The following is a 72,089-nucleotide window of genomic DNA, read 5'->3' on the forward strand; positions in this document are numbered from 1 at the left end:
AAAGCAGCTCACTGCCTAGACTAGTGGTTCACCCCTCCGGGAAACATGTTGGGACAAACAACACCAACAGACCAGACATGTAACTACGAACAAGAAATACACCACACCCTGAACGTAAACCCACACCAAACATAGGAACAAGACAAGCTGGACAGATGGAAAGGTCCAGGATGGCAGCATAACTCCAGCTCCCAAAGAAGCTGAAGTCCCAAAGAGATCAGGCTCCAAGCACACTTACTATAAGAGCCCTGAGGCCACACCCAGCTCCACCTTGCTCACACCTTAACCATTAACACACCAAAATGGGAAGGGAAACTGCCTTAAATGGGAAGTGCACATGCATGCTTTACAAATGATACATTGCCATCGGCAACAAGCATGCACGGCAAAAGTGTCACGATCCACTACCACCAGACCATGACACAGCTGTGACACCCGGCTCCCAAGTGTGATTGGCTTCAGCATCATCGAGTAGTGTCTGCACATCACTGATGTCCTCCTCAACGGTCTCTGCGTCAGGAGCCAGACCGCTCGCAACACAAGCTCCTGCACCACTCTCTTCATGACTATTTGCCCGCCTAGCGGAGGAAGCGGCGGATGTCTCCTCCAGATCTTGGCTGGGCAGTAGCTGCTGACTGTCCTTTAGTAGCTCTTACAAGGTGAAAAGTGGAGCTGAGCCCACAGCATGTAGTACTTCTTGCGGTGAGGGAACAGAAAAGGCCAGAGGCAGGTTGAGGACAGGTGAGGGCACAGGGCCTGCTCCCGGGCCATGTTAACTAAGGGTTGTGTCTGACAAACCTACCGACTGTTTGCTGGGGTTGTCTGATGTCACTTGGGATGACGTGGATGACCAAGTTAACCAATCAAGAACCGCTGGGTTGCTGTTAGATGACACCGGGAGCTTAGGCCTCTCGCTGCGACTCCTACTGCCATGCCCCCTTACTCTGCTGCTACCTCTGCTTGCGCCTGAAACATTCAGGCCTATGCCACTCCTCGTCTGGCACTTCTCTGCCTGACCTACTTGTAGCTGAACTAAACAAATTAAACGGAAATTAAAACACCCCTAAAAGCGACCAATATATTTAAATTTTTGTACTGAAATAGTCCACTAAATGCTTTCACCACAATTAACTGCAGAAATGCACTGAGAATATATTTTTCTATATATTTTCTATTTTTACTGAAATACGACCCTATATTTTCTTTGATCAGAAAAAACTCAAAGAGTGAAGTGTGTATATAGTTTTCTTGAAGTACTGAAATACGCCCCTATATGCTTTTACCAAAAATAACTGCAGCAATGAACTGAGAATATATATTTCTTGTTGGACAGAAATTGCCCACTATACGCTTTGACCAGAAAAAAATTAACTAATCTGATTGAAGTGTGTATATATATATATATTTCTTGAAGTACTGAAACACGCAACTATACGCTTTCAACAGAAATCACTGCAGCAGTGCACTGAGAATATATATTTCTTGTTGCACTGAAATTGGCCACTATACACTTTAACCAGAAAAAAATTAAACAGTGAATTGTATATATAGTTTTCTTGAAGTACTAAAATACGCCTCTATACGCTTTCACCAGAAATAACTGCAGCAGTGAACTGAGAAAATATATTTTTCTTGTTGGATCGAAATAGGCCACTATACGCTTCAACCAGAAAAAAATTTAATAATCTAATTGAAGTACGTATATATATTTCTTGAAGTACTGAAATACACAACTATGTGCTTTCAACAGAAATAACTGCAACAGTGAAATGCACATATATTTTCCTTTTTTTACTGAAATATGACCTTAAACTCTTTCAACAGAAATAGCTGCAGAAGTGAAATGCGTATATATTTTTCTTTTTTTACTGTAATACCCTTTCACCAGAAATAACCGCAGAAGTGAAATGAGTGTGTGTGTGTGTATATATATATATATATATATATATATATATACATATATATAATATATATATTTTTTTTTTGTAGTACTGAGTAAGATACTAAGATATAAGCCTCTAAAGGCTTTTCAAGATAACACTTGCAGCCCAATAACAAATAGATGAAATGACAGAGCGGTTTAATGACTATTTGGATTCCCAAATAATCGTTCCCTGCACTTGTAAATCACTTTCCTATGAATGTCCCTAGCACTGTGACGTCTCCCTACACTCAGATGCTGTGAAATTATTCCTCCTTATCCTTTTCCCGTACTTACAAATAATTTTTTCTGTCTTTTGTTTTTCATCAATTGTTTTTCAACATGCTGTCCCTAGCGCCTTCACACGTCTGTCCCTGCACTCTGAAGACTGGAAAATAGCAGAATCTAAAATGGCTGCCGTATTTATAGGGCTGAGACATGGGGCTGGCTGGCTGCTGATTGGCTGCATGCAGGCATGTCAATCTGGGTGATCCTGCCTTCCCAGAGTTCCTTGCCCGATGTCCTCAGTCCTCAGCAGCCATTTTAGGAAAATTGTGATTTGTTACCACGAAGCACAAGGAAATTAGCATTCGTTGAGAATAAATTTGTTCCTAAAATTCTAAATGAATTCTACTTCATCAGCTTTGATTCGCTCATCTCTAGTTTTGGCCTTAATCTAATAGAAATATTGTACAAGAACCTGAAGCAAGCAGTTCATTGGAGGAAACCCACTAATGTAACAGATGATGCAAACAGGGGCGTAGCTATAGGGGAAGCGGCTGCTTTGGGGACAGAACTCAGAAGGGGCCCACCCAGTAGGAGAGCTAAATGATTTTATTGTCAGGGCCCCCTCTACAATATTATAAAATGAAATTATATACATAGACACTGTAGGAAACGGACGGAGCGTCTGCTGGGCCTTGTCTGAGAGAGCGATCTTTACTAGATAGAGGAGTTACACAGGAGTCGGGGGTTACGAAGAAGTTGCTGGGGTGGGGGCATTCAAAAATCTGCTGTGGGGCCCAGTCATATCTAGTTACGCCACTGGATAAAAACATACAAACGTGATATATTGAATCATTTTCCTCAATAAATAGCGGACAAAGTGCAATTTTTTTTACTCATTTGTTTGATTTTGTTGTCTTTATCGATTATTTGTGTTAAAATCTTATGTAGTTTTAGGTCAAATGTAAGCAGAAATATAGAAAGTACTGAATGGTTCACAAACTTCCAAGCTGAATACTTAAATGAAGAAATTATAAGAACAGTTACTAAACCCGGGTAAATCTTCTCCCTGTGTTTCTGTCCAGCTCACTCACAGAACAGTTTCTATCTCCAGTTTATTTTCTACACAGTCAGGTGGTTTATTGTAGATACAGAACCTGATTCCTAATAGTTTTTACTTGGAAGGGTTGTGCTCCCCGGCCCCACACCCTCTCATATCCTCTTTTACTGTAAATGACTCATGTAACTCGATGCTTTGGAATGAAGCCAGACACACCTGTTTAACAGGTAGAAGAATGTTTATGAAACTTAGATAATCTTTATGATTACATGAAGTGAACAACACCAGTAATAAGCGACACCCAAAAATTGTATTGGGGCAAAATGTCATGACTCGGAACGAAGCCCCTCAATTATTACACCAATCAAAGCAAGTCCGAGTAGAAAATAATGAAAATATATCTTTATTATTTAATGATAATTAAAATCACAATATTAAAATGGTTGGTGATTAGGGTCGAGCAAACCTGAACTGAAAAGTTCGGGTTCGTACCGAACTTTTGGATTTTTGGACCCCGGACCCGAACCCGAACATCCCAACTTAGAAGCCATCACAGCCATGCCTACTAATGGCATGGCTGTGATTGGCCAGTGCAGCATGTGACCCAGCCTCTATATAAGCTGGAGTCACGTAGCGCTGCAAGTCACTCTGCTGTTACTAGTGTTAGGAGAAGATGCTGCTGCTGTGAGGGAGAGAATAGGAAAGAAACTTTAATCAGAACTGAAATTGAACTCAGCAATCTACATAGATTTAGTTGTGTGGGTGCAGTGCACAATATTTTTACCCTGCCCTGAGCCCAGTGACAGAGAAAAATAACTTTTATCTGTCTGGAAGTTAGGTAGGCGGCGGTATCTATTTTATGCAAGCTCAGTGCACCAGCACTGCATCTGAGCTTTTGTGACATTGAAATCCAAGCTTGAAATACTGCAGTAATAATCTGGGTTTAAAAAAACACCAATTTTTGGCAATATCCTACATCTGGTGCATTTGCAGCATTAGTCAGTGTGCAATTTAAGCTAGAAATACAGCTATAATTTTCTGGCTTTGAAAAAACACCCATTTTTGGCAATAACCTCCATCTTGGTCCTGTGCCGCATTATTCAGTGTGCAATTTAAGCTAGAAATACAGCTATATTTTTCTGGGTTTTAAAAAACACCCTTTTTGGGCAAAATACTCAATTTTACAGCCCTGGCTGCATCTGTGCGTGTGAAATTCAAGCGTTATATACATAGTAACATAGTAACATAGTACATAAGGCCGAAAAAAGACATTTGTCCTTCCAGTTCGGCCTGTCATCCTGCAAGTTGATCCAGAGGAAGGCAAAAAAAAACCTGTGAGGTAGAAGCCAATTTTCCTCACTTTAGGGGAATAAAAATTCCTTCCCAACTCCAATCAGGCAATCAGAATAAATCCCTGGATCAACGATCTGTCACTACCAGAGCTTTGAGACGTTCTCACAGCTCTGTGTCTCCACCCCTGTGATGATGTCACTTAGAGTTTGGAGGTGTTCTCACTGTTCTGTTTCTCCACCCCTGTGATGAGGTCTTTACTCCCAGCTGTCTCTCCTGCGTTTGATTTCCCTGCCTTTAAATCACCCCTCCTCCTATTGCAGGGCGTGGATTATATTTCTCTTTTCAGTTGTAGCTCTGCCTTGAGTATCTTCACTTCTTAAGCTACTAGTTCTCTGGACCTGTGTTCTGCTGCTGCAAGCACTCCGGATATTGCCAGCGGCCCTTGGATCCGTCTTCTCTGCGGCTGCAGCTCCATCAGCTAAGTGTGCAGACTTTGTTGTGTACCTGGTGATTTCCTGAGTGGATCTGAGGTGGCCACGGTTCCCTCCATATTCTGAGTAGGGCATTGGTGGCCGTGCCCCTTCCACTATTGTAGGGGTTACAGGGCTCATCAGTCTAAGGTACGCGGGCATGCCTCGTTCCACCATTTGGATCCGGGCATGTGCTTTAGCAGCATAGGGAGAGTGTTGAGGGTCTGACAGGGGTCACCCTTTCTCTTCCCTAGTTTGGGTCCGGTCAGTAGCTCTTCTTACTGTGTATGCTCTGGTTACCCTTAAACAGCCGTGACATTATAATCCACCAAAACCGTCCTTGTTGACATGGATCCGCTTTCTGACCTGGTTGACCGCATGCAGGGTCTTTCTTTGGAAGTAGCGGATCTCCGTCAATCTGTGACTCAGCTACAAGCATTGGGCTCTGCTCCGGCTCATGGAGTCTGTTGCGAGCCAAAGGTCTCACTTCCGGAAACGTTCTCCAGGGGCAGTGAGAATTTTGTTCGCTTCAGAGAGGCATGTAAACTCCATTTTTGTTTGTGTCCCCACTCCTCTGGTAATGAGGAACAGAGGGTGAGGATTGTCATCTCCCTGCTCAGAGGTAATGCTCAGACTTGGGCTTTTTCGCTGCGATCAGCGGATCCTTCCCTTCGATCCGTGGAAAGATTTTTTGTGGCCCTGGGGCAGATATATGATGACCCGGATCGTGTTGCTCTGGCAGAATCGAACTTACGTGTTCTATGCCAGAACAAACTGTCTGCGGAGCTTTATTGTTCTGAATTTCGGAGATGGGCAGCTGATTCTGGCTGGAATGATGCTGCACTCCGAAGTCAGTTCTGCCATGGTCTCTCAGAGGGTTTGAAAGATGCCTTTGCCTTCCATGAGAGACCAACGTCCTTAGAGTCTGCCATGTCATTAGCGGTACGCCTTGACAGGCGTCTAAGGGAAAGAAACAAGACCTCTCCGTCCAGCCGTTGTCAGTCTAGGGGCAATGGTGCGGACTCATTCAGTATGCAGGGGTCTCATCCTGTCTCGCTCCCCTCTGAGGAGGAGCCCATGCAGCTAGGCCGACTTGCCCCTGATAAAAGAGGATTTAGTCCTCAGAATATGGTGTGTTTTTGTTGTGGGGGCATAGGTCATTTGGCAAATGTTTGTCCGTCTAGGAGATTCCTGAACTGTACTAAGAGCGATAATAAGAGAAAAACCTCAAGAGGTGGAGCATCAAGTTCTGCTTCACCTGTTACTTTGGGCAAAGTTGATGTGGGAATTGATGCTTTTCCTTTGACCTGCAGTTCCCGTTTTCTCCTGTCTGACAGGGTGGCGCTAGAGAGCAAAGTCATTCCTTGTGAGATTTTTGTCGATAGTGGAGCGGCCGTCAATCTTATTGACACTCAATTTGTAGCCTTGCATGGTTTTCAGGTTTGTACATTAGAAAAGGATATACCTGTTTTTGCTATTGACTCTGCCCCACTCTCGCAGAGATCTCTGAAAGGCATTGTTCACAATATCCGGCTAGCTGTAGGTGACACTCATGTAGAGGAGATATCTTGTTTTGTCCTTAACGGATTGCCTTCTCCTCTAGTTTTGGGGCTACCCTGGCTCACTAGACATAACCCCACTATTGATTGGCAAGGAAGGCAAATAAATGAGTGGAGTGACTTTTGTAGAGAGAATTGTCTCACAGCCACTCTTGCAGAGGTGTCTACTAAAACTCTGCCATCATTTCTCTCTGATTTCTCGGATGTGTTTTCCGAGAGCGGTGTTCGGGAGCTACCTCCTCACCGGGAGTTTGACTGTCCCATTAACCTCATTCCCGGCGCCAAGCTGCCAAAGGCACGCCTCTACAATCTCTCACAACCGGAAAGACTCGCAATGCGAACCTATATCTCCGAGAATTTCGAGAAGGGGCATATTCGTCCCTCAAAGTCGCCTGTTGCCGCGGGGTTTTTTTTTGTTAAAAAAAAAGATGGCTCTCTGAGACCTTGCTTAGATTTTAGGGAGCTGAACCGTATCACGATTCGCGATCCCTATCCCCTTCCTCTGATCCCGGACCTCTTCAACCAAATTGTTGGGGCCAAGGTGTTTTCCAAATTGGATCTGAGTACAACCTGGTCAGGGTCAGAGAGGGGGATGAATGGAAAACGGCCTTTAATACCCCTAACGGGCATTTCGAGAATCTCGTTATGCCTTTCGGCCTGATGAATGCTCCGGCCGTCTTTCAGCATTTAGTTAATAGTATTTTCTATCATTTAATGGGGAAATTTGTATTGGTGTATCTTGATGATATTTTGATTTTTCCCCCTGATGTTCAGACCCATCAGGATCATCTTTTTCAGGTCCTGCAGATACTGCGGGAAAATAAACTGTATGCCAAGCTGGAGAAATGTCTTTTTATGGTATCGGAGATTCAATTTCTGGGTTTTCTCCTCTCTGCTTCTGGTTTTCGCATGGATCCGGAGAAGGTCCGTGCTGTGCTGGAGTGGGAGCTTCCTGAAAATCAGAAGGCATTAATGCGCTTTCTGGGTTTTGCTAACTACTACAGAAAGTTCATTTTGAATTATTCCTCTATTGTCAAACCCCTTACTGACATGACAAAAAAGGGGACGGATTTTTCCTCTTGGTCGGAGGAGGCGCTTGCAGCCTTTTCTAAGATTAAAGAGAGTTTTGCGTCTGCTCCCATCTTGGTGCATCCCGATGTTTCCTTACCTTTTATTGTTTAGGTGGATGCTTCCGAGGTGGGTGTGGGTGCAGTTTTGTCCCAGGGCCCCTCTCCTGCCAAATGGCGACCTTGTGCCTTTTTCTCTAGAAAACTCTCCCCGGCAGAGAGAAACTATTTTTGGGAGATAGGGAGTTGTTGGCCATCAAGTTGGCTTTCGAGGAATGGCGCCATTGGTTGGAGGGGGCCAGGCACCCTATCACAGTTTTTACCGACCATAAGAATCTGGCGTACTTGGAGTCGGCCAGGCGTATGAATCCGAGACAGGCCAGATGGTCTCTGTTCTTCTCCAGATTCAATTTTGTTGTTACTTTCCGCCCTGGGATCAAGAATGTGAAGGCTGATGCTCTCTCTCGCTGCTTTCCGGGAGGAGGAAACTCTGAGGACCCGGGTCCCATTTTGGCGGAGGGGGTAGTTGTTTCTGCTCTATATTCCGATTTGGAGGCCGAGGTCCAGGCTGCCCAGTCTGAGGCACCTGCCCGTTGTCCCTCCGGGAAGTTGTTCGTGCCTCCTGAGCTACGTCACAAACACTTTAAGGAACATCATGATACGGTTCTTGCTGGTCACCCCGGGAGTAGAGCCACGGTAGATCTCATTGCTCAGAGATTTTGGTGGCCGGCTCTTCGTAAGTCTGTGGAGGGTTTTGTGGCGGCTTGTGAGACGTGCGCTCGCGCTAAGGTCCCTCGTTCACGACCTTCAGGTTTCCTTCTCCCGTTACCCATACCTTCCCGTCCTTGGACACACCTGTCCATGGACTTTATCACGGATCTTCCTCGTTCCTCGGGGAAGTCGGTGATCCTGGTGGTTGTGGACTGTTTTAGCAAGATGGCTCATTTCGTTCCTTTCCCTGGTTTACCCAATGCTAAAACGTTGGCGCAAGCTTTTGTCGATCATATTGTTAAATTGCACGGCATTCCCTCTGAGATTGTTTCCGATAGAGGCACGCAGTTTGTGTCCAGGTTCTGGAAGGCTTTCTGTTCTCGCCTGGGGGTTCGGCTGTCCTTCTCTTCTGCTTTTCACCCGCAGTCGAATGGTCAGACTGAGCGCCTCAATCAGAATCTGGAGACATATTTGCGCTGTTTTGTGGCAGAGAACCAGGAGGATTGGTGTTCATTTCTCCCTCTTGCTGAGTTTGCTTTGAACAACCGTCGTCAGGAATCTTCTGATAAGTCACCATTTTTTGGTGCATATGGGTTCCATCCGCAGTTTGGGACATTCTCGGGAGGGGCTCTTTCTGGTTTACCTGAGGAGGAGAGATTTTCCTCGTCTTTGTCTACCATTTGGCAAAAGATTCAGAGTAATCTCAGAAAGATGAGTGAGAAGTATAAGCGTGTGGCTGATAAGAGACGTGTGCCTGGTCCGGACCTGAATGTGGGTGATCTGGTGTGGTTGTCTACAAGAAATATTAAACTGAAGGTTCCCTCCTGGAAATTGGGTCCCAAGTTTATTGGGCCTTATAAAATTTTGTCAGTCATCAATCCTGTTGCCTTCCGCCTTGATCTTCCACGGGTTTGGAAGATACATAATGTATTTCACAGATCTCTCTTAAAACCATATGTCCAGCCCACGGTACCCTCCTCTTTGCCTCCTCCTCCGATTTTGGTTGATGGCAATCTGGAGTTTGAGGTTTCCAGAATTGTGGACTCTTGCATTGTCCGCGGTTCTCTTCAGTACCTCGTTCATTGGAAGGGTTATGGTCCTGAGGAGAGGATGTGGGTTTCCGATGTCGGACATTAAAGCCACTCGCCTTATCAGGGCATTTCATAGGGCTCATCCTGGGAAGGTGGGTCCTGGGTGTCCAGAGTCCACCCGTAGAGGGGGGGGGGGTACTGTCACTACCAGAGCTTTGAGACATTCTCACAGCTCTGTGTCTCCACCCCTGTGATGATGTCACTTAGAGTTTGGAGGTGTTCTCACTGTTCTGTTTCTCCGCCCCTGTGATAAGGTCTTTACTCCCAGCTGTCTCTCCTGCGTTTGATTTCCCTGCCTTTAAATCACCCCTCCTCCTATTGCAGGGCGTGGATTATATTTCTCTTTTCAGTTGTAGCTCTGCCTTGAGTATCTTCACTTCTTAAGCTACTAGTTCTCTGGACCTGTGTTCTGCTGCTGCAAGCACTCCGGATATTGCCAGCGGCCCTTGGATCCGTCTTCTCTGCAGCTGCAGCTCCATCAGCTAAGTGTGCAGACTTTGTTGTGTACCTGGTGATTTCCTGACTGGATCTGAGGTGGCCACGGTTCCCTCCATATTCTGAGTAGGGCATCGGTGGCCGTGCCCCTTCCACTATTGTAGGGGTTACAGGGCTCATCAGTCTAAGGTACGCGGGCATGCCTCGTTCCACCATTTGGATCCGGGCATGTGCTTTAGCAGCATAGGGAGAGTGTTGAGGGTCTGACAGGGGTCACCCTTTCTCTTCCCTAGTTTGGGTCCGGTCAGTAGCTCTTCTTACTGTGTATGCTCTGGTTACCCTTAAACAGCCGTGACACGATCTCTCTCCAGTAGCTATAGCCTGTAATAATATTACGCTCCAGAAATACATCCAGGCCCCTCTTGAATTCCTTTATTGTACTCACCATCACCACCTCCTCAGGCAGAGAGTTCCATAGTCTCACTGCTCTTACCGTAAAGAATCCTCTTCTATGTTTATATACGAACCTTCTTTCCTCCAGACGCAGAGGATGTCCCCTCATCACAGTCACCGTCCTGGGAATGAATAGATGATGGGATAGATCTCTGTACTGACCCCTGATATATTTATACATATTAATTAGATCTCCTCTCAGTCGTCTTTTTTCTAAAGTGAATAACCCTAATTTTGATAATCTTTCAGGGTACTGTAGTTGCCCCATTCCAGTTATTACCTTAGTTACCCTCCTCTGGACCCTCTCCAGCTCTGCTATGTCTGCTTTGTTCACTGGAGCCCAGAGTACTGCTGTCATATTCTGATAGTAAAAAAAACACCAATTTTGGGCAAAGTACTAAATATTGCAATCTTTGCTGCATCTGTTATTGTTAAAACAAGCTTGAAATACTTCAAAATTTTTCTGGCTTTGAAAAAACAAAAAAAAATTTGCAATAACCTCCATCTTGGGCCTCTGACCCTTTTTGGGCAAAATAATCAATTTTACAGCCCTTGTGTCACGGATGGTGTTGCAGAAAGCTGGAACTTATAAATAAGCATCCGACTGGCTTTATCCCAAACTAAGGAGCCGTAAAAAACCCTAGAGCTCTCCCTGACTACTATGCCCATGCAAATGTCTTTATGGTAGACAATTGCATGCCCTCGTACATAAGTCTGTGTGACACCTGAAAACCCTATAATAGTGAGGGGACACGACCACCGGCTCCCTGCACTTAATACGGACGGAGTCAGGGTCACCTAGAATCAAGCCAGCAAGGAGACACAATTAAAGGAACAATACTTATCTGAGGAATCAGCAGTTGCAGGGTCCAGCAGTGAACAACTCATCCAGGAAGAAGTATAAACCGCAAAGTGAGGCAGTATGGGAGGGAATATAAAGGGAGACAATTAGTGTACATAGGTGACAGCTGGGAGAAGGAAAGGAGATGACAAAGTGAAACCAAAACAAAGAACGTCATGCAAGAGGTAAAGAAGAACGTCTAACAGACCTTCTCACAGAAGTGGCGGTGACACCTTGTTGCATCTGCACATGTGAAATTCAAGCATTATATACTGCTGTCATATTCTGTTAGCAAACAAACACCCATTTTGGGCAAAATACTTAACTCCTTAAGGACCGGCTCATTTTCACCTTACGGACCGGCTCATTTTCACCTTAAGGACCAGGCCATTTTTTGCAAATCTGACCAGTGTCACTTTATGTGGTGATAACTTTAAAACGCTTTGACTTATCCAGGCCATTCTGAGATAGATTTTTCGTCACATATTGTGCTTCATGACACTGGTAAAATGGAATTTAAAAAAATCATTTTATCTATTAAAGAATTCATAACTTCTATAATACATAGTAATACCTACAAAAATAGTTTTTACTTTACATTCCCCATATGTCTACATCATGTTTGGAACATTTTGGAAATTACATTTTATTTTTTGGGGGCGTTAGAAGGCTTAAAAGTTTAGAAGCAAATCTTGAGGACTTTTTAAGGACCAGTTTAGGTTTGAAGTCACTTTGTAAGGCTTACATAATAGAAACCACCCAAAAGTGACATTCTAGAAACAACACCCCTCAAGGTATTCAAAACTGATGTTACTAACTTTTTTAACCCTTTAGGTGTTCCACAAGAGTTATTGGCAAATTGAGATGAAATTTTTATAGAGCAGATTCTTACAGACGTGGCAATACCTAATATGTTTTTTTACATTTATTTTGGTTTTACACTATATTATCCTTTTATAAACAAAAACAAAACAAAAACATTTTAGTATCTCCATAGTCTAAGAGTCCGTTTTTTAAAAGTTTTTTGCTGATTATATTAGGTAGGGGCTCCTTTTTTGCAGGATAAGAGGACGGTTTTATTGGCACTATTTTTAAAAAAAAAAACCTTTTTTGCACCGTTTTTTTTTTTTTTACTGTGTTCATCTGAGGGGTTAGGGTGTTTTTATAGAGCAGATTCTTACGGACGTGGCAATACCTAATATGTATTTTTTAAAGGGAGTCTTTCACGCAGATTCACACTATTAACCTAATAACAGTGTTATGTCCAAACAGTGTTATGTCCACGGCATCCCCCCTATTAAAACGGTGCTCCACTGCTTGTATCTTGCTAGCATCATTGTGGAGAAAAACACTTTTAATCCGCATGCAAATGAGTCTGTGAAGGTGCCCAGGGGCGGCGTTACAACGGCCGGTGCCCAGGCCCCTGGGTCAGTTTCATACGAAGGCACTCCCCCTCCGCTGCATCTGCCCGCCCTTAGTCTCTGTTCTAACCTCCCTTTTCCCGTCTCCCATCTGTAATCCTGCGCATGCGCCGATGAACGTGATATCGGCGCATGCGCATTGAATAAGCACTGTTGGGCCGGGGCATCACAGTTTAGCGTGCGCATGCGCGGGATTACGGATGGGAGGAGGGAGGTTAGAACCGATACTAAGGGCGGGCAGACGCGGCAGAGGGGGAGTGCCTTCGTATGAAAATGACCCAGGGACCTGGGCACCGGCCGTTGTAACGCCGCCCCTGGGCACCTTCACAGACTCATTTGCATGTGTTTTTCTCCACAACGATGCTAGCAAGGTACAAACCGTAAGCACCGTTTTAATAGGGGGGATGCCGTGGACATAACACTGTTATTAGGTTAATAGGGTGAATCTGCATGAAAGACTCCCTTTAAATTTATTTAGGTTACCATGGTAGGGCCAATCCATTTTCTGCCCCTCTCCTCCCCTACCTTTTGTTTGTGTCATGGTTGCTCTGTCGAGTCTCGCCATGTTCGTTCTTGTGCCATGTGTTTGTTTGTCTAGAAATTGGGGAATGTATGCCATACTTACTCTTACTCTCAATTCTGGTGGTTCTCATCGGTTTATTATTTGCCAGCCATGTTTTATATGGATATATCTAGATTGTACTACCTCTGAATTGCCTGTGAGGCCAGTTGTTGGCCGCTACATTTCCTTTATATGTGTATTTGATATGTTTACTATATCATTCATTTATATGCTTCAATAAAATAATGATTGAACCGTAAATGTATTTAGGTTTAATACTATATTATCCTTTTATCAAAAAAAATATCATTTTAGTATCCCTATAGTCTGAGAGTCAGTTTTTTTTTAGTTTTTAGCCGATTATCTTAGGTAGGGGCTAATTTTTTTCAGGATGAGAGGACGGTTTTATTGGCACTATTTTGGGGGGCATATGACTTTTTGATCACTAATTGTGATGTAAGGTGACAAAAAATACCCTTTTTTGCACCATTTATATTTAATTTTTTTGACCGTGTTCTTCTGTGGGGTTAGATCATGGGGTATTTTTATAGAGCAGATTCTTACGGACGCAGCAATACCTAATATATCTATTTTTTTTATTTATTTTAGTTTTACAAAATTATATTTTTGAAAAAAATGTTTTTTTGATTTAAAGTCTGAGAACCATAGTTTTTTTTTTTCGATTGTCAGTGGCTAAATGGAATTAAAATTGGGGAAGGGGATTATAAATTTTGTACTCCATGAAAGTGTTGTACTCCCTGAAGCAACCAATAATGCAGAGGCCCGGATGATCGGGCACGTGTCACACTGAGTGGTGGTGTCCTTTCGTATCCCCCTCCTTTTTTGGGTCAGTCTCTTATTTCCAGTATGGGAGACCACACCTGGAAAGTGTTGGCCAGGGACGATCCAGGCGACTCCAGTTCCCGAGGTACTCCAGCCTACTCTTTCCCGGTCAGAAAAGATCAGGGTCTTGAGGACTGCCTCATAGAACTGGAGGAATTTCCCTGTGTTGCCAGCGCTCCGGAACAGCACAAAAGAGTTGTACAAAGCAAGCTGTACCAAGTAGACCGCAACTTTTTTGTACCATGCCCGGGCATGGCATTATATGGCTTGAGGACTTGATCAGAGATATCAACTCCTCCCATATACCGATTGTAGTCGACGATACAATCGGGCTTGAGGATTGTTGCCGTGGTTCCTCGCACAGGCACAGGGGTGATGCCGTTACCGTGAATTGTGGACAGAACATCAGGTTTCCATTGGTAAGGGCACGGGTCTTACCCCTGGGGATAGGTACCCGGAGGGAGTGGGTAAGGAGGCCGCGTTGATTTTTCCGCACAGTCCCACAAGCGGACGTGGATCTGGCGGCAAGGGACTGGATCAAGAGGATACTAGTATAAAAGTTATTCACATACAGGTGGCAACCCTTATCTAGCAGTGGGTGCATAAGGTCCGACACAAGTTTGCCACTAACATCCAGAGTGGGGGGAGATTCTGGGGGTTGAATACGGGAATCTCGCCCCTCATACACACAAAACTTGTAAGTGTACCCTGAGGTACTCTTACAAAGTTTGTACAGCTTCACGCCATACCTCGCCCACTTAGAGGAAACATACTGGCAGAAAATGAGTCTCCCCTTGAAAGCAATGAGAGACTCATCAACCTCGACCTCCCTTCCAGGTACATAGGCCTGTACAAATTTGGCCCCAAAGTGATCGATGACCGGCCTGATTTTGTACAGGCGGTCATAGGCAGGATCACCTTGGGGGGGGCATGCTGCATTATATGCATAATGCAGGCATTTCCAGGTGGCCTCAAACCGGGTAGGTGTCATGGCCGTACTGTAAAGTGGGGTCTGGTAGAGGACGTCCCCACTCCAGTAATGCCTGACACTGGGTTTTTTGACTAGGCCCATGTGCAGCACGAGGCCCCAAAACGTCCTTATCTCGGCTGCACTGACCGGAGTCCAGCCACCGGCCCTCGACAAAAAGGAGCCCGGGAGTTGAGCAATGAACTGTTGGGCGAACACATTCGTTTGCTCCACCATCAGATTCACAAAGTGGTCACTGAAAAAAAGACTGAAATTGTCATATTCAGTGAAGCCCACTGTGGGAATCTGGATTCCTGGTTGGCCATCAAAATCAGAAATCACAGTACTGGGGTACACCATGCAAGTTCACTGGTAGGGGGCTCCGGTGGACTTAACTGGTAGGCTGGAAAACTAGTAGGAGCCCCAGAGCTGACATGGCGGTCCCCTTGCTTCGCCTGGCGGCGTCTCCGCTGCCTTGGGGGCTCATCATTATCACTAGATGATGAGGAGTACGCAGGTGACAAAAGGAAAGTGGGGTCATCCTCGTCCTCACTGGGGCTCTCAGAGTCGGAGGCAAGCTGGGTGTATGCCTCGTTGGCCGAGAACATCCGGCGGGCCATAAGGGAGTGTGTGTGTGTGTGTAAATCTTCATTTAGTGTGCGTATGTGTGGGGGCACGGGTGTTTGCGTACTTATCCTTAAAACTAACAGAAAGAAAAAAAACAAAATTTAAAAAGGCCCAAAAATTTGAAAAATTAAATAAAGAAAATTAAAACTCGCTGATCAGCCATCAGAAGCTGCAGTGCTGTGGACCCCAGACACCCGATTAGGGTGATGCAACAATCAAAAGGATTTTTTTGTTTTTTTTTTCACTAAACTTTCCCTGAATATCCCTGCCTAACCTAACCTTTCCCTAAGTACCTTTTAGTGCCAGATGGCACTGTGGAGGGTCATAAGGGGGGTGCTAGGCACAGATGGGGGTTGCTGGGCACAGATCCGATGCAGGCTCCTCTCTCTACGGGCTCCGGACACAGAAAGGGAGAGGAGGCAGAGCCGTAGGAAGTTTAAACCTCCCGCCCGCCTGCAGCCAATCAGAAGCAATCATGAGAGTTGATATCACCATCACCTCTCAGGATCGCAGGATGGTGATTGGTGGTGTATTATCACACCCCTAATCACCATCCTGTTCCGGGTTATCGGGTCACCATAGACCCGAATAACCTGGAAACGCAGCAAACCGTAGGTCTGAATTGACCTGCGGTTTGCCGCGATCACCGATACAGGGGGGTTACAGGACCCCCCTGCGCATTTTCCCAGGGTGCCCGATTTCCGCAGGCACCCAGTTCCGATCACCACCCGCTGCCCAACGGTGATAAATACACATGACGTATTAGTAGGTCATGTGTCCTTAAGTACCGGGACATCATGACATACCGGTACGTCATGTGTCCCCAACAGGTTAAAGAGGCTTTGATTTGTCATATTTTACCTCTCAGCTATCACCTGTCATTCACAGTAAAAGAAAAAATATGAAACAGGGAATATATTGATTTATGTTCCCTACTCCCATCTTACGGTAATAAAACCGAATTAAAGGACAATAAGGATCCAGAAGCAAAAAACAAATCTATTTTTAATTGATTAAAGGCTTTCACTATTTATGCAGCAGTGATGTGTAAACGTAAACCAGAGTTCTGCAGGGCACAGGGAGATGAGCGCTTCCATTGTGCTCATCTCCATAGTCATCTGTATTGCCGTCCTCAGGACAGAGATACAGATGCCTGTGCTAGTGCGGCGGGGCAGGGGAGGGAGAGGCGTGTCCCTTCCCCTTCCTCTGATAGGCTGCCGGCCTAGTCCCTGCAGCCTATCAGAGGCCTGCTCAGGCGGCTCGATGATGTCACCGTGTTGCTTGAGCCGTTCAGTGCGGGACACAGGCCGGAAGAGGTCTGCATCGCATCGCTGACATGGAGGTAAGTATAAGTGTTTTTATTTTTTTATATATGTACAATAGTTCTACAGGCACATGGGGGGGGGGGGGGGGCTCTTGTTACTGGCACATTTGAGGGGCTCTTGTTACTGGGCTGGCACATGATGGGGGGCTCTTATTACTGGCACATTATTGAGTGGTACTATGGGGGCACTTCTTACTGGTACATTATTGGTGGGCACTATAGGGGCATCTACTGAGGCCACAAAGAAGGGGTATTTTATATCGGGGGCTCTGTACAGTAGCATTTTATACTGGGATACATTATGGTGGGTACTATGGGGAAGGGGGGAGAGGAGTACTATGGGGTCATCTACGGGGGGGCACTAAGAAGGGGTATTTTATACTTGCAAATTATGGGGGACACTGAGGGCATCTACTGGGGCACTGTATATGGGGCATTTTATACTGGTACATCATGGGGGGCACTGGGAGGAAGGGGGGAGAGGAGCACCATGGGGGCATTTACTTTGGGCTTACTACTATATAGGGGTATTTTATACTGGTGCACTATGGGGATATTAGCTCAACTGGGGGCATTACAAGGGGGTATTTTTTGCACTGTCACATTATAAGGAGAATTATTTCTACTGGGGGGGGCATTATGGTGGGCTTTATTACTCCCCCATGATATGAGCCCCTAGTAGCAGCACCAGCCTCTCCCTGCTCTGCTATTCCTCTGCCCCTTCTCCAAATCCTTATTATGAAATCTTTCTTATTAGGATAAAACACAGGATCAGCTCCACCGAGCCTCCCAGCCAAAGTGTTGAAGTGGTGTCTGAGATCCCCAAGGGCCAAGCCAATTAATTGTAAGTTTTCATGTAAAATATATTGTTTATACACATATAGCATACACTGTGCCACACAATATACTGTATACCTCTACACTGTGAAGTCTGTTCTATAAGCACCATTGTTTTTTGGCGGTGGACAGAAAATAATCTAGAAGTGCCCCTCCCGAGACCAGGCTCTGGATCCGCCACTGGTCTGGACCACTCACAGGAGTGTACATTTCTTCTAAACTGTAATCCGTATCCTCTGACCTGCAGAAATCAGCGCTCGCTCACTAACAACTAACAGGCAATGCATGTAGGCTGTAGCCTGCCCTGTTACCGAAGCTAGCGGAGTGTTGTAATGTTAAGGTACTAGTAGAGATGAGCAGCCACTGAATCCTGATTTAAAGTTAAAGTTACTGCAGAATATGGATTACAGTTTAGAAATTTCAAATGTACACTCCTGTGAGCGGCGGAGAGGGAGATCTGTGGATGACACTGTTATAGGGAGCGGGATCTGTGGATGATACTGTTATAGGGAGGGGGATCTGTGGATGACACTGTCATGGGGTGGATCTGTGGATGACACATATAGCATAAGATGCTATATACGGTATGTGTCATCCAAAGATCCCCCCATAGCAGTGTCATCCACAGATCCCCCTCACTATAACAGTGTCATCCACAGGCAACTAGGACATGTTGAAATCTGAGTGATATTATTATTATTATTTTTTTTTAAACCACAGACAGCAGGACTTTTCTTCCCTGTTGCGGTTTTAGGTATTGGGTAAAGTATCGCAGCATTTCTAAGCATACTTGTGTAAATGTATCGTTGTTATAGCTGCCCCCCTACTTTTGTCCTGGCCCCCAGTGTGCCCCCTGAAAATTTGAGAGCTAGAGATGCCACTGGTCTTCAAGTGTTTCAAGAAGCTTGGTTCAGCTGGGGCCTTAACTTCAAAAGATACTCAAGGAAAAGCAACAACTCCAGTGAAACTAACAAAGTTAACCCCATGGTTAAATTGCTATCCAAACAAAGCGATGGATAGGTTATTCTTATCTGGTTTTTCTTCCGGCTTCTATGTCCCTGAATTTTCAGGGACTAGCTGTTCCTGGGTGTAGAACCTCAAATCTGTTTAATTATATCAATCCACAGTTAAAGATTTTTTTTTTTTTAAGAAATTGAAATTGAATTAGGCCGTGTTGCTGGCCTCTTCTCTTCCTCTCCTTTTTAACATTTTTGTTTGTCCCCTTTAGGACTAGTCCGTAAAAATTAAACTAACTCTTTCCATTTAATTCACAACCTTTCCTTCCCCAAGGACCAGTCAGTAAAAGAGGAAATAGATAAAAGTCTCGCTTCTGTTTCTTATTTATCGTTTGATATGGCCATTGTCAAATTAAGGGAATTGGGCAAGAATGCACTCCTATACAAAACAGATATTAAATCTGCACTCAGACTTCTTCCTATTCACCCAAAAGGATTTAATTCACTTGGATTTCTATTCGAGGGCCAATATTTCTTTGACAAGACTCTACCAATGGGTTTTACCCCCTCATGTTTTTACTTTGAAGCCTTATCATCTTTTCTACAATGGATTATTGAACAATTTCACATAGACGGACTTATATTACATTACTAGATGACTTCCTATTCATGGGAAGAAGAGATTCCAACAACTGTCAATTAACTAACGTTTTCAATATCCCATTAGCAGAAGAGAAAACAGTATTTCCAACTAACAAATTAATGTTTGTAGGTATAACTATTCTATTGATTCTTTCAAAATGGAATTCAGTATTCCTGAAGAAAAATAGACTTCAAAATTTCTATCAATTTGTTATTGGCTAGAAGAAAATGCACTTTAAAATAACTATAATCATTATTGGGTTCTTTAAACTTCATTTCTCGGGTCAAACCCATGGGTAGAGTTTTCTCTAAAAGATTATATAATCTTACAAAAAGGCATTCCTTCACCTTTCTCACATATTAGATTAACAAAAGAGTTAAGAGAAGATTTACATATATGGCTCTAATTTCAATGGCAAGACAATCTGGCAGCAGGAATTCATAGATTCTGATGCATTAAAATTGTACACAGACGCAGCAGGATCCATAGGTTATGGTGCGTTTTTTTAATTTTTTTGTCCTGTGGAAATATGGCCTAAAAAATCGAAGGATACAGGTATAGTAAATAATATACAGGTGAAACTCGAAAAATTTGAATATCCTGCAAAGTTCATTTAACTTAAAAGGTGAAACTAATATACTAATAGACTCATTACATGCCAAGCAAGATATTTCAAGCCTTTACTTGTTATAATTTGGATGATTATGGCTTATAGCTTATGAAACTGTCATGGAACCATGAACCAGACGTACAACAAGAGATGAGTGGAAATGTAAGTGTAAGGCAAAAGTCCAAACGGATGGCTAAACCGAAGCAGGGTCTTGCGAAACCAGAGATCAGGAACCAGAAGGGTAGTCAGACGAAGCCAGGATCAGGAATCAGCAGGGTAGTCAGACGAAGCCAGGATCAGGAACCAGAAGCAGCAGCAGTCTTAGAAGCATGTGAGCACAGGTCAAACGAAGGAGAACAGCAAGGAGGTAAGACCATGACAGTACCTCCCCCTCAAAGGCCCCTCCTCCGCGGAGTAAGGAACGGTTTCTGAGGGAAGCGTGCGTGGAAGGCTCGGAGCAAGGCAGGAGCATGGACATCTGCGGAGGGAACCCAGGAACGCTCCTCTGGACCATAACCACGCCAATGGACCAAAAACTGCACCCGGCCGCGGACCAGGCGTGAGTCCAGGATATTGCTCACCTCATACTCCTCACGATTGCCCACTTGGACCGGACGAGGCCGAGGAATCGAGGAAGTGAAACGATTACACACCAGTGGCTTCAAGAGGGAGACATGAAACACGTTGGAGATCCGCATGCCAGGATGAAGCGCAAGGGCATAGGCTACCGGGTTTACCCTGTGAAGCACTCGGAAGGGACCAACAAGGCGAGGCGCCAGCTTGGGAGTGGGCACTCGAAGGTTGAGGTTGCGGGTGGACAACCATACGCGGTCTCCGACCTGGTAGGAAGGAGCGGGCGCTCGTCTGCGATCAGCCTGGAGTCTCTGGCGCTGCGCAGAGACCTCAAGGGACCTCTGGATCTGTACCCAAGAAGCACGTAGGACGGAAAGGTGATCCTCCACAGCCGGAATATCCTGGGGAGAGAATACCTCCGGTAACACGGCAGGTTGGAACCCATAATTGGCCATGAAGGGAGACGTCCCAGAGGAAGAGTTCACCGCCGTGTTCCTGGCAAACTCAGCCCAAGGCAGGAGGTCAACCCAATTGTCTTGGTGATCGGAGACATAGCAACGAAGGAATTGCTCCAAGGCCTGATTGGATCGTTCTGCGGCCCCATTGGACTGAGGGTGGTAGGCCGATGAGAAAGAGAGATGAATCCCCAACTGGGAGCAAAAGGCGCGCCAGAACCTGGACACAAACTGACTCCCCCGATCCGACACAATCTCCTTGGGCAAACCGTGCAACCGGAAGACCTCCCTGGCAAAAATCGAGGCCAACTCTTGTGCAGAGGGTAACTTCTTGAGAGGTACACAGTGGCACATTTTGGAAAACCGATCCACTATCATGAGAATGACCGTATGGCCTCGGGATGCAGGGAGGTCCACAATGAAATCCATCCCCAGGTGTGACCATGGACGCTCCCCGGTGGCTATGGGTTGCAAAAGGCCCAACGGAAGGTGCCGAGGGGACTTACTCTGGGCACAAACGGAGCATGCCGCTACATATGCGGCGATGTCGGAACGTAGAGAAGGCCACCAGAACAGACGTGAAACAGCCCAGGACAGCTGATTCTTTCCAGGATGCCCCGCGGCCTTGGAGTTATGGTAGGTTCGCAACAACCGAGTGTGCAACTCCTCAGGCACAAAACACCTGCCGTTGGGTCTCCCAGAGAAAGCACCAGATTGAGCCGCCAAAATCTGCTCACCCAGGGGAGAGGTCAGGCTGGTGCGAATGGCGGCCAGGATCTTATTCGGAGGTATGACCGAAGTCGGAATCGACTCCTCCCCGGACAGCTCGGAGTACTGCCGTGATAAGGCATCCGCTCTGATGTTCTTGGAACCGGGTAGGTAGGAGACCACGTAATTAAAACGTGACAAGAACAGAGCCCATCTGGCCTGACGTGGTGTCAATCTCTTGGCCTCAGAGAGGTAGGTCAGATTCTTGTGGTCCGTCAGGATGAGAACCGGAACCACCGAGCCCTCGAGCAAGTGTCTCCATTCTTTAAGGGCCTGCACGATGGCCAATAACTCCCTGTCACCAATCTGATAGTTGCACTCCGCGGAAGACAGTTTCCGGGAGTAAAACCCACAAGGAAGCAGAGGACCCTCTGGTGTTCTACGCTGAGACAGGAGGGCGCCTACTCCCGTCTCAGACGCGTCCACCTCGAGGACAAACGGCAACCCAGGGTTGGGATGCGACAGAATCGGAGCCGACACAAAGGCGGACTTTAGAGCCTCAAAAGCTCGGATGGCCTCGGGCGGCCAGACCTGGGGATTACTGCCCTTCCTGGTCAGATCCGTGAGAGGCTTGGCTAGCATGGAAAAGTCCCTGATGAACTTCCGATAATAATTGGCGAAGCCCAAAAAGCGCTGCAGGGCACGAAGACCACTGGGCTGGGGCCACTGTAAGACAGCCGAAACCTTCTCAGGATCCATGGAGAACCCCTCAGCGGAAATGATGTAACCTAAGAAGGTTACCTGGGATCGGTGAAATTCGCATTTCTCAAGCTTACCGAACAGCTTGTTCTCTCGTAACCGTTGCAACACTCGTCTGACATCCAGAATGTGGGCCTCCATGGATTCAGAATATACCAAGATGTCATCCAAATAGACCACCACACACTGCTGCAACAGGTCACGGAAAACATCGTTGATGAATTCCTGGAAGACTGCGGGCGCATTGCACAACCCAAAGGGCATAACCAAGGATTCATAATGACCGGTCCTGGTGTTAAACGCGGTCTTCCACTCATCGCCCGCCTTGATCCTTACCAGGTTATATGCCGCCCTCAGGTCGAGTTTTGTAAAGACCGTGGCCCCTTTGAGGCGATCGAACAGCTCGGAAATCAAGGGTATCGGGTAAGCGTTCTTGATCGTGATGCGATTGAGACCCCTGTAATCGATGCAAGGCCTCAACTCACCGCCCTTCTTTTTCACAAAGAAAAATCCAGCCCCTGCCGGGGACGAGGATTTGCGAATGTGTCCGCGTGAAAGCGCCTCCCTCACGTACTCCTCCATGGCCTCATTCTCCGCTACCGACAGTGGATAGACTTTGCCACGAGGAGGAACGGCACCAGATTGTAACGCTATGGCACAATCGTATGGGCGGGGCGGAGGTAGGGCAACCGCACGCACCTTATCGAATACATCCCGGTACTCCTCGTATTCAGGAGGCAACAGAGAGTCCGAGGAAGTACACAGCAACTTGACAGGCCCATGGATGCAACTAGCCCCACACTGCGGTGACCACGAGAGGATCTCGGCCGATTTCCAATCGAAAGTCGGATTATGCTTCTGGAGCCAGGGGTACCCCAAGACCACCGAGTAGTGTGGAGACGAAATAACCTGGAGACAGACCGACTCTCTGTGAACGGCACCAATGGCCATCCCCACTGTAAGGGTCTCATGAGTCACGTGTGGCGGCAGAAGGGGTCTGCCGTCTATCGCCTCAAGAGCCAGTGGGGAACCTCGAGGCTGCAGAGGAATGGAATTGGCGGCAGCGAACACACTATCAATGAACAAACCACCAGCACCAGAGTCCACCAACGCCTGGGTCGTCACCGAGCCCCCGACCCAGGAGAGGACAACAGTAATCAGTGGTTTGTCAACACGGGAAACCGGGGACGAGGAGACTCCACCCAAGATCTGCCCCCGACAGGATCTCAGGTGCGAGCGTTTTCCCGGACGGTTCGGGCAAGCCAACCGAAAATGCCCACCGAGACCACAGTACATGCATCGGCCCTCGCGTCTCCGGAGTACACTCTCCCCCTCGGACAGGCGAGCAAACCCCAGCTGCATGGGTTCACCCCCAGACAAGTCATCCCCAGGAGGCGTGGGAGGAGAGGGAGGCACGGGTGGGACAGCAAACGTAGGCGCCAATCTGTTAGAAGGCCTCCACAGGCTCTCCTGAAAGGAAGGTCTCTCCCTGAGTCTGGTGTCAATCAAAATCAGGAAAGAAATAAGAGACTCAAGCTCCACAGGTAGGTCCTTGGCTGCAACCTCATCCTTCAAGGCATCCGAGAGACCATGAGAGAAAGCAGCGACCAGAGCCTCATTATTCCAGCCCACCTCTGCTGCCAGGGTACGAAACTCAATGGCGTATTCAGCTACGGATCGTGAACCCTGTCTGATGGACATAAGGAGCTTCGCAGCAGAGGCAGCACGAGCCGGCACATCGAATACCTTCCGAAGAGAAGCAACAAAACCGGAAAACTCGGCAACCACCAGATTGTTGTTCTCCCATAAAGGGCTGGCCCAGGCCAAGGCCTTGTCCGAGAGCAGCAAGATCAAGAAGCCCACCTTTGATCTCTCAGTAGGAAAGGCATGTGGCAGCAACTCGAAGTAAATGCCCACCTGGTTAAGGAAACCTCGGCACTGAGTTGGCTCTCCCCCAAAGCGCTGTGGAAGGGGGGCAGAACCGGTCATACCCCGAAACACCGCAGGCGCAGCAACAGGTGTCGGGGTAGACTCTGGCGCAACAACCGGAGCGGCAGTAGGAGCGGGCCCAGGAGCGACAACCGACCCATCGGCAACGGAAGCTAAATGAGCCGTGCGTTCAAGCAGGGTTTGCAACGCCACAGCGAACCGACCCAACAGGTGATCCTGCTGATCAAGTCTGGCAACCAGCGTAGGTAGCGAGGGTGGCCCTGTACCGTCAGAATTCATGGCTTGGTCCTAATGTCATGGAACCATGAACCAGACGTACAACAAGAGATGAGTGGAAATAAGAAGGCTTTATTGAAAATAAAGCTGTAAGGCAAAAGTCCAAACGGATGGCTAAACCGAAGCAGGGTCTTGCGAAACCAGAGATCAGGAACCAGAAGGGTAGTCAGATGAAGCCAGGATCAGGAACCAACAGGGTAGTCAGACGAAGCCAGGATCAGGAATCAGCAGGGTAGTCAGACGAAGCCAGGATCAGGAACCAGAAGCAGCAGCAGTCTTAGAAGCATGTGAGCACAGGTCAAATGAAGGAGAACAGCAAGGAGGTAAGACCATGACAGAAACCCCAAAGTCACAATTTTGAGGTACCCTTTGCTTAGGGGTATGGATTAATTAGCTGACTAGAGTGTGACACTTTGAGCCTAGAATATTAAACCTTTTCACAAAATTCTAACTTTAAGCTGCATTAATGCAATTCCTTTTAATTTGCATTACTGAAATAAAAGGACTTTTGCACGATATTCAAATTTTTCGAATTTCACCTGTAGTCTTTATTGAACTGTCTTAGTGGCATTGCTGTTTGGAGGTCGAAACAAAAGAATTCTGTTATTATCATATAACATGGGTGTAGTTTTCGCTATTAATTGTCTTGCATCAAAATCTATCCCGGGTACTATATTACTTCGCAAGCTAGTTTTGTTCTGTCTGATTAATAATATTTGGCTAAAAGCAATGGACGTCATTTTGTGACTACAAAAATTGATATAAGTTTTCCAATGCTTTCCATACTATAAACCAAATTGTTATCGGTATCTCATTCTTTTTCAAAATTTTAGGTCTACAACCAGTAAAAAATTATTTCATTTTGAATCAGGCCTTAAAAGGTCTGAATAGATGTACTGTGAATAAAGAAAAAAACAGACCAATATCCAAGAAAATTTTATTACAATTATATGACATTTCGGATGTTCTTCGGATCTAGAAACTCTGCTTTCCGTTCTGTTTTTCTTTTGGCCTTCTTCGCTGCTCTTCGGATCAGCAAATTCACAGCTGTGAATAAACACAGTGCATCATCAATTAATATTTCCGATTTGGTTTGCGATAATATACTTTGAAAACTTTACATACAAAAGTCAAAAACAGATCAACTACAAAAAGGTAATTGGATAACTTTACACCCCCTACATAACCCCCGATTGTCTTCATCCTTAATAAAAAATACTCTAGGTAGATGGAAAGCTGATAGAGTCAAGATCTTATGACTAAGGACTAAGTGTCTGAAACGTGTCAACTGGTGTTGAAGTGTGAGGTAAGAAGAAACCAGACTTTTCAAAAATGAAGATTTTTGGATCAGAATGTTTTGCATACAAACATGATAAGAAAAAGCTGGATCCAAAATGCACAAAAGGAATTTTTGTAGGATATGACAAAAATAGTCCCTCTTATCTGGTGTATTACCCTGAAACTGGCAAAGTCTTCAGGCACAGACTAGTAAAATTCATTGAAAAGGATGTAATCGAGAAACAAACTCAGACTGAGCTGTTGGACAATAATGATGATGACTATGAGGAAAGGAGTGTAATTCCTGTATCAAGTCCAATGACTAAAGAGACCCCATTCTTTAGTGGAGATTGCAGAGGACAAAGAAGATGACCAGGGTACAAGATACCCTACAAGAAATAGAAAACTCTTCAGTATTTAAATGACTATGTACTAGAATCTGTTTGTGATGATCAGGTACTGATGAATATAGATTACTGCTATAGAGCACATGATGTACCCCAGACCTTCAGAGAAGCCATGGAAACACCCCAGTCACAAAGTTGGTTAGATGCAATGAAAGAAGAGATGGCAAAAGGTTATAGTCAAGTAAAGGGAACTGACTACATGGAAACTTTTTCTCCAACTGCAAATTTTACTTCATTACGCATTTTGATGCAAATGGCAGCACAATATGATTTAATTTTGCATCAAATGGATGTGAAGACTGCTTACTTGCATGCCCCAATTGATTGTGATATATATATATAGACCAACCAGAAGGTTTTGAGATCAAAGATGACACAAATAAAAAGCTAGTTCTCAAACTAAAAAAGTCACTGTATGGTCTTAAGCAATCGGGAAGAAACTAGAACAAGATGCTACATGATTATCTATGTTCAAATGCATTTATACAAAATTCTGTAGACCATTGTGTATATGTCAAACAGAAAGGCAATGAACAAGCAATATTACTAATATGGGTTGATGATCTGATCATTGCTGCAAGCAATGAAAAACTACTCAATGATGTAAAGTTAACACTTGCGACAAAATTCAAAATGAAGGATCTTGGGAAACTGAACTATTTTTTGGGCATCGATTTTAGACAGAATAGTGAAACGGTGAAGATGAATCAGAAGAGATACATTTTGAAAATGATAGAAAGATTTGGTATGTCAGATTGAGATCCTCTCCCTGTGAACAAAAATTAGATTTCGACGACAAAAGCGAACTTGCAGATGTAAAAAGCTATCGGGAGATAGTAGGCAGTTTGATTTATGTGGCTACGTGTACAAGACCGGATTTGAGTTGGACTATAAGCAAACTGTCACAACATTTTTCACAACCAAGTGTACAACACATGATCACTGCCAAACACGTACTGAGATACTTGAAAGGAACTGTCAATTTTGAACTATGCTACAGAAAATGTAAAGAAATTAAAACTAGAGGCGTATAGTGATGCCAGTTGGGCCTCAGACCAGATTGATAGGAGAAGCACAACAAGATATTGTTTCAGCCTGACTGAAAATGGACCTCTGATTTCTTGGAAGTCAAAGAAACAACCAACAATAGCACTATCTTCCTGTGAAGCTGAATATATGGCATTAGCCGCAACCACACAGGAGAGTCTATATCTTGCACAATTGCTAAGAGAATTGGACAGTGAATGTCAGTATGAACCAGTAAAGATTTTTGAAGACAGAGTGCGATAGCTCTAGCAAAGAACCCAGTTTACCATCAGAGATGCAAACATATTGACATTAAATTTCATTTCCTTAGATCTGTTCTGAGTGAAGGCAAGATAGATCTTGAGTATTGTTCTACGGATAAAATGGTAGCTGATGTTATGACTAAACCAATAACAAAGTTTAAGCTTGATAGGTTTGTTAGTTATATTTTTGGAATATAGATAGTAAAATGATGTAACTGTACCAAACTATTTCTCATAAGCAGTATAAGAGCAAGTGGGGGTGTTAAGATATATGACATTTTTTCTATATGCCCTTATACAGCTTATCTATCGATCTACAGTCATATGAATATGTTGTCTGTTTGTTAACCAGAAAGTGTTTAAATAAAGTTGCACACACAAAGAAAATAAAAAGGAAAGAGGCTGCACAGTAAGAAGCAGTGTGTGTTCCTGAGGAAACAAAAAGCATGGTGCCTGTGTAAATTTGTCCTCCATCAGAGATCTGCTGTAATCCACAAGTTAAGTTCAGAAGCAACTTAATCCGGTTATCCTATCTCTTAAATAAAGAAATGGCAACAATTAATATAAATAAACATTTAGGAATATTCATTCTTTATCACTAGAGTTGAGCGGACACCTAGATGTTCGGGTTCGAGAAGTTCGGCCGAACTTCCCGGAAATGTTCGGGTTCGGGATCCGAACCCGATCCGAACTTCGTCCCAAACCCGAACCCCATTGAAGTCAATGGGGACCCGAACTTTTCGGCAATAAAAAGGCTGTAAAACAGCCCAGGAAAGGGCTAGAGGGCTGCAAAAGGCAGCAACATGTAGGTAAATCCCATGCAAACAAATGTGGATAGGGAAATGAATTAAAATAAAAATAAAATAAATAAAAATTAACCAATATCAATTGGAGAGAGGTCCCATAGCAGAGAATCTGGCTTCACGTCACCCACCACTGCAACAGTCCATTGGCATATACAGACGTGGACAAAATTGTTGGTACCCTTTGGTCAATGAAAGAAAAAGTCACAATGGTCACAGAAATAACTTTAATCTGACAAAAGTAATAATAAATTAAAATTCTATAAATGTTAACCAATGAAAGTCAGACATTGTTTTTCAACCATGCTTCAACAGAATTATGTAAAAAAATAAACTCATGAAACAGGCATGGACAAAAATGATGGTACCCCTAGAAAACACAGAACATAATGTGACCAAAGGGACATGTTAATTCAAGGTGTGTCCACTAATTAGCATCACAGGTGTCTACAACCTTGTAATCAGCCATTGGGCCTATATATATGGCTCCAGGTAATCACTGTGTTGTTTGGTGATATGGTGTGTACCACACTCGACATGGACCAGAGGAAGCAAAGGAAAGAGCTGTCTCAAGAGATCAGAAAGAAAATTATAGACAAGCATGTTAAAGGTAAAGGCTATAAGACCATCTCCAAGCAACTAGATGTTCCTGTGAGTACAGTTGCACATATTATTCATAAGTTTAAGATCCATGGGACTGTAGCCAACCTCCCTGGACGTGGCCGCAGGAGGAAAATTGATGACAAATCTAAGAGACGGATAATCCGAATGGTAACAAAAGAGCCTAGAAAGACTTCTAAAGAGATTCAAGGTGAACTTCATGCTCAAGGAACATCAGTGTCAGATCGCACCATCCGTCGTTGTTTGAGCCAAAGTGGACTACATGGGAGACGACCAAGGAGGACACCATTGTTGAAAACGAATCATAAAAAAGCAAGACTGGAATATGCCAAACTACATGTTGACAAGCCACAAAGCTTCTGGGAGAATGTCCTGTGGACAGATGAGACAAAAATCGAAGTTTTTGCCAAGGCACATCAGCTGTATGTTCACAGACGAAAAAATGAAGCATATCAAGAAAAGAACACTGTCCCTACTGTGAAACATGGAGGAGGCTCTGTTATGTTCTGGGGCTGCTTTGCTGCGTCTGGCACAGGGTGTCTTGAATCTGTGCAGGGTACAATGAAATCTCAAGACTATCAAGGAATTCTAGAGAGAAATGTACTAGCCAGTGTCAGAAAGCTTGGTCTCAGTCGCAGGTCATGGGTCTTGCAACAGGACAATGACCCAAAACACACCGCTAAAAACACCCAAGAATGGCTAAGAGGAAAAAATTGGACTATTCTAAAGTGGCCTTCTATGAGCCCTGACCTCAATCCTATTGAGCATCTTTGGAAGGAGCTGAAACATGCAGTCTGGAAAAGGCACCCTTCAAACCGGACACAACTGGAGCAGTTTGCTCATGAGGAGTGGGCCAAAATACCTGCTGAGAGGTGCAGATGTCTCATTGACAGTTACAGGAAGCGTTTGATTGCAGTGATTGCCTCAAAAGGTTGCGCAACAAAATATTAAGTTAGGGGTACCATCATTTTTGTCCATGCCTGTTTCATGAGTTTATTTTTTTACATAATTCTGTTGAAGCATGGTTGAAAAACAATGTCTGACTTTCATTGGTTAACATTTATAGAATTTTAATTTATTATTACTTTTGTCAGATTAAAGTTATTTCTGTGACCATTGTGACTTTTTCTTTCATTGACCAAAGGGTACCAACAATTTTGTCCACGTCTGTATTTAGGCCCAGCACCCAGGCAGAGGAGAGAGGTCCCGTAACAGAGGATCTGGCTTCATGTCAGCAGAGAATCAGTCTGCATGTCATAGCAGAGAATCAGGCTTCACGTCAGCCACCACTGCAACAGTCCATTGGCATATATTTAGGCCCAGCACCCAGGCAGAGGAGAGAGGTCCCGTAACAGAAGATCTGGCTTCATGTCAGCAGAGAATCAGTCTGCATGTCATAGCAGAGAATCAGGCTTCACGTCAGCCACCACTGCAACAGTCCATTGTCATATATTTAGGCCCAGCACCCAGGCAGAGGAGAGAGGTCCCGTAACAGACTCTGGCTTCATGTCAGCAGAGAATCAGTCTGCATGTCATAGCAGAGAATCAGGCTTCACGTCAGCCACCACTGCAACAGTCCATTGTCAGATATTTAGGCCCAGCACTCAGGCAGAGGAGAGAGGTCCCGTAACAGAGAATCTGTCTTCATGTCAGCAGAGAATCAGTCTGCATGTCATAGCAGAGAATCAGGCTTCATGTCAGCCACCAGTGCAACAGTCCATTGTCATATATTTAGGCCCAGGCAGAGGAGAGAGGTCCCGTAACAGAGGATCTGGCTTCATGTCAGCAGAGAATCAGTCTGCATGTCATAGCAGAGAATCAGGCTTCACGTCAGCCACCACTGCAACAGTCCTATGGCATATATTTAGGCCCAGCACACAGGCAGAGGAGAGAGGTCCCGTAACAGAGAATCTGGCTTCATGTCAGCAGAGAATTAGTCTGCATGTCATAGCAGAGAATCAGGCTTCACGTCACCCAACATTGGAACAGTCCATTGGCATATATTTCGGCCCCGGCACCCAGACAGAGGAGAGGTTCATTCAACTTTGGGTAGCCTCGCAATATAATGGTAAAATGAAAATAAAAATAGGATTGAATGAGGAAGTGCCCTGGAGTACAATAATATATGGTTAAGGGGAGGTAGTTAATGTCTAATCTGCACAAGGGATGGACAGGTCCTGTGGGATCCATGCCTGGTACATTTTTATGAACGTCAGCTTGTCCACATTGGCTGTAGACAGGCGGCTGCGTTTGTCTGTAATGACGCCCCCTGCCGTGCTGAATACACGTTCAGACAAAACGCTGGCCGCCGGGCAGGCCAGCACCTCCAAGGCATAAAAGGCTAGCTCTGGCCACGTGGACAATTTAGAGACCCAGAAGTTGAATGGGGCGGAACCATCAGTCAGTACGTGGAGGGGTGTGCACACGTACTGTTCCACCATGTTAGTGAAATGTTGCCTCCTGCTAACACGTTGCGTATCAGGTGGTGGTGCAGTTAGCTGTGGCGTGTTGACAAAACTTTTCCACATCTCTGCCATGCTAACCCTGCCCTCAGAGGAGCTGGCCGTGACACAGCTGCCTTGGCGACCTCTTGCTCCTCCTCTGCCTTGGCCTTGGGCTTCCACTTGTTCCCCTGTGACATTTGGGAATGCTCTCCGTAGCGCGTCTACCAACGTGTGCTTGTACTCGCGCATCTTCCTATCACGCTCCAGTGCAGGAAGTAAGGTGGGCACATTGTCTTTGTACCGTGGATCCAGCAGGGTGGCAACCCAGTAGTCCGCACACGTTAAAATGTGGGCAACTCTGCTGTCGTTGCGCAGGCACTGCAGCATGTAATCGCTCATGTGTGCCAGGCTGCCCAGGGGTAAGGACAAGCTGTCCTCTGTGGGAGGCGTATCGTCATCATCCTGCCTTTCCCCCCAGCCACGCACCAGTGATGGGCCCGAGCTGCGTTGGGTGCCACCCCGCTGTGACCATGCTTCATCCTCATCCTCCTCCTCATCCTCGTCCTCCAGTAGTGGGCCCTGGCTGGCCACATTTGTACCTGGCCTCTGCTGTTGCAAAAAACCTCCCTCTGAGTCACTTCGAAGAGACTGGTCTGAAAGTGCTAAAAATGACCCCTCTTCCTCCTCCTCCTCCTGGGCCACCTCCTCTTCCATCATCGCCCTAAGTGTTTTCTCAAGGAGACATAGAAGTGGTATTGTAACGCTGATAACGGCGTCATCGCCACTGGCCATGTTGGTGGAGTACTCGAAATAGCGCAACAGGGCACACAGGTCTCGCATGGAGGCCCAGTCATTGGTAGTGAAGTGGTGCTGTTCCGCAGTGCGACTGACCCATGCGTGCTGCAGCTGAAACTCCACTATGGCCTGCTGCTGCTCGCACAGTCTGTCCAGCATGTGCAAGGTGGAATTCCACCTGGTGGGCACGTCGCATATGAGGCGGTGAGCGGGAAGGCCAAAGTTACGCTGTAGCGCAGACAGGCGAGCAGCGGCAGGATGTGAACGCCGGAAGCGCGAACAGACGGCCCGCACTTTATGCAGCAGCTCTGACATGTCGGGGTAGTTGTGAATGAACTTCTGCACCACCAAATTCAGCACATGCGCCAAGCAAGGGATGTGCGTCAAACCGGCTAGTCCCAGAGCTGCAACGAGATTTCGCCCATTATCGCACACCACCAGGCTGGGCTTGAGGCTCACCGGCAGCAACCACTCGTCGGTCTGTTGTTCTATACCCCGCCACAACTCCTGTGCGGTGTGGGGCCTGTCCCCCAAACATATGAGTTTCAGAATGGCCTGCTGACGTTTACCCCGAGCTGTGCTGAAGTTGGTGGTGAAGGTGTGTGGCTGACTGGATGAGCAGGTGGAAGAAGAGGAGGAGGAAGCTGAGTAGGAGGAGGTGGCAACAGGAGGCAAAGAATGTTGCCCTGCGATCCTTGGCGGCGGAAGGACGTGCGCCAAACAGCTCTCCGCCTGGGGCCCAGCTGCCACTACATTTACCCAGTGTGCAGTTAGGGAGATATAGCGTCCCTGGCCGTGCTTACTGGTCCACGTATCTATGGTTAGGTGGACCTTGCCACAGATGGCGCTGCGCAGTGCACACTTGATTTTATCGGATACTTGGTTGTGCAGGGAAGGCACGGCTCTCTTGGAGAAGTAGTGCCGGCTGGGAACAACATACTGTGGGACAGCAAGCGACATGAGCTGTTTGAAGCTGTCTGTGTCCACCAGCCTAAATGACAGCATTTCATAGGCCAGTAGTTTAGAAATGCTGGCATTCAGGGCCAGGGATCGAGGGTGGCTAGGTGGGAATTTATGCTTTCTCTCAAATGTTTGTGAGATGGAGAGCTGAACGCTGCCGTGTGACATGGTTGAGATGCTTGGTGACGGAGGTGGTGGTGGTGTTGGTGGTACATCCCCTGTTTGCTGGGCGGCAGGTGCCAACGTTCCTCCAGAGGCGGAGGAAGAGGCCGAGGCGGCAGCAGCAGAAGAGGCCGAGGCGGCAGCAGCAGAAGAGGTAGCAGGGGGAGCCTGAGTGACTTCCTTGTTTTTAAGGTGTTTACTCCACTGCAGTTCATGCTTTGCATGCAGGTGCCTGGTCATGCAGGTTGTGCTAAGGTTCAGAACGTTAATGCCTCGCTTCAGGCTCTGATGGCACAGCGTGCAAACCACTCGGGTCTTGTCGTCAGCACATTGTTTGAAGAAGTGCCATGCCAGGGAACTCCTTTAAGCTGCCTTTGGGGTGCTCGGTCCCAGATGGCGGCGGTCAGTAGCAGGCGGAGTCCCTTGGCGGCGGGTGTTCTGCTTTTGCCCACTGCTCCCTCTTTTGCTACGCTGTTGGCCCGGTCTCACCACTGCCTCTTCCTCCGAACTGTGAAAGTCAGTGGCACGACCTTCATTCCATGTGGGGTCTAGGACCTCATCGTCCCCTGCATCGTCTTCCACCCAGTCTTGATCCCTGACCTCCTGTTCAGTCTGCACACTGCAGAAAGACGCAGTAGTTGGCACCTGTGTTTCGTCATCAGAGACTTGCTGGTATTCCCATGTCCTCATCATCAGGAAACATAAGTGGTTGTGCGTCAGTGCATTCTATGTCTTCCACCGCTGGGGAAGGGCTAGGTGGATGCCCTTGGGAAACCCTGCCAGCAGAGTCTTCAAACAGCATAAGAGACTGCTGCATAACTTGAGGCTCAGACAGTTTCCCTGATATGCATGGGGGTGATGTGACAGACTGATGGGGTTGGTTTTCAGGCGCCATCTGTGCGCTTTCTGCAGAAGACTGGGTGGGAGATTATGTGAATGTGCTGGATCCACTGTCGGCCACCCAATTGACTAATGCCTGTACCTGCTCAGGCCTTACCATCCTTAGAACGGCATTGGGCCCCACCATATATCGCTGTAAATTCTGACGGCTACTGGGACCTGAGGTAGTTGGTACACTAGGACGTGTGGATGTGGCAGAACGGCCACGTCCTCTCCCAGCACCAGAGGGTCCACTAACACCACCACGACCATGTCCACGTCCGCGTCCCTTACTAGATGTTTTCCTCATTGTTATCGTTCACCACAACAACAAAAATATTATTTGGCCCAATGCATTGAATTCAAATTCAGGCCTTTTTTTTACAGACACCTAACACTATCTGGCTATCTATTTAGGTACCGTATTACACTAATACAGGCACAGCAGTAACCACAGATTTAGCTGACTATGAATTTGAGGCCTAGTATTTAGGAGCTGGGTGACAGGTATACGTTTTACGGACAGAATTAGACTGGGATATGCACAGTAGCGTGTGTGTGAAGTTATTGAGAATGACCCTATCAGCACCTTGATTCTGATATACCCTTTTTAGGGATGTATTTAAAGTAGGCCTGATACAGCAGAAACCACAAAATTAGGAAATTGCTAAATTGGGAATTGTATTTCAACCCAGAACAAAAGATGTGCTTTGACGGACACTAAATAACTTGCCCAGCCACAACAGTACAGCAGTAATGACAGATTTAGCTGGATATAAATTTAAGGCCTAGTATTTAGGCGCTGGGTGACAGGTATAGGTTTACTGACAGAATTAGACTTGGAAATGCACAGTAGCGTGTGTGTGAAGTCATTCAGAATGACCCTATGTGCACCTTGAATCTGATATACCCTTTTAGGGATATATTTAAAATAGCTCTGATACAGCAGAAACCACTAAATTAGGAAATTGCTAAATTGGGAATTGTATTTCAACCCAGAACAAAAAATGTGCTTTGATGGACACTAAATAACTTGACCAGCCACAACAGTACAGCAGTAACGACAGATTTAGCTGGATATAAATTTGAGGCCTAGTATTTAGGCGCTGGGTGACAGGTATACGTTTACTGACAGAATTAGACTTGGAAATGCACAGTAGCATGTGTGTGAAGTTATTCAGAATGACCCTATGTGCACCTTGAATATTATATACCCTTTTAGGGATAGATTTCAAATAGCTCTGATACATTAGGAAATTGCTAAATTGGGAATTGTATTTCAACCCAGAACAAAAACTGTGCTTTGACGGACACTAAATAACTTGACCAGCCACACCAGTAACGACAGATTTAGCTGGATATAAACTTGAGGCCTAGTATTTAGGCGTTGGGTGACAGGTATACGTTTAATGACAGAATTAGACTGGGATATGGCCAAAAAATAACCACACTATTGATGGTTAAATGCACTTGGTGTGACAGCTTGACCAACCACACTACTGAGGGTTAAATGCACTTGGTGACAGGCGCAGCTTGCCCCTGATGTAGTATATGGCCAAAAAATAAACAGACTATTGCTGGTTAAAAGCACTTGGTGTGACAGCTTGACCCTGATGTAGGCTTTAGCCAAAAAACAACCACACCATTGAGGGTTAAATGCACTTGGTGGCAGCTTGTGCTGGCGCAACACAAGACACAAAATGGCCGCCGATCACCCCAGAAAAAAGTGACTGAAAAACGCTCTGGGCAGCCTAAAAACAGTGAGCAATTCAATAGCAGCAGTTCAATCATCCACAGCTGCAGATCGATCACTGGATGGAGTCTTTTGGAGGAGTTAATCAGCCTAATCTCGCCCTACTGTCGCAGCTGCAACCTCTCCCTACGCTAATCAGAGCAGAGTGACGGGCGGCGCTATGTGACTCCAGCTTAAATAGAGGCTGGGTCACATGGTGCTCTGGCCAATCACAGCCATGCCAATAGTAGGCATGGCTGTGACGGCCTCTTGGGGCAAGTAGTATGACGCTTGTTGATTGGCTGCTTTGCAGCCTTTCAAAAAGCGCCAAGAAAGCGACGAACACCGAACACCGACTTTTACGAAAATGTCCGGGTCCGTGTCACGGACACCCCAAAATTCGGTACGAACCCGAACTATACAGTTCGGGTTCGCTCATCCCTAATCTCTAGAACAACTGTTAAGAGGAGACTGTGTGAATCAGGCCTTCATGGTAGAATATCTGCTAGGAAACCACTGCTAAGGATAGGCAAGAAGCAGAAGAGACTTGTTTGGGCTAAAGAACTCAAGGAATTGACTTTAGACCAGTGGAAATCTGTGCTTTTCTCTGATGAGTCCAAATGTAAGATCTTTGGTTCCAACCACCGTGTCTTTGTGCGATGCAAAAAAGGTGAACGGATGGACTCTACATGCCTGGTTCCCACCGTGAAGCATGGAGGAGGAGGTGTGATGGTGTGGGGGTGCTTTGCTGGTGACACTGTTGGGGATTTATTCAAAATTGAAGGCATACTGAACCAGCATGGCTACCACAGCATCTTGCAGCGGCATGCTATTCCATCCGGTTTGCGTTTAGTTGGACCATCATTTATTTTTCAACAGGACAATGACCCCAAACACACCTCCAGGCTGTGTAAGGGCTATTTGACCATGAAGGAGAGTGATGGGGTGCTGCCTTTCAAAAAGCGCCAAGAAAACGGCGAAAATGTCCGGGTTCGGGTCCGTGTCACGGACACCCCAAAATTCGGTACGAACCCGAACTATACAGTTCGGGTTCGCTCATCCCTATTTATTACCTAATTCTGTCATTATCTTCTCAGAAATTATTCCAAAGCTTAAAGAGGACCTTTCACTACTCTACAAACGAAAAACTAACTATACCTGTGGGCAGAGCGGCGCCCAGGGGTCCCCCTGCAATTACTAGCAAGTGTGGGCGCCGCTCCGTTCGCCCGGTATAGGCTTCGGTGCCTGCGCTCCCTCTGACTGTTTTCTTGTAGGAGGCGTGTCCCTTGCTGCACTGCTGGCCAATCGCAGCGCACAGCTCATAGCCAGGCTATGAGCTGTGCGCTGCGATTGGCCAGCAGTGCAGCAAGGGACACGCCTCCTACAAGAAAACAGTCAGAGGGAGCGCAGACACCGGAGCCTATACCGGGCGAACGGAGCGGCGCCCAGACTTACTAGTAAGTGCAGGGGGACCCCTGGGCGCCGCTCTGCCCACAGGTATAGTTAGTTTTTCGTTTGTAGAGTAGTGAAAGGTCCTCTTTAACTCTCACAGTGATCTACGATTCCTGGGTAAAATCAGGAAAAAAGTAAATCGTCAGATGAAAAAGTTTTTACCTCAGTTGGATGGTTTCTCATACAGACACAGGAACTTGAAGCATTTACGGAAGGTCTTTACACTTCTGACTATTGGCATTTGTCTGATATAGGCAATGATATTTTTAATGTGGGTTTCCAAACATAATAGAAGGTCTGCGATGTTTGGGGGGTGCCATGTGATACATGGCTTGTGGGTAAAGTCGCTCATTATTTGAATGGACGTGTTGTTTATTAATATATTTATTTAACAGTTTATTAGTTAGTTAGTTAAATAAATAACATTGCAGCCTTTACCTCCACATATATTCCTCTATAATTTTCTTAATAAATGTTATTCAGAAGATAACTGGTTCTTGGTAGTAATTTCTGGAACCTATGCCCATCATGTATGGTGTGTATACAAAGAACGGAACACATGATGGCATGGTTCTGTTCATTGTATAGGTGTATGTGGTGTATAATAAAGTTATTGATTTCTTACCTGGCAACAGGATTTGATTGGTGAAGTCATCGGCGAATGACGTCTGTGAAAAGTTGGAGGTGCCCTTGGAGAATGGTGATTGGCCCTTCTCTTCAACGGGCGTTCCAGGTACCTGTAATAGAAGGAGATAACGGTCAGTGCACATTCACGGCACTGGACAACAAACAGTTCCAGCCCCCCTCTCCCTTATATTGTCGCATTGTTAGATTCATTGGGTGAAGTCGCTTATTATTTGAATGGACGTGTTGTTTATTAATATATTTATTTAACAGTTTATTAGTTAGTTAAAGAATTAACATTGCGGCCTTTACCTCTACATACAGTCATGTGAAAAAATTAGGACACCCTTTGAAAGCATGTGGTTTTTTGTAACATTTTTAATAAAAGGTTATTTCATCTCCGTTTCAACAATACAGAGAGATTAAAGTAATCCAACTAAACAAAGAAAACTGAAGAAAAGTCTTTTCAAGATCTTCTGTAAATGTCATTCTACAAAAATGCCTATTCTAACTGAGGAAAAAGATAGGACACCCTCACATGTATTCCCTCTTAAATTGGCTCAGATCTCACACAGGTATATCACACCAGGTGCACATAATTAGTAGATCGTTACTCTGCATGTTGAATGAGGCTTGCCCTATTTAAACCTCAGACATTTAGTTTGGTGTGCTCCTGACTGTTGAAGTGAGAGTGAGCACCATGGTGAGAGCAAAAGAGCTGTCAGAGGACTTCAGAAAAAAGATTGTAGCAGCCTATGAGTCTGGGAAGGGATTTAAAAAGATCTCAAAAGATTTTGAAATCAGCCATTCCACTGTCCGGAAGATAGTCTACAAGTGGAGGGCTTTCAAAACAACTGCCAACATGCCCAGGACTGGTCGCCCCAGCAAGTTCACCCCAAGAGCAGACCGCAAGATGCTAAAAGAGGTCTCCAAAAACCCTAAAGTGTCATCTCGAGAACTACAGCAGGCTCTGGCTACTGTTGATGTAGAAGTACATGCCTCTACAATCAGAAAGAGACTGTACAAGTTTAACTTGCATGGGAGGTGTGCAAGGAGGAAACCTTTGCTTTCCAAGAGAAACATCGAGGCCAGACTGACATTTGCCAGAGATAAAGTTGACAAAGACCAGGACTTCTGGAATAATGTTCTTTGGACAGATGAGTCCAAAATTGAATTATTTGGACACAACAGCAGAGGACATGTTTGGCGTAAACCAAACACAGCATTCCAAGAAAAGAACCTCATACCAACTGTGAAGCATGGAGGTGGAAGTGTCATGGTTTGGGGCTGCTTTGCTGCAGCAGGACCTGGTCAGCTCACCATCATAGAATCCACGATGAATTCTACTGTGTATCAGAAGGTGCTTGAAGAACATGTGAGACCATCAGTTAGAAAATTAAAGCTGAAGCGGAACTGGACCATGCAACATGACAATGACCCAAAACATACTAGTAAATCAACCAAAGATTGGCTGAAAAAGAAGAAATGGAGAGTCCTGGAATGGCCAAGTCAAAGTCCGGATTTGAATCCCATTGAGATGCTGTGGGGTGACTTGAAAAGGGCTGTACGTGCAAGAAACCCCTCAAACATCTCACAGCTGAAAAAGTTCAGCATTGAGGAGTGGGGTAAAATTTCCTCAGACCGATGTCGAAGACTGGTAGATGGCTACAAGAACCGTCTCACTGCAGTTATTTCAGCCAAAGGAGGTAACACTCGCTATTAGGGGCAAGGGTGTCCTATCTTTTTCCTCAGTTAGAATAGGCATTTTTGTAGAATGACATTTACAGAAGATCTTGAAAAGACTTTTCTTCAGTTTTCTTTGTTTAGTTGGATTACTTTAATCTCTCTGTATTGTTGAAACGGAGATGAAATAACCTTTTATTAAAAATGTTACAAAAAACCACATGCTTTCAAAGGGTGTCCTAATTTTTTCACATGACTGTATATACTTAAATCATTTTCTTAATAAATGTTATTCAGAAGTTAACTGGTCTTGGTAGTAATTTCTGGAACCTATGCCCTTCATGAAATACCTCAATGAAAATAAGCAAATAATGCCTTATCAACGCAGCTTCAAAAGGGATCGTCCTGTCAAGCTAATTTTTATTTTTTTTTAATAATTTTTTATTTGAATTTCACATAAAGAACAAATCCATAAAAATGGAAAAGGCACGTTACTCTGACACTAAACATAGTAATTATAATTCTTTTTCATTTTCTCTTCCCTTCCCCTCCCTCCTCCCCCCCCCCCCTCCACGCGGGGACGCGAGAAAAAAAAAAAAAGCTAATTTAATCAGTCTCTATGAGGAGGTAAGTTTTAGACTTAACCGCGCCGAGTCAATGGATGTCATATCTTGACTTCTCAAAAGCATTTACCTACCTCCCAACTAGGGATGTCCCGATACCATTTTTTTTAAGACCGAGTACGAGTATCGATTTATTAAGTACTCACTGATACCAATTACCGATACCAATTATGGTGTGGTAATGTTTTTACAGCAAATTCCAATTTAATTTAAACAGCGGCGCAGTTGCTGATAGCAATGAAGAAAATTAAAGCTGGAATTTGGTTGCTATGGACAACTGCTTTATTTCTCCTTTGTACAAAGGTTAATAAATGGGCATATAATAGTGTTTCCCAACCAATGTGCTTCCAACTGTTGCAAAACTGCAACTCTTAGCATGCCCGCACAGCCTTTGGCTGTGTGGGCATGCTGGGAGTTGTACTTTTGCAACAGCTGGAGGCACACTGGCTGGGAAACACTCGCATATAAGGAGGGGAATGGGCATATGAAGGGAGAGAATGGGCATATGCCAGTGTTTACCAACTAGCGTGCCTCCAGCTGTTGCAAAACTACACCTCCCAGCATGTCCGGACATCCTTTGGCTGTGCAGGCATTCTGGGAGGTATAGTTGTGCAACAGCTGGAGGCACACTGGTCGGGGATCACTATTATATGCCCATTCTCCCCCCACCTTATTTTATTATTCACTGTTTGTCTATTTTAACATGAAATGGAGAGAAATGAACAGAATTTCTTCTCCATTTCATGCACTATCCCCACCTGGCCTGCTGCAATCTTTCCCATGCAAATGCACCAGAGTACTAAGAGGAAGTGGCTTTAATTTCCTCCCAGTGCTAGACAACCGCATGGGACTTGAAACACCGCCGCACAGAACAGTAACTGGGCCTGGAAACTAGAGAAGAAACAGGTCACCGCCTAAACAACCCTAATCCGGGCCCTAACTACCTATTAATATGATTAGACCTTGAAGGTAGGAATATTCATATGCTGTATACCTAGGCCCTTATATCCCTATAAGGCCCTGGAATGAGGTTAGGACCTGAGACAACCCATTCCTCCCCAGATGGTCGAATGGAAGTCTCTGTCTCAGGACCAGATACAAACAACAGGGAATATAACAAACAAAAAACAATAAGAACAGACAAGACTTATCTGAAAGTAGAAAACTGGCAACTCCAGAAGCACCGCAGAGTACAACCGACCAGCTACTTAGAAGGCAGGAAGAAAATCTATAAACCACAAGAGTGAGAAGCTGCTACTTATGGGAAAGGTAGTTTACCAACAAGCAACACCTGAAGCAAGGGGTGTGGCATTCACCAAAACACAGACACAATAAGAGTGTGAACTTGTAAATTAAACCCACGAGTTGCCAGTCTCTCTGATCTCCTGGTACCTGCCACAGGAACATCCATGACACCATGGCCACGTCCCTTATTTGATGCACTCCTCACTCTTTAAGGGCACCCACAAAATTGACAGCCAGATTAAATATTGTATTTCAATGTCACGGAAGCCAATGAGTTGTTTTGCGCTCTGCAAAAAATTGGTTTATGTCACCGACAGAAATAACAGACAGATTAACTATTGTATTTGTGTGTCATGGATCATGGAAGCAAATGAGGTGCTTTGCGCACCAAAAAATGGGGTTATGTCACCAACAGAATTAACACTCATATTAACTATTGTATCTCTGTGTGATGGATGCAAAGGTGGTGTTTTGCACCACAAAAAATGGGTTTATGTCACCCAAAGAATTAATAGACAGATTAACTATTTTATTTCCATGTCACGGGTGCAAACGATTTGTTTTTCACCCCAAAAAATGGCTATAGGTCACCAACAGAATTAACAGCCAGAGTAAGTAGTGTATTTCTGTGTCACTGATGCCTATGGCTCCACTCCCCTCCGTTATGCCTCATAGGCTTCAGGCCACTAGGCCTAAAGCCTATAAGGCAGTAGAGTGATGCAGGACTCGTCAGAAATCGATTACCTCACTGTGGCCTCCTGCGTCGGATCTCGCAAGATGACACGATGATGCGGCGCGGGAAGGCACAGTGAGGCGTTTGTGACTGCCTGTGCTGGGACGCCACAAGCTGTGATGGAGAGAGGTAAGTATAATTTTTTTTTTTTATGTGCCCTACCCTAATTGCAGAGGCACTGGGGGCACTATGGGGGTGGGGGAGAAGCAGAAAGAGGAGGACCACTGACTGGACATCATAGTAATAAGAGTGGAGAGGCGGCCATTACATTAATAACAAAGAAGGGGCATTACATTTATAATAAATACGGGGACATTATATTAATAATAAAGAGGGGGCCAATACATTATTATTATTATTGACCTCTGTCTACGCAAGACCCTGCTTCGGTTTAGCCATCCGTTTGGACTTTTGCTACGGCTTGATTTCCAATAAAGCCTTCTTATTTCCACTCATCTCTGTTGTACGTCTGGTTCATGGTTCCATGACATTAGGACCAAGCCATGAATTCTGGCGGTACAGGGCCATCCTCGCTACCTACGCTGGTTGCCAGACTTGATCAGCAGGATCACCTGTTGGGTCGGTTCGCTGTGGCGTTGCAAACCCTGCTTGAACGCACGGCTCATTTCGCTTCTGTTGCCGATGGGTCGGTTGTCGCTCCTGGGCCCGCTCCTACTGCCGCCCCGGTTGTTGCGCCAGAGTCTACCCCGACACCTGTTGCTGCGCCTGCGGTGTCTCGGGGTATGACCGGTTCTGCCCCCCTTCCACAGCGCTTTGGGGGAGAGCCAACTCAGTGCCGAGGTTTCCTTAACCAGGTGGGCATTTATTTCGAGTTGCTGCCACATGCCTTTCCTACTGAGAGATCAAAGGTGGGCTTCTTGATCTCGCTGCTCTCGGACAAGGCCTTGGCCTGGGCCAGCCCTTTATGGGAGAACAACAATCCGGCGGTTGCCGAGTTTTCCGGTTTTGTTGCTTCTCTTCGGAAGGTATTCGATGTGCCGGCTCGTGCTGCCTCTGCTGCGAAGCTCCTTATGTCCATCAGACAGGGTTCACGATCCGTAGCTGAATACGCCATTGAGTTTCGTACCCTGGCAGCAGAGGTGGGCTGGAATAATGAGGCTCTGGTCGCTGCTTTCTCTCATGGTCTCTCGGATGCCTTGAAGGATAAGGTTGCAGCTAAAGACCTACCAGTGGAGCTCGAGTCTCTTATATCTTTCCTGATTTTGATTGACACCAGACTCAGGGAGAGACCTTCCTTTAAGGAGAGCCTGCGGAGGTCTCCTAACAGATTGGCGCCTACGTTTGCTGTCCCACCCGTGCCTCCCTCTCCTCCCACCCCTCCTGGGGATGACTTGTCTGGGGGTGAACCCATGCAGCGGGGGTTTGCTCGCCTGTCCGAGGGGGAGAGGGCACTCCGGAGACGCGAGGGCCGATGCATGTACTGTGGTCTCGGTGGGCATTTTCGGTTGGCATGTCCGAACCGTCCGGGAGAACGCTCGCACCTGAGGTCCTGTCGGGGGCAGATCTTGGGTGGAGTCTCCTCGTCCCCGGTTTCCCGTGTTGACAAACCACTGATCACGGTTGTCCTCTCCTGGGTCGGGGGCTCGGTGACGACCCAGGCGTTGGTGGACTCTGGTGCTGGTGGTTTGTTCATTGATAGAGTGTTCGTTGCCGCCAATTCCATTCCTCTGCAGCCTCGAGGTTCCCCACTGGCTCTTGAGGCGATAGACGGCAGACCCCTTCTGCCGCCACTCGTGACTCATGAGACCCTTCCAGTGGGGATAGCCATTGGTGCCGTTCACAGAGAGTCGGTCTGTCTCCAGGTTATTTCGTCTCCACACTACTCGGTGGTCTTGGGGTACCCCTGGCTCCAGAAGCATAACCCGACTTTCGATTGGAGATCGGTCGAGATCCTCTCGTGGTCACCGCAGTGTGGGGTTAGTTGCATCCATGGGCCTGTCAAGTTGCTGTGTACTTCCTCGGACTCTCTGTTGCCTCCTGAATACGAAGAGTACCGGGATGTATTCGATAAGGTGCGCGCGGTTGCCCTACCTCCGCACCGCCCATACGATTGTGCCATAGAGTTACAATCCGGTGCCGTTCCTCCTCGTGGCAAAGTCTATCCACTGTCGGTAGCGGAGAATGAGGCCATGGAGGAGTACGTGAGGGAGGCGCTTTCACGTGGACACATTCGCAAATCCTCGTCCCCGGCAGGGGCTGGATTTTTCTTTGTGAAAAAGAAGGGCGGTGAGTTGAGGCCTTGCATCGATTACAGGGGTCTCAATCGCATCACGATCAAGAACGCTTACCCGATACCCTTGATTTCCGAGCTGTTCGATCGCCTCAAAGGGGCCACGGTCTTTACAAAACTCGACCTGAGGGCGGCATATAACCTGGTAAGGATCAAGGCGGGCGATGAGTGGAAGACCGCGTTTAACACCAGGACCGGTCATTATGAAACCTTGGTTATGCCCTTTGGGTTGTGCAATGCGCCCGCAGTCTTCCAGGAATTCATCAACGATGTTTTCCGTGACCTGTTGCAGCAGTGTGTGGTGGTCTATTTGGATGACATCTTGGTATATTCTGAATCCATGGAGGCCCACATTATGGATGTCAGACGAGTGTTGCAACGGTTACGAGTGAACAGGCTGTTCGGTAAGCTTGAGAAATGCGAATTTCACCGATCCCAGGTAACCTTCTTAGGTTACATCATTTCCGCTGAGGGGTTCTCCATGGATCCTGAGAAGGTTTCGGCTGTCTTACAGTGGCCCCAGCCCAGTGGTCTCCGTGCCCTGCAGCGCTTTTTGGGCTTCGCCAATTATTATCGGAAGTTCATCAGGGACTTTTCCATGCTAGCCAAGCCTCTCACGGATCTGACCAGGAAGGGCAGTAATTTCCAGGTCTGGCCGCTCGAGGCCATCCGAGCTTTTGAGGCTCTAAAGTCCGCCTTTGTGTCGGCTCCGATTCTGTCGCATCCCAACCCTGGGTTGCCCTTTGTCCTCGAGGTGGACGCGTCTGAGACGGGAGTAGGCGCCCTTCTGTCTCAGCGTAGAACACCAGAGGGTCCTCTGCTTCCCTGTGGGTTTTACTCCCGGACACTGTCTTCCGCGGAGTGCAACTATCAGATTGGTGACAGGGAGTTATTGGCCATCGTGCAGGCCCTTAAAGAATGGAGGCACTTGCTCGAGGGCTCGGTGGTTCCGGTTCTCATCCTGACGGACCACAAGAATCTGACCTACCTTTCTGAGGCCAAGAGATTGACACCACGTCAGGCCAGATGGGCTCTGTTCTTGTCACGTTTTAATTACGTGGTCTCCTACCTACCCGGTTCCAAGAACATCAGAGCGGATGCCTTATCACGGTAGTACTCCGAGCTGTCCGGGGAGGAGTCGATTCCGACTTCGGTCATACCTCCGAATCAGATCCTGGCCGCCATTCGCACCAGCCTGACCTCTCCCCTGGGTGAGCAGATTTTGGCGGCTCAATCTGGTGCTCCCTCTGGGAGACCCAACGGCAGGTGTTTTGTGCCTGAGGAGTTGCGCACTCGGTTGTTGCGAACCTACCATAACTCCAAGGCCGCGGGGCATCCTGGAAAGAACCAGCTGTCCTGGGCTGTTTCACGTCTGTTCTGGTGGCCTTCTCCGCGTTCCGACATCGCCGCATATGTAGCGGCATGCTCCGTTTGTGCCCAGAGTAAGTCCCCTCGGCACCTTCCGTTGGGCCTTTTGCAACCCATAGCCACCGGGAGCGCCCATGGTCACACCTGGGGATAGATTTCATTGTGGACCTCCCTGCATCCCGAGGCCATACGGTCATTCCCATGATTGTGGACCGGTTTTCCAAAATGTGCCACTGTGTTCCTCTCAAGAAGTTACCCTCTGCACAAGAGTTGGCCACGATTTTCACCAGGGAGGTCTTCCGGTTGCACGGTTTGCCCAAGGAGATTGTGTCGGGTCGGGGGAGTCAGTTTGTGTCCAGGTTCTGGCGCGCCTTTTGCTCCCAGTTGGGGATTCATCTCTCTTTCTCCTCGACCTACCACCCTCAGTCCAATGGGGCCGCAGAACGATCTAATCAGGCCTTGGAGCAATTCCTTCGTTGCTATGTCTCCGATCACCAAGACAATTGGGTTGACCTCCTGCCTTGGGCTGAGTTTGCCAGGAACACGGCGGTGAACTCTTCCTCTGGGACGTCTCCCTTCATGGCCAATTATGGGTTCCAACCTGCCGTGTTACCGGAGGTATTCTCTCCCCAGGATACCCCGGCTGTGGAGGATCACCTTTCTGTCCTACGTGCTTCTTGGGTACAGATCCAGAGGTCCCTTGAGGTCTCTGCGCAGTGCCAGAGACTCCAGGCTGATCGCAGACGAGCGCCCGCTCCTTCCTACCAGGTCGGAGACCGTGTATGGTTGTCCACCCGCAACCTCAACCTTCGACTGCCCACTCCCAAGCTGGCGCCTCGCTTTGTTGGTCCCTTCTGAGTGCTTCGCAGGGTAAACCCGGTAGCCTATGCCCTTGCGCTTCCTCCTGGCATGCGGATCTCCAACGTGTTTCATGTCTCCCTGTTGAAGCCGTTGGTGTGTAATCGTTTCACTTCCTCGGTTCCTCGGCCCCGTCCGGTCCAAGTGGGCAATCGTGAGGAATATGAGGTGAGCAATATCCTGGACTCACGCCTGGTCCGCGGTCGGTTGCAGTTTTTGGTCCATTGGCGTGGTTATGGTCCAGAGGAGCGTTCCTGGGTTCCCTCCGCAGATGTCCATGCTCCTGCTTTGCTCCGAGCCTTCCACGCACGCTTCCCTCAGAAACCGTTCCTTACTCCGCGGAGGAGGGGCCCTTGAGGGGGAGGTACTGTCATGGTCTTACCTTCGTTTGACATGTGCTGGCGGCCATCTTGGTTTCTGGGTTTCTTGTAGCCTCCCACCCTGCGGCTTCTCCTTCCCACTGGGAGGAGCTGGATGCCTAGCTCATATATATAGAAGGTCTGTGGCTTCAGTTCCTTGCTTGGTCCTCCTGTGTTCACATGCTTCTAAGACTGCTGCTGCTTCTGGTTCCTGATCCTGGCCTCGTCTGACTACCCCGTTGGTTCCTGATCCTGGCTTCGTCTGACTACCCCGTTGGTTCCTGATCCTGGCTTCGTCTGACTACCCCGTTGGTTCCTGATCCTGGCTTCGTCTGACTACCCCGTTGGTTCCTGATCCTGGCTTCGTCTGACCACCCTCCTGGTTCCTGACCTCTGTCTACGCAAGACCCTGCTTCGGTTTAGCCATCCGTTTGGACTTTTGCTACGGCTTGATTTCCAATAAAGCCTTCTTTTTTCCACTCATCCCTGTTCTACGTGTGGTTCATGGTTCCATGACAGCAGAGACGAGAAGCAGCTGAAAGAAGGTATCATGGCGGTCTTATCTCCGAATGAAGACGTTGAGGAAAGTCTACATCACAGGAGACGTCACTGGATGTAACAGGTATGGTGCGGTATTCTACTGTAATAATAATGTCCATGCACATATCTGTTTCACGGTAGGGTTGGGTTAGGAGATTGAGAATATGGCCCACCCTGCTGCATCCGGCCCTAGACTTTAGGTCACACTGTGTGTTCTGAATTCTGGAGGCTCACACCCATCTACTATATTATCTGTACTCAGAGAGTTATCACTGTGTTATCTGAGGTGTTACATAGGACTGCAGGGAACATCTATTACATTATCTGTACTCAGAGTTATCCCTGTGTTATCTGTGGTGCTACATAGGACTGCAGGTGAATCTACTTCATTATCTGTACACGGAGAGTTATCACTGTTATCTGTGGTGCTACATAGGACTGCTAGTGATCTACTACAGTATCTGATAAAAGGGGCGTGCCCAGGGTAGGGCGGGGCGCAATTTTTGGCTTGCGTCGGGTGCTGGCAACCCACGCTATGCCACCGATAGGTCATCCATAGACTTAACAGACAGATTAAATGCCTAAGGCCCCTTTCACATGAGCGAGTTTTTCAAGCGGGTGCAATGCGTGACGTGAACGCATAGCACCCGCACTGAATCCTGACCCATTAATTTCAATGGGTCTGTGTACATGAGCTTTTTTTTCCACGCATCAGTTCTGCGTTGCGTGAAAAACGCAGCATGTTCTATATTCAGCGTTTTTCAAGCAGCCCTGGCCCCATAGAAGTGAATGGGGCTTCAGTGAAAAACGCATTGCATCCGGAAACAAGTGCGGATGCAATGTATTTTTCACTAATGGTTGCTAAGAGATGTTGTTTGTAAACCTTCAATTTATTATCACGTCAGTGAAAATAAATGGCTGAGGTTCTGCTGGATGTCCCGTTGCAGCTGCTGTGTGGTTTCTTCAGTAGGCGGCTTAAAAAAACTGCTCATCAGAGACTTCATAGGTTCATAGGCAGCGACCAACTGACTTCACAGCATATCTTTAGTAGTCCATTTTTGCATACCTCTCAGGAGGTCTAAAAATGCACCCATTTTTTACTGGTAGTGAGGGTTTAACAACGTGGATAGCGAGTAGTCATCCCTTTGCCAAATCCTGACAGTGCAGCTGTCACTAAGCAAACAAGAAATACATGCATTTGGCCATTTGCACAAGGGCTTCGAAAGGCCTCCCTGCCTCCATCTCCACTGCATACTGCTATGGTATGTCTGGGTTAGAGTTGAGCAGACACCTGGATGTTCGGGTTCGGCAGAACTTTAAAAAAAAAAGTTTGGGTTCGGGACCCGAACTTGACCCCTAACCCGAACCCTATTGAAGTCAATGGGAACCCGAACTTTTGGCCACTAAAATGGCTCTAAAATAGTCCTGGAAAGGGCTAGAGGGCTGCAAAAGACATCAAAATGTGCTTAAGAGCATGGCAATTGTTCTGCAAACAAATGTGGATAGAGAAATGACTTAAAATAACATAAAATATAGAAAAAATATATATAATCTGGATCTAAGAGTAGGAGGTTGAGGAGGCGGTGGATGGGTGGATGTGGCGGTGTAGGTTGACGTGGCGGTGTAGGTGGAAGCGGCAGTGAAGAAAGAATAGGTAGCCAACACTGATTTGTGTTATTTTTTATTTTTAAATTGGGGTATTCCCCATAATATTGGTACGGACAAGTCCTGTGGGATCCATGCCTGGTTCATTTTAATAAACGTAAGCTTGTCCACATTGGCTGTGGCCTGTGATAATGCTCTCTGCCGTGCTAAACACACGTTCACACTATACACTGGCTGCAGGGCAGGTCAGCACCTCCAAGGCTGAAAAAGCTTTTCCACATTTTGCCCATGCTAACCCTGCCTTCTCAGGTGCTGGCGGTGACCCCGCTGCGTTGGCGACCTCTTCCTCCTCCTCTGCCTTCGCCTTGTGTTTCCACTGTGCCCCCGCTGTCAGGTGGGAATGTCATCAGCAGCGTGTGCTTGTAGTCGCGCATCTTCCGATCAGTAACAGATGTTTTCACTAAATTTAGTTCCCTGTCAGCAATGCAGAGCAGGGATTCATTAACGGCAAAAGGGGGTTCTTGTCACCCAGCAATAGAACAGAGGATTTTGAGAGATTTAGGCCCCTGTCACCCAGGCACAGCAGGGGTTCATTCACGGCAAAAGGGGGATCATGTCACCCAGCAATAGAACAGACGATTTTGAGAGATTTAGGCCCCTGTCACCCAGGCACAGCAGGGGTTCATTCGCGGCAAAAGGGGGTTCATGTCACCCAGCAATAGAACAGATGATTTTGAGAGATTTAGGCCCATGTCACCCAGGCACAGCAGGGGTTCATTCACAGTAAAAGGGGGTTCATGTCACCCAGCAATAAAACAGAGGATTTTGAGAGACTTAGGCCCATGTCACCCAGGCACAGCAGGGGTTCATTCATGGCAAAAGGAGGTTCATGTCACCCAGCAATAGAACAGACGATTTTGAGAGATTTAGGCCCCTGTCACCCAGGCACAGCAGGGGTTTGCATATGCCAAAAATGGTAAAATATCACCTCACAATTGAAAATAAGATTTTTTTTCAATTTAGGGCACTAAAATTGGCACTTTTTTGCATTAAAATGGCTCTAAAATAGTCCTTGAAAAGGCTAGAGGGATGTAAAAGGCAGTAAAATGTGCTTAAAGGGAGTCTGTCAGCAGATTTACCCCTTTTTAACAGTTGCCATTATGCTGTAGCCGCAAAACAGACGATAAACACGGTACCTTTAAACGCTTTGGTGGACTTTTAAATCTGCAAAAAACGAACTTTGATGAGGGCTCGCAAGTGCCCAGGGCGGAGTCCACCGTGTTGGAGCCCAGGCAGCTCTGCCTCTTCGGCTCTTATCCCCGCCCAGCCTCCTCCTCTGCTCGCCTATCTGTTGTCTTTCCCCCTCAGCGAGATCCCGCGCCGACGCGATAACTTCCTTGGCCGGGGCATGCGCACTGCCATGCCCATTGCTGACACGGCATCGCAGTAGCTTATGCGCATGCCCCGGCCAAGGAAGTCATCGCGTCGGCGCGGGATCTCGCTGAGGGGGAGAGACAACAGATAGGCGAGCAGAGGAGGAGGCTGGGCGGGGATAAGAGCCGAAGAGGCAGAGCTGCCTGGGCTCCAACACGGTGGACTCCGCCCTGGGCACTTGCGAGCCCTCATCAAAGTTCGTTTTTTGCAGATTTAAAAGTCCACCAAAGCGTTTAAAGGTACCGTGTTAATCGTCTGTTTTGCGGCTACAGCATAATGGCAACTGTTAAAAAGGGGTAAATCTGCTGACAGACTCCCTTTAAGTGCATGGCAACTGCTCTGCAAACAAATGTGGATAGGGAAATAACTTAAAATAATTTAATATAACAAAAAATTACAAATTATTAACCTGCAACTCAGAGAAGGAGATGGATATGGAGTCAGATGTTGAGGAGGTGGTGAATGTGGTGTTGTAGGTGGAGGCAGCAATAGAGGAGGAGGATGCAGCCAACTATGTTTTATTTTTTATTTTTTGGGTAGCCCCCAAAATATTGGGACAAATAAAAAAAAAAAAAAAAAAAGAATCATTGCACTTGACTTGAGTACAAGAATGTATGTTTGATGGTGGTATAAATGTCTATTCTGCACAAGGTACAGACAAGTCTTGTGGGATCCAAGCCTGGTTCATTTTAATAAACGTGAGCTTGTCCACGTTGGCTGTGCACAGGCAGCTGCGTCTGTCTGTAATGACGCCTCCTGCCATGCTAAATACACGTTCAGAGAGTACACTGGCTGCAGGGCAGGCCAGCACCTCCAAGGCATACAGTGCAAGCTCTGGCCATGTGAGCAATTTGGAGACCCAGAAGTTGGGGCAGAACCATCAGTCAGTACGTGTAGGCGTGTGCACAGGTACTGTTCCACCATGTTGTTCAAATGCTGCCTCCTGCTAACACGCTCCATATCAGCAGTTGGGGCTGGTTGTTGTGGCGAGGTGACAAAGCTTTTCCACATGTCGGCCATGCTAACCCTGCCTTCTGAGGTGCTGGCGCTGACACAGCTGCGTTGGCGACTTCTTCCGCCTCCCCTGCCTTCGCCTTGTGCTTCCACTTGTCCCCCAGCGTCAGTCGGGAACGCTCTCAGGAGCGCGTCTACCAGCGTGCGCCTGTAGTCGCGCATCTTCCGATCACGCTCCAGTGAGGGAATTAAGGACGGCACATTGTCTTTGTAAATGTGGATCCAGCAGGGTGGCCACCAAGTAGTCAGCACACGTTAAAATGTGGGCAACTCTGCTGTCGTTGCGCAGGCACTGCAACATGTAGTCGCTCATGTGTGCCAGGCTGCCCAGAGGTAAAGACAAGCTGTCCTCTGTGGGAGGTGTATCGTTTGCGTCCTCCGTATCCCCCAGCCACGCAACAGTGATGGGCCCGAGCTGCGTTGGGTGCCACCCCGCTGTGAACATGCTTCATCCTCATCCTCCTCCTTCTCCTCATCCTCCAGTAGTGGGCCCTGGCTGGCCAAATTTGTACCTGGCCTCTGCTGTTGCAAAAAAACTCTGAGCCACTTCTAAAAGACTGGCCTGAAAGTGTTAGATATGACCCCTCTTCGTCCCGGGCCACATCGGTGTCATCGCCACTGGCCATGTTGGAGGAGTACTCGAAGCGCAACAGGGCACACAGGTCTCGCATGGAGGCCCAGTCATTGGTGGTGAAGTGATGCTGTTCCGCAGTGCGACTCACCCGTGCGTGCTGCAGCTGAAACTCCACTATGGCCTGCTGCTGCTCGCACAATCTCTCCAGCATATGCAAGGTGGAGTTCCACCTGGTAGGCACGTCGCATATGAGGCGGTGAGCTGGAAGACCGAAGTTACGCTGTAGAGCAGACAGCCGAGCGTCGGCAGGATGTGAACGCCAGAAGCGTGCACTTTACACAGCAGCTCTGACATGTCGGGGTAGTTGTGAATGAATTTCTGCACCACCAAATTCAGCACATGCGCCAGGCAAGGGATGTGCGTCAAGCCGGCTAGTCCCAGAGCTGCAATGAGATTTCACCCATCATCGCACACCACCAGGCCGGGCTTGAGGCTCACTGGCAGCAACCACTCGTCGGTCTGTTGTTCTATACCCCGCCACAACTCCTGCGTGGTGCGGGCCTGTACCCAAACACATCAGTTTCAGAAAGGCCTGCTGACGTTTACCCCTGGCTGTGCTGAAGTTGGTGGTGAAGGTCTGTCGCTGACCAGATGAGAGGGTGGTAGAAGAGGAGGAGGAAGCAAAGTAGGAAGAGGAGGCAACAGGAGACAAAGAATGATGCCCTGCGATCCTTGGCGGCGGAAGGACGTGCGCCAAACAGCTCTCCGCAAGGGGCCCAGCCGCCACTACATTTACATAGTGTGCAGTTAGGGAGATATAGCGTCCCTGGCCGTGCTTACTGGTCCACATATCTGTGGTTAGGTGGACCTTTCCACAGATGGCGTTGTGCAGTGCACACTTGATTTTATCCAATATTTGGTTGTGCAGGGAGGGCACGGCTCTCCTGGAGAAGTAGTGGCAGCTGGGAATGACGTACTGTGGGACAGCAAGCGACATGAGCTGTTTGAAGCTGCCCGTCTCCACCAGCCTGAATGACAGCATTTCAAAGGCCAGTAGTTTAGAAATGCTGGCATTCTGGGCCAGGGATCGAGGGTGGGAATTTACACTTTCTCTCAAAGGTTTGTGAGATGGAGAGCTGAACGCTTCCGTGTGGAGATGCTTGGTGACGGAGGTGGTGTTGTTGGTAGCACATCCTCTGTTTCCTAGGGGCAGGTGCCAACGTTCCTCCAGGGGCAGAGGAAGAGGCCGTGGCAGCAGCAAAAGAGGGAGCAGGAGGGGCCTGAGCCCTTTCTTGGTTTTGAAGGTGTTTACTCCACTGAAGCCCATGTCTTGCATGTAGATGCCTGGTCATGCAGGTTGTGCTAAGGTTCAGAACTCTAATGCCTCGCCTAAGGCTCTGATGGCACAGCGTGCAAACCACTCGGGTCTTGTCGTCAGCACATTGTGTGAAGAAGTGCCATGCCAGGGAACTCCTTGAAGCTGCCTTTGGTGTGCTCGGTCCCTGTTGACGGTGGCCAGTAGCAGGCGAACTGTTTTGGTGACAGCTGCTCTGTTTTTGCACCCTGCTCCTGCTTTTGCTACGCTGTTAGCTCGGTCTCACCACTGCCTCTTCCTCCGAACTCTGAAAGTCAGTGTCACGACCTTCATTCCATGTGGGGTCTAGGACCTCATCGTCCCCTGCATCGCCTTCCACCCAGTCTTCCTCCCTGACCTCCTTTTCGGTCTGCACACTGCAGAAAGACACAGCAGATGGCACCTGTGTTTCATCATCATCAGAGACGTGCTGAGGTAACAATATATGAAAAAAAGGTGTTTTTTTTAACAACAGTAACCAAATAGCCGTATTTGTGGCCTAAATGTGACGGTCACCTATGCACGTGTAATCACAAATGTGCACTATATCAGAGGGTTTTTTCAACACAGTATCCTAAACGCCTTATTTGTGGCCTAAATGTGACAGTCACCTATGCACGTGTAATCACAGAGGTGCAGTATATGAAAAAAAGGATTATTTTAACAACAGTAACCTAATAGCCGTATTTGTGGCCTAAATGTGACAGTCACCTATGCACGTGTAATCACAGATGTGCAGTATATTAAAAAAAAAGGGTTTTTTTCACCACAGTATTCTAATAGCCGTATTTGTGACCTAAATGTGACAGTCACCTATGCAAGTGTAATAACAGATGTGCAGTATATGAAAAAAACTGTTTTTTTTAACAGTAACCTAATAGCCGTATTTGTGGCATAAATGTGACAGTCACCTATGCACGTGTAAGCACAGATGTGCAATATATGAAAAAAAGTGTTTTTTTCACCACAGTATCCTAATAGCTGTATTTGTGGCCTAAATGTGACAGTCACCTATGCACGTGTAATCACAGATGTACACTATATCAGAGGGTTTTTTCAGCACAGTATCCTAAAAGCCTTTTTTGTGGCCTAAATGTGACAGTCACCTATGCACGTGTAATCACAGATGTGCACTATATCAGAGGTTTTTTTCAGCACAGTATCCTAAAAGCCTTATTTGTGGCCTAAATGTGACAGTCGCCTATGCACGTGTAATCACAGGTGTGCAGTGTATGAAAAGAAGATTTTTTTTAACAACAGTAACCTAATAGCCGTATTTGTGGCCTAAATGTGACAGTCACCTATGCACGTGTAATCACAGATGTGCAGTATATGAAAAAAAAGGGTTTTTTTTCACCACAGTAACCTAATAGCCGTATTTGTGGCCTAAATGTGAGTCACCTATGCACGTGTAATCACAGATGGGCAGTATATGAAAAAAAGGATTCTTTAAACAACAGTAACCTAATAGCCGTATTTGTGGCCTAAATGTGACAGTCACCTATGCACGTGTAATCACAGATGTGCAATATATGAAAAAAAGGGGTTTTTTTTAACAACCGTAACCTATAGCCATATTTGTGGCCTAAATGTGACAGTCACCTATGCACGTGTAATCACAGATGTGCAGTATATGAAAAAACTTTTTTTTTCCACCAAAGTATCCTAAAAGCCTTATTTGTGGCCTAAATGTGACAGTCACCTATGCACGTGTAATCACAGATGTGCAGTATATGAAAAAACTTTTTTTTTCCACCAAAGTATCCTAAAAGCCTTATTTGTGGCCTAAATGTGACAGTCACCTATGCACGTGTAATCACAGATGTGGAGTATATGAAAAAATTTTTTTTTAACAACAGTAACCTAATAGCCGTATTTGTGGCCTAAATGTGACAGTTACCTATGCAAGTGTTATCCCAGATGTGCAGTATATGAAAAAAAGGGTTTTTTTCACCACAGTATCCTAAAAGCCTTATTTGTGGCCTAAATGTGACAGTCACCTATGCAAGTGTAACCCCAGATGTGCGATATATGAAGAAAAAAAAAGTTTTTTTTTTACCACAGTATCCTAAAAGCCTTTTTTTGTGGGCTAAATGTGCCAGTCACCTATGCACGTGTAATCACAGATGTGCAGTATATGAAAAAATGGTTTTAACAACAGTAACCTAATAGCCGTATTTGTGGCCTAAATGTGACAGTCACTCATGCTCATGTAATCCTAGATGTGCAGTATATGCAAAATAGTTCTTTTTTTCTTAACAACAGTAACCTAATAGCAGTATTTGTGGCCAAAATGTCCCTTATGCACTTGTAATTCCAGAGGGATTTTTCACCACAGTATCCTAAAATCCTTATTTGTGGTCTAAATGTAACAGTCACCTATGCAAGTGTAATCACAGATGTGCAATATATAAAAAATAAAATAAAATTTTAAGCACAGTAAGCAAAACATTGTATTTTGGACTAGTAGACATGCAGATAGATAGTGCTGGTGCACTATAGTTGCATAAAATGGCTGCCGATTATGTATTGATATCGACAAACTGAAGTAAAAAAAAGTTCGTTTTCAGCAGTAATTGGCTCAGTGCAGGCTTAAAAAAATTGTGCACTGCACCCACAAAACACATTTGATGTAGATCGCTGAGTAAAAAGGCAGTTTTTGATAATATTTTCCCTGATCTCTCCCTGACAGCAGCTGCAGCCTCTCCCTACACTAATCCGAGCAGTGTGACGGGCGGCGCTACATGACTTCAGCTTAAATAGAGGCTGGGTCACATGCTGCAGTTGGCCAATCACAGCCATGCCAATAGTAGGCATGGCTGTGATGGCCTTTTGGGGCAAGTAGTATGACGCTTGTTAATTGGCTGCTGTGCAGCCTTTCAAAAAGCGCCAAGAAAGTGCCGAACACCGAACCCGAACTTTTACGGAAATGTTCGGGTTTGGGTCCAGGTGCCGAAAAACCTAAAGTTTGGTATGAACCCAAACTTTACAGTTCAGGTTCGCTCAACTCTAGTCCGGGTCATCTGCATCATCTTCGTCATCGCCTCCAGCTCCTCCTGCTCCTCTCCTGTCACTTGGGTAGATAAACCAACTAGTTGTGTATAAAATTCCTGGGTGTTTATGTCCTCATCTTCATTCTCCTCAGGGCTCAGGTGGCCATGAGATGTAGGTGCCACATCTTCTGTCCCCTCGCCAATCATGATTCTCAGCATCCCCTCCAGGAGTGGAATAACATCATTAATCCCGTTGTTCTGCCGACTGACAAATAAAGTGGCCTCCTCAAAGGGTCAGAGCAAATGGCACCTGTCGCGCATGAGCTACCACTGGCTAATGTGGAAGTTACACCGGAGAGTATATTGCTGTGCAATCAGAGCCTGAAGCGAGGCATAAACGTTCTCAACCTGAGCCCAACCTGCATGACCAGGCATCTAAGTGCAAAGCACGAGCTGCAGTGGAGTAGACACCTCAAAAACCTGGCTCCTCCTGCTTCCTCTTCTGCTGCAGTCTCGGCCTCTTTATTCCCCTCTGGAGTGACAGTGCCACCTGCCACCTCGCAAACAGTACATTGTGCCAAGCTGTCACTACTTTTCCATGCGAGCAATCCCTTCCCTGCACAACCAAGTGGGGGACAAAATCAGGTGTGCACTGCACAATGCCATCTGTGGCAACATCCAACTAACTATGGATACGAGTACCAGTAAGCACTGTCAGGGATGTTATATCTCCCTAACAGCACACTGGGTAAATGCAGTGGTGGTTGGGCCTGAGTCGGATAGCGGTTTGGCACATGTCCTTCCACCACCAAGAATTTCAGGGCGTTTCTTTGCCTCCTGTTGCTTCCTCCTCCTACTCCGCTTCCTCATCCTCTACCACCTCCTCATCCGGTCAGCATAACACCTTCACCACCAACTTCAGCACAGCCAGGGGTAAATGACAGCAGGCAGTTTTGAAACGTATATGTTTGGGGGACAAACCCCACACCGCACAGGAGCTGTGGACGGGCATGGAACAACAGACCGATGAGTGGTTGGTACCAGTGAGCATCAAGTAGCATTGTCCATGGAGCACATGCTTGAATGGGGATGAACAGTAAAGAAAGACAACAGTGAATATGAATTTAGATTTAGACCCCTGTTTGTAATTGGATAGCTTGCTAGAATAAAACAAACAATGCACAGGGAAAATCTATCAAACCTTAGTTTCTTGCTCGTTGTCTAAAACTCTGGTTCTTTAACTCCACTTATTCACAAGTCCACTTGCAACACGCCAGACCTGCAGGGTATAGTGAAGTGAGGTCACGGTTATGGGCAATCGAGGGTTGCTCACTGTACTGGAGAACCCTGGGCAGGCATGTGGCAGTGAAGGAGAGGTAGACACGGTTTCTCTGGGGGCACACTCTGTATGTAGGGACCAGGCCTGATGGTAGATGAGGTGCCCTGGATGTTACGGGTATTTTGGGTGCCTGGGGCAAGGTCCCTTTAAGGTTCGTGACGCCAGTGCCTTTGACGGTGGCACACCGGTTGATAGGTACACAGGTAGTAAAGTGAACCAGACGTTGCTTTACTAAACAGTCCAACTTTGTACATCAGATAGTAACACAGTCTTTTAGATCACAGCTTCACAAGTAGGCTTACTCCACAAAATGGCAGGTATTAATTATGCAAGATACTCAGAGGGTAAATCCACAATGCACTCAGAATCAGGTTGTACCTTTCCTCAGAAATAGCGTACACTGTTCTTTCTAGAACTCCTGTCTGGCTTTCTATCCCAAGGCCCGGATGCCTAAATGGTGGCTGAAATCCTTGGTAAAATATCTCTTCCTCTGGTATTAATTAAATCCTTGCTTTACTTTCTACTGCATCTGCCCATCAGGGTTACTTATCTTTCCCTGTAATTTCCTTACTTGTCTGGTGAATGACTGTGGGTTTCTCCCAGGAGGTTCTGTCCTGCTACTGGGGTGACTTCAGAGCTAACTAAGGCTCTCTTGGCTTCAGGCAGGCTAGGTCTCCTCACTAGCCTCCTGGTCATAGCTAGCAGCCAGGGCTATCAAGCTGCATGTCAGGAGGAGGCCCTCAGCATATCCTGGGCTGGTGCCTTCTAACTTCTGTCTTCTCAGACTCCTGACTCTGCACTCACTCTCCCTGTCTAGGCCTGGACATTTATACTAGGGGCTCCCTATCTCCCTCTAGTGTCTGGGATGTCTAACTACACCCAACTAGGCCTGCTATTGCATCATACAGGGGAACATTGCATACAAAAACACATTAGAACATACATTAAATGCACAATTAAATATGACATTTCTGTCCCTTGTGGGTAGGAGTAACGCGCACACCAATTGACCCTTGTGTAGTGCCCACCCCTACCTAGTGGGACACTACACACTTAGTGATCCAAGTTCAGTTGGTGCAGACATACCAGCATTACAACACGGAGGCAGCATAGCCATCACTTGGCTGCTGGTGTGCCTAGGCAGAAACCATATTTAACTGATGAACGATATATACATTGTCCTTGACTATAGTTACAACCCCATATGTCGGTTCTGGCGTGAACTGTACCAGATACCCAAAGCCCCAAGGACTTGCACACCTTCTGCTCAACATATGCGTGCAGAGCTGATACAGTTTTTTGGAAAAAATTATGTCGGTTTGTGATTCTCCACCTTGGCTGGGCACAAGCCATCTGTTCTCTGAAATGTGTAGAGTCAACTATGTGGAAAGGGAAGGAGTGTAGTACCAGCAACATGGCCAGGTGCACGTTCAGCTACTGTGCCACTGAATTGCATATATACTGTTGTCTTTTTCAAATCGCCTCGGTGACAGAGTGTTGTAGAAACAAGTGACAAGGAGAAATAGGAGGAGCATCAAGATCAATAGACAGCACTGAAGTCTATGGAAAGGAATGATAGCTTCCTTCTGCTGACGTTGACAAACTCTGACTGCTTGAGAAATGGTACGGGCCAGTGGGAGATGCAGCAGTTGAGTGGCATGGTTTTCCCACGCCATTTTATGGTGATGCGGCATGTGTTGACACAGGGCCGTCATTCCAACATTAGCACCCTGGCCGCGCCTCACCTTCTACCCACACATTCTACATACCACCCGCCAGACTAATGTCCCCCAGCGACTTAAAGAAAAATTCCCACACTGCCGATCATGGCATTTTCCGTCCACCACTATGCGATGGCTGTCTGCTGCTACTTTTATAAACCTGTGCATTGCTAGTATGTTACTTATAGGTAATCTCCCGAGTAGCAGATGCCCGTCCCATGTTTGGCTCCAGATTACCCACTGCTTCCACCCTGCTGCCTCACAGGCATGCTGCCACCCTGCTGTCTAATGGGCACACTGTGACCTTTGCCCACACCTCCCAAGTGCGATCAGCTACATCATCATTTACAAATGTTTGGTCATCACTTGTGTCACCCTTACCTGTCTCTTGCTCACATCCCTGACCTCTCGCAACATATGCTCCTACCTAACTGTCATCATCGGTAGTTACACACCTAAAAGAGCCTGCAGTGGACCTTTCCTCCAAGTCTGGGATGGCCTTTAACTGCTGACTGTCCTCACAAAGGTCAATGTCACTCAAAAACAGAGTACAGCTGGTGGCTATCATAACTTGGCTAGCAGAAGGAGCAGCAAAAGCAAGAGGCAGGTTTAGGACATGTGAGGGCCTAGAGGCAGTTCCCGGGTAATGCCAATTAAGCTTGGTGTCAGAGGAAGCCACCGATTGATGGCCGTGTATGCAAATTGAAATTTTTAATAAAATTCAGACTGAATTCCACTTCGAGTGCTTTGCTCAACACTATTGTAAAATAAAGTAAAATGAAGGCTAAATTCCTCAATCAAATGCTCTGCGGGGAGCTTTTGCAGGAACTGTACAATAAGACCAGTCTCAGTGGGAAGCTGTTAGGTGGAGGTCAAAATCATTTAGCTAATATGTAGATGGACAATATAAGCTGATTGAATTACCTTCCTCTTGTAGTGCTGACTTCCTGACTGGAGCAAGCTGGTTAGGCAATATACACAGCAAAACAGACAAAACTTACATAAAATCAGCCAAAATATAGAGACTAGTGTTGATTGAGCACCATAGTGCTTGGGGGCTCTGGCCAAACATATCGGGATGCTCGGGTGCTCTACTGAGCACCTGAGTATAATGGAAGTCAATGGGAGAACCCGAGCATTAAACCAGGCCCCCCTGCTCTGAAGAGGAGAGGGTGCCCGGTTCATACTAAAAGGTCAGAAATTGATGTAAATAGGAAGAGACCAAAAGTAGTTTATTTACTGTACATCCCAAAAATTGGATCTTTTGACAATGGCCAACGTTTCGGTCCACTAGGACCTTGTTCACGGCCTAGGTACAGATAGATAGACATAGCCCATGGGGCAGACAATCAATATGAGATAGAAAAGTATAAAAAAAAAATTATATATGAATATCTAGAACATGAATATCTAGAACATAAATGTAGAGAAGATCTGTCAAAAATATATGTCAAAATATACAAGATGATTCCAAGATAAGGTCATGTTCTTCACAATCCAGGTTGAGCTAGTGCCAAACCTATATAGGGGAGCAGTAGTAAAATATATATAAAAATATATATAGACACTCATATGATAACTAGAATTGTGTGACTTTTATATAGCCACAAAAATATAGCTAGTACACGACCTGTTATGAGAGAGCAGTAGTAAAAAATATACAATTGCTCATGTGGTAGCTAGAGTAGTATAATTTTTGTATATCCACAAGGGTTATAACTTATTACTGGCTAGATTAGGAGGATATATAGATAAATAGATTATGGAGGCTGCCCTGTAATCCTCGTTGGAGCCGTTAACGTTGGAATACAAAATAAAAAGCAAGATAAGAGGCAGAACCAGAGCTGCAAGAGAGCATATGGCGCTAATAGCAATGGTGGTAACAAATCGCGAGACACAAACCTTAGAATTGTAGATCTGGAGACATCGGGTGAGGAGAAGGACTCTGCGCATGCGCTGGTGTCTCTCGGCTGGTGCCGAAGTATCGCGAGAGTGAGTGCGTCACTCGCGCATGCGCACAAGCACCCGGGTCTGGACTTTGGGCCTTGATCTCTAGACATCCTGAGCGCAGGCGCTAGAAGCTGCTGAAATGCTGAGGTGCGCAGGTGCAGGATCGCTATATCACAAAGGATATACATGGCATTAGTATGATATTCTCAATAATATGTAATGATGAATCGACAGCAGTAACAGATGGAAAATGTACAAGCAAGCAATGGATATAAAGGCCAATACTACTAATAACTCAAAGCTATGTGATAGTATATATTACCTGTTGTGATGAGACTATATGGGTCATTTTTTCTGTGGAAAGTAAGAAAAGGAGAATGAATTACTATAATCAAGGATATATTTTATATATATATATATATATATATATATATATATATATACACATAAATCTAACAATAGTGATACTAACAATCAATATATAGACATAAAATCAAATATGAAAATCGAAGTCCCTATTCATCCAATGGGGGGATAGAGTCTTTAGTTCAAAGATCCAGAAAGCCTCACGCTCCTTGAGGCGTGCAATTCGATTTCCTCCTCGTCGTACTGGCAACACATGCTCTAAGACCTGGAACTGAAGCTGATTGATTTGGTGTTTTGTGGATAAGAAATGATATGGGATTGGAAGTTCCGTTTTTTGGCAGCGAATGTCAGACTTATGTTTGGAAATGCGGTCACGAACACATTGGGTTGCTTCACCTATGTAGGCTAAACCACAAGGGCATTTGATAAGATACACTACAAAGAAGGAATTTCATGTATAAAAGTCTCTAGGGTGATACATTTTACCCGAATGGGGGTGTACAATCCTATTAACGTTGATGACGTTGATACACTGAGCGCAGTGAAGGCACGGATAAGTGCCTGTTTTACAAGTTGTCAAAGTGGTTTGTCGAAGTTGTGGTGTAAATGAACCTATGTCAGTGTGTACCAGTTTGTCTTTCAGCTTAGTTGGGCGTTTATAACACATGCAAATGGAATTGTGGAATTCAGAAACATTGGGATAAGATTGCTCTAAGACCAGTGTTTTTTAATTATGGTTTGAATCTTTGGAGCAAAAGGATGATAAGTGGTTATAAAGGGGATACGTGGTGAAGACGTGAGTTTAGTGAGTCCAGAAGGAGCCAATTTGGCCAACGTGAGTTCCTCTTCCAACAATCTAGTAGGATAGCCCCTATCTGTAAATTTACTCGCCATTTCGTTAAGGTGTTTGTGTCTTAAGTACCAATGTGTCTAGAAAGCTTATGTTGTATTGGTCTATATGAGAAGTAAAGGAAAGATCCGGGTCTTGTTTATTGATGTAGTTGAAAAAGTGAGAAAGTGAGTCAGTGTCGCCAGTCCAAACGCAAAAGATATCATCAATATAACGATACCAGATATGTGCAAACTGTTGGAAAAGAAAGTGGGGATAGATTTTATCCTCCTCAAATTTAGCCATAAAGGCATTTTGCGTATGGTGGCACCATGTTTGCGCCCATCGCAGTACCGCACTTCTGAATGTAGTAGTCGTCACCAAAGATGAAATAGTTGTTGTGCAAAACAAACCTCAGATAGAAGGCCTGGGCGTTGGGTGAATAGTTAGAAGTAGAAAGGAGAGAAGAAAGAGCTTCAATGCCTTTCTCATGGGCAATGGAAGTATACAGACTGTTGACGTCTAGTGTAACTAGTAGACTATCAGACGGAATGTTGTGTAATGAAGAAATGACAGATAAAAAGTGTGTCATGTCTAGTAAAACAGACAGGGTATTTTTGATGAGTGGGGTGAGAACTGAGAACTCTTTCTAATAAAAATTAAGGATTAGTGAGATTCTTATGGATCTTGGGCAGTATATAAAGAACAGGGGGAACCGGATGATCGTTAATGAGGTCAGAGGTCGAGACCAGTGTGTGAGGCATAAACGGTTGTGATTGTTGTGCAAAGTGTACCTTGAGTCTAATGGATCTAAAAAAGTTGTAAATCCTGTTCCAAAGAGAGAGTGGAGGGGACCGGATGGGCAGAAGGAAAGTCCCTTAAATCAGTGGTGCCCAACCATTTTTCGCCTGAGGGCCGCACTAGACTTGCTATAAATTTCGCGGGCCGGAACCAGGTAGCTTTGCCAGAAAGAAATGCAAACGCTGTGAGGGGGCACGCGTGAACATTACTACTGTGAAACAGGCACATGGGCACATATCTGGCATAACTACTGTGAAGGGGCACATATCTGGGCATAACTACTGTGAGGGGGCACATATCTGGGCATAACTACTGTGAGGGGGCACATATCAGGGTATAACTACTGTGAAGAGGGCACATATCAGGGCATAACTACTGTGAAGAGGGCACAGATCTGGGCATAACTACTGTGAGGGGGAACATATCTGGGCATAACTACTGTGAGGGGGCACATATCAGGGCATACCTACTGTGAGGGGTCACGAGTGAGCATTACTACTGTGAAGAGGGCACATATCTGCGCATAACTGCTGTGAGGGGGCACATATCTGGGCATAACTACTGTGAGGGGGCATGTGTGAGCATTATGTCTTTCAAGAGGGCACATATCTTGGCATAACTACTGTGAGGGGGCACATATTAGGGCATAACTACTGTTAGGAGGGCACATATCGGGGCATAACTACTGTGAAGAGGGCACATATCAGGGCATGACTACTGTGAGGGGGCACGAGTGAGCATTACTACTGTGAAGAGGGCACATATCTGGGCATAACTACTGTGAGAGGGCACATATCTGGGCATAACTACTGTGAGGGGCACATATCAGGGTATAACTACTATGAGGAGGGCACATATCCGAGCATAACTAGTGTGAAGATGGCACATATCTGGGCATAACTACTGTGAGGGGGCACATATCTTGGCATTATTACTGTGAGGGGGCACATATCTGGGCATAACTACTGTGAGGGAGCATATGTGAGCGTTACGTCTGTGAAGAGGGCACATATCTTGGCATTATTACTGTGAGGGGGCACATATTGTGGCATAACTACTGTGAGGGGGCATGTGTGAGCATTACTACTGTGAAGAGGGCACATATCTTGGCATTATTACAGTGAAGGGGCGTGTGCCGACACCACCAGGAGCTGGCCCCTCCTCCTTTCATATCCTGCCGGCTTCTTCTACAGCAGGGCGCTCTATCGCTCCAGTGCCCGCCCAATCTTACCAATCAGGGGTGTAGCTAGAAATAACTGGGCCCCATAGCAAATACCACATACCTATCGGACCTCCCAACCCTTACAGAGCTCCCACCTAAACACCCGTCCAGGACCTCCCACCCCAACATAGGGCCTAATACTGACCCTTGAGGTACCCCACTAGTGACAGTGACCCAATCTGAGTGTGTACCGTTAATAACCACCCTCTGTTTTCTATCTTTGAGCCAGTTACTTACCCACATACAGACGTTTTCTCCCAGTCCGAGCATTCTCATTTTATATACTAACCTGTTATGTGATACAGTGTCAAATGCTTTGGAGAAGTCCAGATATACGATATCCATTGATTCGCCACTGTCAAGTCTAGAACTTACTTCCTCATAGAAACTGATTAAATTAGTTTGGCATGACCAATCACTCACGAAGCCATGCTGATACGGCGTTATTTGCTTATTTCCGTTGAGATGCTCTAAGATAGCATCTCTCAGAAAACCTTCAAACAGTTTACCCACAACAGATGTTAAACTTACCGGCCTATAGTTTCCAGGCTCTGTTTTTGGACCCTTTTTGAATACTGGCACCACATTTGCCATGCGCCAATCCTGTGGGACATTCCCTGTCAGTACAGAGTCTGCAAATATCAAAAATAAGGGTCTGGCTATGACATATGCCGTGTATGCCATCCGGTCCTGGCGATTTGTCTATTTTAATCTTTTTAAGTCGCTGATGTACTTCTTCCTGGGTCAGACAGGACACTTTTAATGGGGAATTTATTTTTACATTCTGCATGTCATCTGACAGTTTATTTTCCTCAGTAAATACATTGGAGAAAAAAATATTTAACAGCTTTGCTTTCTCCTCGTCGCTCTCTTCGACTCCCCCCTTATTACTCTTTAAAGGGTCGACACCTTCAGATTTATACTTTAACGTTTATATAATTGAAGAACATTTTAGGGTTCGTTTTACTCTCTTTGGCAATGAATCTCTCAGTCTCTAGTTTGGCCGTTTTTATTTGTTTTTTTACATGTTCTATTTTTTTCCTTATAGTTCTTCAGTGCTTCCGTGCTACACTCCTGTTTTAGTGATTTATATGCTTTCTTTTTTTAATTTATTACTTTCTTTACAGTTCTATTTATCCACATTGGTTTATTTTTGTTCCTTAACCTTTTATTCCCATACGGTATGTACCTCTCACAATGAGATTTTAGGATGTTTTTAAAGATATCCCATTTTGTGGCTGTATTTTTATTTTTGAGGACTTTGTCCCAGTTCGGCCTATGGCCTCTCTTAGTTGGCTAAATTTAGCTTTTTTGAAGTTTGGTATTTTTGTTCCTCCCTGTAGAAACAATCTTTTGAATGATAATTGGAAGGTTATTACTTTATGGTCACTATTTCCCAGGTGTCCCCCAACCTGCACATCTATTGTTCTGTCAGGCCTATTGGTTAATACTATGTCCAGTATGGCCGTCCCGCTAGTCGGGTCCTGAACCAGTTGGGAGAGGCAATTGTCTTTGGTTATTGGCAAGAACCTGTTTCCCTTATGAGATATACAAGTTTCAGTTTCTCAGTCTATATCTGGGTAGTTAAAGTCCCCCATAATAACCACCTCATTATGATTTGCCGCCTCATCTATCTCGTTTAGTAGTAGATTTTCTGTGGACTCTGGTATATTAGGTGGCTTATAGTAAACTCCTATTAGTAATTTATTGTTGTTCTTAGCTCCATGTATCTCTACCCATAGTGACTCCACATGTTCATGTACCTCACTTATACCTGCACGGAGTGTGGGCTTTAGACAAGACTTTACATGAAGGCAAACCCCTCCTCCTCTCGGGATTTGACTATCCTTTCTAAACAGACTGTAACCTTGTACATTAACTGCCCAGTCATAACTATTATCCAGCCATGTCTCAGTTATACCCACTATGTCATAGTTCTCCTCACACATCACTAATTCCAGCTCCCCAGTTTTATTAGTCAGGCTTCTGGCATTAGTATACATACATTTGAGAGGTTTATGTATATTTTTTACCCTACACCTTTCCCTCTGAACTGTTCTAGTCCCTCCTTCCATTCCTCCCTCAGTCGCACCACATTGCCCCCGGTCTCTATCTGCCCTATCTTCCCCTCCTATAATGTAATTTTCCTCCCCCCAGTCCCTAGTTTAAACACTCCTCCAACCTTCTAGCCATATATTTCTCCCCAGCACAGCTGCCCCTTCCCCATTGAGGTGCAGCCCGTCCATACGATAGAGACTGTAGCCGATAGAGAAGTCGGCCCAGTTCTCCAGGAACCGAAACCCCTCCTTCCTACACCAGTTCTTGAGCTACTTGTTAATCTCCCTAATCTCCCGCTGCCTTTCTTGTGTGGCTTGTGGTACAGGCAGTATTTTGGAAAATGCTACATTTGAGGTCCTTGCCCTAAGCTTTTGACCTAAATCCCTGAAATTTTTAAGGACTCTCCACCTACCTCTAACTTTGTCATTGGTTCCGTTATGGACCATGACTTCTGGATCATCTCCAGCCCCTCCAAGTAATCTGTCAACCCGATCCGCGATGTGTCGAACTCCAGCGCCAGGAAGACAGCACACTGTTCGGCAATCACGGTCTTTGTGACAGATTTCCCTATCTGTTCCCCTAATAATGGAGTCTCCCACTACCAGCACCTGTCTGGCCTGCCCTGCTCTCCTGGTTCCTTGCTTATTGGAGCGGACATTCCCCTGACTGGCAGAGGAAGTGTCCGGCTGCAGCAGTGCCGTCCCTGGACTGACATCCCCCTCATCTGCCAAACTTGCAAACTTGTTGGGGTGTGTCAGATCAAGGCTAGCCTCCCTGGCACTCTTCCCTCTACCCCGCTTTCCAACTTTTACCCAGCTAGCTACGTCATTTTCCTCAGCCTCCTCTCTGTCACCCTCCCCCTCATCTACCCCAAAGAGTGCTTGCTCGGTGAGAAGCAAACTCTTTTGCAAATTATCAATGCCTCTCAGTGTTGCAACTTGCCCGTTTAGAGACTCTATTTGCGATTCCAAACAGGTAATTTGCTCACATCTTGAACAAAGATATACACTCTTGAATGGCAGTTCCAGGACTGCATACATCATGCAAGATGTGCACTGGACTGCGTTGTCAATTGTGCAACACATACTAAATGGGGATTAGTATAACAGTAAATATAATTTCGAATTAGACCCTGTCTGCTGTAGTTGAAGGACTACCTAAAATTAAGCCAACAACATGCAAGGAAATTATATCCAACCTTAGTTTCCAACTTCTTCTTTTTTAACTCCGCTTAATAAGAAGCCCACTAGGACTTCCGGTTCCGGCGCTGGGATGCAGGACGTGGAGTGAGTGAGCTCCGGCGCCTGTCCCTGCATTTTCACCTGCACTCCGGACCTGCGGACAATAAGGGGCCCTGAAAGTTATCTGGGGGATCCCACTGAGCGACGGCCGACGGTCCATGGACCGGTATTTGCTGAGGAGTGGCAGACGACAAGTGGTGAACGGAACAAGACAGACCGCTAGCGCTGTACAGGGCAAGATGGCGGATTCCCGCCCTGAATCCCCGATCATCAGTCAGGAGGCTGCGGAGGTGGTGGACGGCGGCAGCAAGCTGGCTGGGGACCTGAGTGGCGTGGACTATAAAGCACTGGCTATTGAAGTAGCCAAGTACCTGGCCCCGGACATCAGAGAGACTCTTGCTAAGACCCTCACACGGCCCCTTCATGAGCTGCATAGCACGGTGGCAAGGCATGAGGCTAGCATAGAAGAGCTGGAGCAGAGGGTCTCAGCGATGGAAGATGATATGGTCAGACGTACTCAGGACGCCCAGGATCTATTTAAGCAAAACATCGTGCTGAAAGACCGCCTAGAGGACCTGGAGAATAGGTCTAGGCGGAACAATTTGAGAATAGTAGGCCTACCAGAGAGCATTAAACAGCTGGCCTTGAAAGAGATCTGCGAGATAGAGATACCTCAAGCCTTGAACCTGAACGGTAGGCACACAGTGGAGAGGGTCCACAGAGTTGGCCCTGCCATGGACTCTCAGGCACAAAATCGCAATGTTTCGCAAAAACTTCAATCTAGACCGCGCCAAGTCATTATGCGGTTCCTAGACTATAATGACAAGGAAGCCATTCTCAGAGCTTTTAGGGCCCGCAAAGGTCCACTGAAAGTCAGAGGCCATACCTTATTAATGTTCGCCGATTATTCTGCAATGGTGGCGAAAAAGAGGAGCGAATTCAGCGCTGTATGCTCGGAGCTATATAAGCAGCAAATACGATTCCAGTTATTGTATCTGGCGATTTTGAGAATCTCAACTGCAGACGGCGAGGTTAAAACGTACCAAGACCCTGTGGCTGCGGAGAAGTTCCTGCGGGACAACAACTTGGAAGGTGAGCCACGACGCAGAGGAAGGTCGCCAAGACAGCAGCAACGAGGCAGAGAGATGACGAGGAGCCCGGAGTGGAGGCGCTCGCCCCCCACAGATAGACGGGGACAGGATTGGGAGGTGGTCCCTGCCGACAAGAGAGGGCCTCGTTCCACAAGAAGAAGGGACTCGTGGTCACGATAAAGAGGACATTGTTGGTAGCTATGTTGAGTTTTGTTGCGGGTTATCAATAACCCACTTTTCTACCAGCAGTTTAAAGTGGACATGGGTTAATCTGCATAGTGGAAGCGGGGTCGCACACAGTAGTGAACTCTGGAGCTTGGCCTGTGCGATTACAGAGTTGTAAGATTTAATGTTAAAGGTGGTCAGTAATGTATAAAGTATGGTGGACAGGCGGATGAGTACTGTAGCCCAGAAAAAGGGAAGTCAGAGAATAAGGAAGGTGGACGCTAAGTGGGGAATATGTATAGCAGTGAGTGCTTGGTTTTAGGAGATTTTCCTAGTTTGGGTGGGGGGGGGGTTACAATACTATATGTGATACTGTTCATGTTTGTTCTTGTGCATCAGCTGGCGCTTATCCCTGGATTATCTTGGTAATAGGGTATAGCCATCCTATCATTATCCCAGCCATAGGAAAATCAAAATTTGTAGCTAGTTATAAGTATGAAGATAGTTAGTTGGAATGTGAAGGGCCTCCGCTCTCCGCAGAAGAGATGGATGATCCTCCGTCACCTAAAAAAATTAAAACCTGATATAGCATTGCTCCAGGAAACTCATTTATCGGCAGGGGACTTTGGTAGGATGCAAAAATTATGGGTGGGTCAAGTGATTGGATCGTCCTGCTCGGAGCGGAAAGCGGGGGTCCTGATACTGTTCAACAGAGCGTTTAATTTCACACTGCTGGGTTCGGTAGCTGATGACAATGGGAGGTGGGTCAAGGTGTCGATAAGGGTCCAAAATTTGGAATACACTATTTTCAATGTATATGGCCCAAATACCAATAACTCAGCAATTTTTCAGGGCGCTAGAAGGTAACTTACTGTTAGACAAGACTTCAAACCTAATAGTGGGAGGTGACTTTAATTCAGTTATGATTGGGCAGGAAGACAGAAAGACCAAGTCGAAAGGTGGCAGAATCACAGTGGCCCATGACGCAGTATTGGGGCAGATGGTAGAGTCAGTGGGGTTACTGGATCCCTGGAGGCAGCTTCATCCAGATGACAGGGAATACTCTTTTTACTCCCATGCCCAAGACTCTTGGTCACGCATTGACTACATCTTTGTCCAGGGCTCTTTATCGGGGTTGGTGGAACATGCTGATGTTGGGGATATTTGCATATCGGATCATGCCCCGGTAACCCTGATTTTGAGGGACACCTTCTCAAAGGGCTCAGATTACTTATGGAGGTTCCCCTCAGGTCTATTTGGAAATGAGGACTTTCAAAATAAGTTAATAGGCTGGTGGGAAGAGTACAAGGACAGTAACCAGGCCCACATGGATAATCCAGAACTTTTCTGGCAGACGTCCAAGGTGGTCCTGAGAGGGCGCATCATGAGTTACGTATTTGGCAGGAAGAAAGCGTGTCAGCGTTCCTTAGAAAGAGCAAGCAACAGAGTTAGACAAATGTACAGGCAATTCACAGAAATGCCCTCAACAGATAATAAGGTAAAGTGGGTAGAAGCACGCCAGGCCTTTGAAGCTAGGGAAATGCATAGGGAGTCCCTCAGGCAATCCCATTTTGAAGCTAAATTGTATCGGTTTGGGAATAAAGCAGGCCGATTACTGGCCAATCTAGCAAAGGGCCGGAGAGCGCCTCAGTATATATCTTGTCTAAAAAATGATGAGGGGAAGATGGTCACTGACCCGGCGGGCATTAGTGAGATAGTAGGTCAATATTATGAGGCTTTATATAAGGATCACCCTCCAACATCACTAGTCGACACCCTCTTGGATAGGGTGGAGTTGCCCAAGGTGACATCCGAACAGCTCCTGAAATTGAACGCGGATGTAACCATGGAGGAACTTCAATTGGTCATTAAGGGTCTGAAAAACGCAAAAGCTCCAGGGCCTGATGGCTTCACGGGAGAATATTATAAGGTTTTGATCTCGCAGGTCTCCCCAATAATAGTACAGCTTTACAATGCTATACTGAAGGGTAATTTTCATCCAGATAAAGATAATGTGTCTTACATTAAGCTCCTGCCTAAACCAGGGAAAGACCCTCTTATGCCTAGTTCTTACAGGCCTATATCCCTAATAAACGTGGACACGAAGATCCTATCTAAAATCATTGCTGACAGGTTAGCTTCCTTTCTACCGTCTTTGATAATGTAAGGTGGGCATGGCTGGAGGCAGTACTGGACAAATTGGGATTTATGGGAGCTTTTAGGACATTTATCACAAATCTGTACAATAATCCAAAGGCGCGGGTGTATACTCAGGGCTACCTTTCCAAATCGTTTAAGTTAGAAAAGGGAACAAGACAGGGGTGTCCGCTCTCTCCTCTGCTCTTCAACCTGGCGTTGGAACCCCTATCACGGCTTTTTTGCTCGTCGGATTTGTATACAGGTGTTGAGGTGGGATTGAAGCAAGTGAAGGCGGCGCTTTTTGCCGATGATGTGGTGTTATTTCTGGCTAGACCGGAGGAACACATCCCAGTTATTTTTAAGGCCTTAGAGGCTTATGGAAGCTATTCAGGATACAGGGTAAACATTTCCAAATGTGAGCTCCTACCTTTGGTACCCATGAGCAGTACT

The sequence above is a fragment of the Bufo gargarizans genome, chromosome 3 (assembly GCF_014858855.1).
Source record: "Bufo gargarizans isolate SCDJY-AF-19 chromosome 3, ASM1485885v1, whole genome shotgun sequence".
In the NCBI taxonomy this organism is placed as follows: Eukaryota; Metazoa; Chordata; class Amphibia; order Anura; family Bufonidae; genus Bufo; species Bufo gargarizans.